The sequence below is a fragment of the Pelobates fuscus genome, chromosome 3, assembly GCF_036172605.1.
Source record: "Pelobates fuscus isolate aPelFus1 chromosome 3, aPelFus1.pri, whole genome shotgun sequence".
Lineage (NCBI taxonomy): Eukaryota > Metazoa > Chordata > Amphibia > Anura > Pelobatidae > Pelobates > Pelobates fuscus.
In genome coordinates this window covers 27,491,962-27,557,089 of record NC_086319.1, presented here as the reverse complement: position 1 = coordinate 27,557,089, position 65,128 = coordinate 27,491,962, and the positions used below count along the sequence as shown (strand labels likewise).

Below are 65,128 nucleotides of genomic sequence, written 5' to 3'. Positions count from 1 at the left end.
TATGCTAAAAGACCTCCAGGTAAGCCTCCAAATGTGCAAATTTAAGAACAACTCGGTTTTTGATAAATGCCTGATTCTTACATTTATATATGAAATTTTAACATTTTATTAGTAGGCACAGAAGGACGATCTGAACGGTTGAATATTCAGGCCTTCGTGAATAGTCTACAAGAAAGAAAAACAAATCATTTAATTATTATTTATTTAAATAGGGCCTATAATATGAATGAAGGCAGATTGTCGATAACGTAATGAACTCTATCGGGGTTATTCACTAAATGTTGAATTTTGGGAATTAGATGTGAAATCAATGTGAAATCCAAGTTAAAACTAGGTTACCAAAACTGGCAAAGTTCTCCAAGTCTGCTACGTTCCCAGTCCAACTACTTTGACCTAAAATTGGAAATTCCTTTTACAATCGAGACACAACACATATTTCTTTTTCTCATACTTCAATGAACAGTGAATTTAATAGAATGTTAATGTACGCCAGCTTTTTCAACACTTTTTTGATTTTGCTTGTCACCTATCTTTTGAGCAAAGCAAAACAGCTACGGGCCTAAAACTATCAGTAAAAGTGAAATCACATAGTTATGCTTTTTTTTTATTTTGTTGATTTTTAGATTCATTTCAAAAGATGTTCTGTTTTGGAAACAGATTGAAAGTTCCCCGCGGCTTCTGTTTTACAAAGAATTCTTCAGGTTCTGACATCTTTATTATTGCATACAGAAAGATTAAAGAAGTTATTTATCAAATATTGGCAGCTGCTTTTGAATGTTACAATAACTTATCTTAAGTACCCCTGATGGTGTATGACTAAGTCTGACCTTTAAAGGTATGCACTAAAGATGAATTTTTGTATTCACCCTGTAATAAAGTCTAGGACACCCAGTTTTGGGATCCCTTGGTGATGCCCGTACTCATTCTTGTGTCACATTAATATTGCTGCCAACTACATCAAGGAGATAATATGGTAATATTCGAGGGCTATAACATCTACTAATGACAGCAATGCTTGGATTGCAGTCCTAGGCAGCTGATAAAATATTATATACAGTGTCTTTTTATAAACACGCCCTTGGGGTCTCCATTCGAGCCGTAAATACGCCGTAAAATTAAAGGAATTTCTTTGCCATCTTTCATCACATACTATAAATATATTTCACCAAGATATTAATAAAAATATATATATTCGTAGGAATTTGCACCCTAAAGGTTATTCCAAGCATGTTTTAAATTGCTCAGCTTTTCTTAAAATGCAAAGGTTGCCTTTAGAAGAAAAAAAAAACACAGCGTGTTGGAAATTCAAATTCCAACTCCGTGATTGCGGATCGTTGTATGTCATTGGGATAATTTCCAGGATGGCATAAAAAAATCTTATATTACAGTGAAAATTAAAAGCAGCTACCCCATACAGCTGCAGATGGCAATTCTTGGCCAGCCATAAAACATTTTTTATGTTGATTTTTGTTTATTTCATCTGAATCATCAAGTTCGTTATATGTTTTATTTATTATGCATACTAACAACAGTTTTTATTGGCATTCATTACTTGTGAGTACTAATATTAATATTCTGCAATCAACTAGCTAGCACCAGCATTCAACCACGCTCCTGTCAAAGTAACCTATTATCATCCCGTGCCTATTTAACCCTTAACCCCGGACCATGAGAAGAATAACCCTGTTATTTAATCATATTCAACAGGAAGGTTAAAACCAAATGGCATACATTGCTTCCTGGTAATCCTGCTAACCAATTAGGTGCAATTCAGAATAGAACATAGCTATTCAATTTACAATGGCCACTTGAACCAAAATAGTGGTTTGGGGTTTTGAGTCGCTGACCTAATACATGGATTCCAGCAGCTGCCTCATGGTCCACAAGCTAGATGAGCCTATCACAAGACCCTCAAGCTAAGGGAATCTCTGATCAAGTAGTGGACCATGGTCTTTTAACAGCACATTGGACTAGGCTGTGTCAGCTGTCAGTAAATGTGTAAATATATATGTATATGTGTGTGTTTATGTGTTGAAATGTGTCTATATCTTAGTGTATCATTACATGCACATCTCTGTGTATTATTTGAATTATTATTATTATTGGTTACTTACAATATTATCAAAGGGGGACATTTAACAATAAATAAGACAATTACAAAAACTTACAGGAACAATAGGTTGAAGAGCGCCCTGCTTAAAACCAGCTTACAGTCTATAGGAGGTGGGGCATAAAACCCAACAGGACAGGAGGTAGCAATCAAACAAGGTAGCAATCAAACAAGGAGTGAAGCAGAGATGGAGGAGAGAATGGTGTGTTGCCCTTTAGGAGAGAGCAAGGGACAGGTATGTGAGGTAGAATTTACTCTGGGAGGCCATAAGCTTTTCTAAAGAGATGGATTTTGAGGCACTTTTTAAAAGATTGAAGACTAGGGGAGAGCTTGATGGTCATAGGCATGCTATTCTAAAGGAAAGGAGCCACCCGCGAGAAGTCCTGCAACGGTAGGACATCCAGTCAGAGATAGAAGAAAGGCAAGCAGTGACACATTGCAGGATGGCTGGGGAGAGGTCCAGAGAGGAGAGGTATATCTGAGTGTCATTGGCGTATTGGTGATATTGGAATCCAAATGAGGTAATACGTTTTCCAAGAGAGGCAGCATAAAGAAGAGAACCAAGTAAGGAGTCTTGGGGGACTCCAAAAGAGACAGGACCAAGGGAGGAGGTATCATTAGAAAAGGAGACACTGAATGAGCGTTGGGAGATATAGGAGGAAAACCAAGAGAGGATAGTATCACAGAGACTGAGTGATTGAAGAGTTTGGAGAAGGAGAACATGGTCAACAGTGTCAAAGGAAGCAGAGAGGTCAAGAAGAATTAGTATAGAGTAGTGCCCTATGGATTTAGCTGCGATTAGGTTGTTAGTGACTTTAATAAGAGCAGTCTCAGTAGATTGGAGGGGGCAGAAGCCAAACTGAAGAGGGTCAAGGAGAGAGTATGATTGAGGAAGCAAGTCAGATGGGTAAAGACAAGTCTTTGCAGAAGCTTTGAGGAAAAAGCGAGCAGGGATATGGGATGATAGTGAGAAGGGGAGAACAGGTCAAGAGTTTTTTTTTAAGATGGGTACTACAGTAGCATGTTTAAGGGAGCAGGGACAACACCAGAAGGGAGAGAGCAGTTGAAGATGTGGGTACTACAGTAGCATGTTTAAGGGCAGCAGGGACAACACCAGAAGAGAGAGAGCAGTTGAAGATATGTGTTGAGGAAGGCACAAGACAAGAGGAGAGAGATCTGATAAGGCGAGACAGGACAGGATCAAGCAGGGAAGTGGTGGGTCGAGAGGAAAGGAGAAGCGCAGCCACCGCTTGCTCAGTAGCCTGGGAGAAAGTCTGAAGGGTAGGAAAGGCATGATCCAGGTGTGGTTGAGATGGTGTGGTTGAGAGGGGCAAGGTGGTGAGAATGCTTCCCTTAGCTGTTTAATCGTGTCAGTAAAGTAGCATGCCGAGCCAGGGGGATTTTTCAGCTTGTGCTGCTATTTTTCATTTCAATGTGAGAATACACTGCAATAACGGTGCCAGTGCTGTGTGTAGAGAAAGGCAGGGATAGGAAATTACATATTTTCCCTGCTTCTCTCTCCTGACTTCATACGCAGGGGAGCAGCACGCAGCCAGCAACTCACAGTCTGCAGAGGCAGCCTACAGATCAGGTAAGTGAGGGATGGGGGGGGACAGCCTACAGATAAGGTAAGTGAGGGATGGGGGGGCAGACTACATATCATGTAAGTGAGGGATTGGGGGGCAGCCTACAGATCAGGTAAGTAAGGGATGGGGGAAGACAGCCTACAAGAAGGTAAAGTAGAAGGAGCAGAAGGGATAGCAAGGGGCAAGGGGCAGGAGGGGGCAGCAAGGAGCAGGAAGGGTCAGCAAGAAGCAGGAAGGGTCAGCGAGGAGTAGGAAGGGTCTGCAAGGGGCAGGAGGGGTCAGCAAGATGTAGGAGGGTCAGTAACAAGCAGGAAGGGATAGGAGGGGGCTGCAAGGAGCAGGAGGTGTCAGCAAGGAGTAGGAAGGGTCTGCAAGGAGCAGGAGGGGTCAGCGAGGAGCAGGAAGAGGCAACAAGGAGAATGAAGGGTCTGCAAGGAGCAGGAAGGGGCAGCAAAAAGAAAAAAGGGGCAGGGAGGGGCAGAAGGAATCAGAAGGATCACAACGGTAAAGTAGGAGAAGGAACAGAAAGGGTCTACATTGAACAGAAAGGGCCAGCAAGGAGCTATAAGGGGCTGGAAGTAGCTGGATGAGGTAGAAATAAGCAGGAAGGGTCTGCAATGAGCAGAAAGGGAAGGGACAGAAGGAGCACAAAGGTAAAGGGGCAGAAAGAATCAGAAGGAGCACAAAGGTAAAGTAGGAGAAGGAGCAAAAAAGAACAGTAAGGAGCAGAAAGGTAAAGTTAGAGAAGGAGTAGAAAGGAGAAGGAACAGAAATGAGCAGGAAGGGGCAGCAAGAAGCACAATGGTAAAGGAGCAGAAAGGATCAGAAGGAGCACAAAGGTAAAGTATGAGAAGGAACAGAAAGGGTCTAAAAAGATCAGAAAGGAGCAGGAAAAGACAGAAAGCATCAAAAATGTGAAGGAGCATAAAGAATCAGGAGCACAAAGGTAAAGTGGGAGAAGGAGCAGAAAGGAGAAGGAACAGAAATGAGCAGGAAGAGACATCAAGGAGCAGTAAGGGTCACCAATGATCTGGAAGCGGCAGAAGGAGCACAAAGATAAAGTAGGAGAAAGAGCAGAAAGGAACAGAAATGAGCAGGAAGGGTCAGCAAGGAGCAGGACGAGTCAAGTAGCAGAAAGGGGCAGGAAGGGACAGAACAAACACAAATGTAAAAGAGCAGAAAGACTCAGAAGGAGCACAAAGGTAAAATAGGAGAAGGAGCAGAGAGGGACAGCAATGAGCAGGAAGGGCAGAAGGAGCAGGAAGGTAAAGTAGGAGAAGGAGCAAAAAGATTCTGCAAGGAGTAGACAGGGGCAGCAGGACCAGGAAGGGACAGAAGGAGCACAAAGGTAAAGGAGCAGAAAGAATCAGAAGGAGCACAAAGGTAAAGTAGGAGAAGGAGAAGAAAGGGGCAGCAAGGAGTAGGAAGGGACAGGAGGAGCACAAACATAAAGGAGCAGATAGAATCAGAAGGAGCAGAAAGGAGAAGGAACAAAGGTACAAAGGTAACATAGGAGAAGGAGCAGAAAGGAGAAGGAACAGAAATGAGCAGGAAGGAACATCAAGGAGCAGAAAGGAGAAGGAACAGAAATGAGCAGAAAGGGAAATCAAGGAGCAGAAAGGGTCAGCAATGATCTGGAAGAGGCAGAAGGAGCACAAAGGTAAAGTAGGGAAAAGGAACAGAAATAAGCAGCAAGGAGCAGGAAGGGTCTGCAAGAAGCAGGAGGGCGCAGCAAGGGGCAGCAAGGAGCAGGAAGGGCCTGCAAGGAGAAGGAGGGGTCTGAAAGGAGCAGAAAGGGAACAGAGAAAGAGAAAGGAGTAGAAGGGCACAAAATAAGCAGAAAGTAGCAGTAAGATAAAGGAGCCAAGGAGGAGAGAAGACAGAATAAAGAGAAGACTGTGTCAAATGAAGGAGAAGAAAATGGGATTGGACCAGGAGGGACAAGTGTAGTGATCCCTCCACTTCATTCTGGACACCACATAATAAGGCTGGGCCTGGCAGAGAAACTTTGGACCTTCTCATCTCCCCAGGTAAAAAAAAATTATCAGTGTTAATGTGTTCACTTTTATTTACTGAGTGTCAGGAAGCACAGAGGGTCACTGGGTAGGGGTGCTACTGATTGGCTAGAACGGTCAGCTGGCACTCTAAGCCAATCAGTAGCTCCCTATTCATAAAAATGCAAAACATTTTTATGAATCAGGAACTAGCGATTGGCTTAGAGCATCAGATGACCACTCTAGCCAATCAGCAGCACCCATGCCCGACGTCAATCTGCACTTCCTGACACTCAGTTTCAGAAGCCGAATACCATTGAGCGACCTGGAGATCAGGAGCTGGAGGAACCCTTTGGGGTTGAACCATTTGAGAGCAGTTTCACCCCTCAAAAGGAAAGAGAGCACCCAGGGGCTTCCTGGCATCATAGCATTTTCATTTAGATGAAGTTGTTATGATGACCAGAATGTTCCTTTAATTTGAATAAAGGAACACTATAGTGTCAGGACAACAAATATGTATTCCTGACACCATAGTTGTCAAAACGCTATTCACCCTGGCTTTATGTGATAATGACTATGCTCCTCCCCTTCATGACATTGTCAAAAAGGGGCCAAGCATGGATGTCATTACAATTATGCAGCCCCCATGAAATATTCCTGTGGACCCCCATGGCTGGAGATCAATATAATTCAGATCTATTTTTAGTTGGAGGGGGTTAGGTTGAGGATGATGGGGTATGGGGCTATTAAGAGCAAATGATAAGAGGTGGTGATCTGAGGTGGAAATGGAGTGTTGCAGAGATTAGAGATTGTACATAGTGAGAGATTTTTCTATGTGTGTATGTCAATATCTGTGTGTGTATTAAACTATGTTTGTGTGGGTGTGGTGTGTCTGTGTGTCTTTGTATAATTCTGCATGTTTATGTATTTGGGTGGGGGTGTGTGTGCCCGTGTGTGGCAGTGTGTGTATCTCTGTGTGTAGCAGTGTGCATCTGTGTGTGTGTGTGTATGTAAATACACCCCTATATAAACACTCCACCTATAAACATACACATGCACCTGCATTCACACACTAACATTACATCTAACCACAACCCTGCAATCACAAACCAACACTACACACAAAAGCATACCGACATTCAAACACACAGACACTGCACACAAAGGAAAGGCAAATTCCCCCCTGAGAAAGAATTGTGGGAGTTGTTAAACAATTGACCATCTGCATTTTGGTTACCCTTGTCCTATAAAGGTTCCAAAAACATTTATTGCACAAGGGCTCTCTCTCAATTCGCTCCGCAGCTGAAATACTGGTATGAAGCTCATGTGCAGCTAAGTCGAACCGTGCTTTACATTTATGTCCTCTTTCAGTGGTGTCATCATCTGAGTCTCCCGTCCATGCTTAAAAGAACACTCCAAGAACCATAACCAATATTTCTCACTGTAGATTACAGAGTAATCTAATAAACCATTTAAGAATGGTTAGGCAAACTACTTGGACCCTTCACTATGCTAGGCAGGTCTGATATAAAACCACTTCACTGGTGTACAACTCACTCACACAACACAAAGGGCACATGGAAAGAAAGATGTAGGAACAAAAATGTAAAACAGACATAGTACTTTGCTAAATAAATACATTTTTAATAATTATTAATATTAGTAATTACCTGCACCTACTGGAAACGGAAGACCAACTAGAACCAGCTGTAAGGTACGGACTGAGATGGAAAAATAATTCAACCAGATTCATTTTATTTTGTTACTAGATTATTACTTTACTATAATGATACCATTGTTACATATAGTTTACTACTGTAATATTTTGTATTTGATGTTAATGATGTAAAAGACAACCTAAGGTATTAAACTTGGCATATTTTGACTCTTTTCATGCAACCACTTTACCACCAATCTATGCCAAATTGAAAAAATAAAATTGGTGATTTTTTTTTGACACACATAGCAATTTAAGAACACATGTACTGAGAACTTTAAGTGTTACTGCCAAAGAACACCCCAATATGTTTTCAGCAACATCTCCAGAGTACAGTGATATCACCCATGTACAGGTGATTCTCTGGGGGCTAAAAGACCTTATTTGGAGGGTGCACATTCCAGTTTTCCAACTTGGAATTTTCACAGCTGGTCATCATGCACCTATGTCCTGTTTGAGACATTTTTGAAGCCGACCAATGTAATTTACCCCCATCATACCTAGGGTATTTCAAAGTGTGGTATTTTAACACTTTCCATGCACTAATTCTACCACCAGTATTTTTCAAACTTTTGGGTGGTCATTTTTTGTGTGTTATTTTTCACACACATTGTACTTTAGACATGGATTCTCAGTTCCAGTTATGTGTTACTGCCAAAGAACACCCCAATATGTGTTTAGCAACATCTCCTGAGTACATCGATACCACCCATGTACAGGCGTGTCGGGTTCACTGGGAGGTAAAAGACCTTATTTGGAGGGTGCCCATTCCACTTTACCAACTTGGAATTTTCACAGCTGGTCATCATACACCCTATGTCCTATTTGAGACATTTTTTAAGCCGTCCAATGTAATTTACCCCCATCAAACCATATAATTTGAAAAGTAGACACCCTAGGGTATTTCAAATTGTGGTATTTTTTTTATTTTGTTATGCATTTTAATCAGTTCACATTTTGCACATTGCGTTACAGAGGTCGTGAAGTCTTAAGCGAAGAGTTTCACAATACATATAATAACATTAATATTGCAACATGTCACATTGGGTATTTCAAATGGTGGTATTTTAACCCTTTCCATGCACTAATTCTACCACCTGTCTTTGTCAAACATTTGGGTAATTACTTTTTTGTGTTATTTTTCACACACATTCTACTTTAGACATGGATTCTTAGCTCCTGTTAGGTGTTACTGCCAAAGAACACCCCAGTATGTATTCAGCAACATCTCCCGAGTACAGTGATACCACCTATGCATAGGTTTGTTGGGTTGTTTGGGGGGTGCAATGCTAAACTTTTGACATGTGTTTTTCAAATTTGACATATCTTCTTTGCCTATGTTCTTTCTGGGGGCCTTTTTAGATATCCTAATTTATTTTCTTTCCATGAGTGTGCATATATTTGACACCCCATGGTATTGTATATTGAGTGTTTTGATGCCCTTGATGCAATTGTTTTAGTTAAAAAATTAGAGAAAGTGTGTTATGGCAATTGTTCAATTTTCATTATTACACACATTGCTTCTTTGACTGTGATTTATGAGAGCCTGTTGTTGGTTATTGCAATAAAACACTCCAGGTTGTTTTCTGCAAGGCATCCTTAGTACACCCATGCCCTCCATGTATAGGTTTGCCAGGATTTTAGAAAGGTGCAGTTACAATTGTATGACTTGTAATTTGAGTTGAAATTGAGAGTATTTCTTCTGATAGGCCTATCTTTAGCTTGAAGCTTATCACATACCCCAGTTTTATTTATTGCCATTAAAGTGTATATTTTTGAAACGTAGACACCCCGAGGTATTGTATATGGAGTGCTTTGATGCAACTGTTTTAGCCAAAAAAAAATGGAGATAGTGTGTGGTGGTAATTGTTCAATTTTCATTTTTACACTCACATTGCTTTTTGACTGTGATTTAGGAAAGCCTGTTGTTGGTTATTGCAAGAAAACACACCAGGTTGTTTTCTGCAAGGCCTCCTTAGTACACCCATGCCCCTCATGCATAGGTTTGCGAGGATTTTGGGAAGGTTCAGTTACAATTGTATGACTTGTAATTCGAGTTGAAATTTAGATAATTTCTTCCGACAGGCCTCTCTTTAGCTTGGGGCTTATCACGCACCTTATTTTAATTTTTTGCCATGAAAGTGTATATATTTGAAACGTAGACACCCCAAGGTATGGGAATATGGGTATGGGGCGTTAATAGATTAATAGGTTTTTAATGTATTTATTATATATATTTTTCTTTCATTTTTTTTTTTTTTGTGCCGGGTGTCATGTGGAGCAACCCGGAGGTGATTGCTCCAGGGGGATCACCTAGCGCCCGGCAGTAAGGAGAGGTATTGCACAATGCCTCGACATCAACGCATCGCTGCAATACCATCAGAGCAGAACTACCTCATTTGGACTAGTGTCAAGTTACCTAGACTCTTTTAAGTTATTTTTATATTTATTTATTTTATATATTGATTTATTTAATATATCCTACTCTCACAGGCGCTACCTTATTAGAATTATTTCTTCCATAATACCATCAGAGCGGCTCTACCCACCCACCCTGGTTCCTTCTAACTCTTCCAGCTGTTTGGAACCACAGCCAATCACCTCCTTCCCTTCACATGCTATCAGCTGCTTCAGTTATACTATTAACTCTCTCTGCCATCACATACAAATCCCTCTGCTACCTCTTGTCTCTTCTCCCCAGTTTCAAATTTAGATTGTAAGCTCATGGGCAGGGCCCTCTACCTTTTGTATTTGTCTGTTCTTGTTGTGTTGTCTTTCCCAATTGTACAGCACTGCGGAATATGTTGGCGCTTTATAAATGCCAGTAATAAATAAATAAATAAACCATAAGCTATGCTTAAAATACACGGTGTGAGCACATTCTCTAACAGATACGGGGCAAATTGAATGTCTTTATGCTTTAAGCTTTGCCAATATAATTTTAATAAGTTGTATAATGTTATCTAATTGTCAGTGGAAAATTACTTTTGCATTAATTAGTATTTTAGACAATCATGTATAAGTAGCAAGCTTGCTATAATTTTCCAATACTTTACAAACGACAAAAAACATTTTGATAAATCATTATCATTATGATAAACTCCTTTGTATAGCATTTCTGTAATGTGTTGACACCGGTAAGTGAGAAATATATTGTTAGCGGTATATACAACCATTGTAGTGAATGATATATTGCCTCAGTAATAACATTATGTCAATCATTTTAATTTTTAAAATCTAGTATGGTATGATAAGAGATGTGGCAGAACCACCGCCACATGTTCGGGTGCTTTATACTTATACTGTGTGTTTTTCCCTTGCCCTTCGTCTATTCTACCTGTTCCCCATTTGGGTGCGCCCCTACGAAAGGAATTCCTTCGACTTCCGAACAGGGACCACCCTGGTATCCCATTTAGAACACTAGCAGAATGTTCTCACACCTAGCATAGTTGTGAAACTGCAAGGGAGGCAATTAATGAGTGCCCCCCTGGGTGACCACCATTTCGTACAGATGAGCGCCAGCCAGGGGGAGCATTCATGGATTGCTTTCCGACTCGTTTGTCTCCCAAATGAGGACCACACTGGTGCCCCATTAGAACGCTCCCACCAATTAATAAGAACATTCGCACTCGCTGTGAAACCGCAACATTCGCACTGGCAACAGGGGTGTGAAACCACAAGGGAAGTAATAATGAGTGCTCCCCTGGGTGGCCACCATTTCAAATAGACGAACGTCAACCAGGGGGAGCATTCATAACCCAAAAGGAGACGCTTCCCTTGCAGGTTTCAGCACAGGAATCTCACAAACGGAGATTGCCCGGAGAATGTGCCAGTGTGAGGTTGCCTGGGGTTGGTGGGGACACCTTTGGGACACTGGCTAGTTTGGCAGGCTTTCCTGTGCCTGGGAGACAAAGAGACGGTCTCTTTTCCCGCGTTTTGGCTCCTAGGCACAGAGGCCCCTGGGATTAAGACCCACCATCAGTGGCGTACACATGATTTATGGGGCCACGGTGCGAAAATTGATCAGTGTGCCCCCTCCCCTCGCAGGCCGAGGTCGCAACACATGGCAGCGGGCACCTGGTTGCAGGGGTGCGAGCCCTGCGACTGCGGTATGTACGCCACTGCATGCAGATACGTACACTACAGGCACTCAGATCACTTCAGCTCAATGAAGTCGTCTGGGTGCCAGGTCCCTCTAGTTTTAACCCTGCAGCTGAAAACATAGCAGTTTCAGAGAAATTGTTATGTTTTACTGAGGGTTAATCCAGCCTCTAGTAGCTGTCTCACTGACACCCGCTAGAGGCGCTTCCGCGATTCTCACTGTGAAAATCACAGTGAGAAGACGCTGGACGTCCACAGGAAAGCATTGAGTAATGCTTGTAGGTAGTAGGATAAGGGAGCAGCGCCTGTGAAGGAATTCCCAAGCTCAGAGCGATATGGAGGAGGGAAGGAAAAAGACACGGATATAGTGTAGTATATTGAGATCTTAAGTGATGGTAAATGAAGGGAAAGGAATTGCACTTACAATTTTCTGGAGCCTTTACTCAGCTCCAGATATGTGCGCCTGGACGGTACAATCCCAGCCTATGGATATGCAGATGGTCCTTGGATGTCCTCAAAAAGGGGGTCTCCAGTGGTGGTAGGGTATATCTCCTTTCCAATGGCACTAGGCCGGTATTCAAATAATTGGTGATATATAAAAAGGATAAAAACACAAAATAGTGCTCTCTGGATAATACAAAATAAAATGATTAAAAAAATGGAGGTATACTCACAAGTGAAGAGCAAATTGGATATTGGGAGAGAGTGGGGTGTTGGGGTGTTGGAGAGAGTAAAAGGAATTATATTATAAAATAAATAGAATAAAAAGGATAGGCTTGGAGGCTCCAATAGCATAAATGAGCTATCTTTATTGGAGATAAAAAATAAAATAGTAACATAAAATAGCTTTAAAAAACACTAACGCGGGGGGCGGAGCCTGAGCGCAGACGCGAGTGGTCGCAAATCTCAGAGCTCCGGCATACAGCTAAGACAATCCGCTTACTAGCCACCTTACCTTCAGCCATCGGGACCTGGGGAACCCCCACACTGAACTTAACTGACATGGGGAGGAAGAATAAAAAACAAAGACCCGACAAACCAAGCCCGGGGATGACGATCGGTGACATGTGGCGCCAGGCGCAGGGAATGACTGGGCCTAAAATGGCCGCCCTTTTGGACTGTGAATCCAACTACTCGGATGATTACTCTGGCGGAATGGAGGAGCAGACCCCGAAAGGGGCAACAAGACTGCAGCATGACCCAGACAGACCTGACAGCGCACCGGTGACCAAAGCAGTGCTGCAGGAACTTCTGGCCGACCTCCAGAAACATATCTCAGCTGATGTGGCAGCGGTCCGCAGCGATATACAGGGCCTCACGGGCCGCATGGGAACTCTGGAGGGCATGACCACCCAGAACACCCAGCATATAACAACACTCCAACGGGAGATGGCTGACCTACGTATGCAAAACTTAATGCACGAACGCCGCTTTGCAGCGCTGGAGGATACCAGGCGCCGCAACAATTTAAAGGTGTGGGGGGTGGCTGAGACCGTTATGGATGCGGAGCTACCGCACTTCACAAGGCGGCTGTGGGAGACCTTACTACCATCGAAACAAGCTAGGGCACTGCAGCTGGAAGGTCTGTTCCGCATCCCAAGATCCAATAAGGCTCCAACTGCGGAACCAAGGGACCTGGTGGTCCAGTTCAGAAGTGGAGCAGACAAGACCGCCGTGCTTAATGCCCTGAGGGGGAAAACCCATACCAGTTTGAAACAATGACGCTCACCTTTTACGCTGACCTCTCGGGGCATACATTAGCCTGGCGCAGATCCCTCAGACCACTTACTGCGCTCCTCCAACAACACAACGTGAGGTACCGCTGGCGCCCCTCCCACACGCTACAGGTCTACCATAATGACACCACTCACCAAGTTCAAGAGCTCCAGGAGGCCACGGCCATGCTGCACGTATTGGGACTGCCTATGGACTCCCTCGACCAACACAAACCGGAGAACCGACGCACCCACAACTGGGACCCAAACCGGATCACCCCCTTCGTTCCGCAAAAACGCACGCTGGAACAGTACGCAGCAGCAACAACTTGAACTGTGACTGAAGCTCCCAACACCATATCCAGGGAAAACCCCATGAACTGGATGTTACACTGACCCACAGGACTTGTGTCCATACTTCCTTTGTTTCTCCCCTTCCTTTTTACCTTTATACTTTTGTTAAACCTTACTTGACAAACTATTATTCACCCATGTACACTGGTGGGGCCCCCAATGCACGTAACCTTTACATTCTCAACACCTCTTAGGCGGCAAGACCGGTTGACATACACAGGTTACAGGCACACATGACCGCGGGACCACCCAACAATGTGGGACAGTACCAGATTCTGAAGCGGCATGAGCCCTTGCAGAGTAGCACACTTAACTCAGACATCACACGAATGTCTTGTATACCTTCTATATGTACAGTGCGGGCTTAGTATTGATCCAAGCTTTTATTAATGTTACTCATTTTATTTTATTTTATTTATTTATTTATTTTTTTCTCCTTTCTTATCGTGTTACTCATTAGACAGACACAGCTGGCACTAAGACACTGTACTCGCCTTTAACATAAAATGTGAAGCTCTCACGCAACTTTTTTTTTTTCTTTTAGTTCATATCTCACACAACTACTAATGTGATACCTCTCAGAGAACAAAGCTCACATCTCCCTCTGTTCTATGCTTAGACCACGATATAGTCGTTACCCACACACACAGATCTACGCTAGGATATTGCTTAAGACAAAACTGATACGAATGTTGCTAAACCTGTTATACGTTTAAAAATATATATGTGCATGTTACTCTTTTACCAATGCCTCACTGCCTACTAAATGTGTAAACTGCTTTCCTGGTTGCAAGCTGTTGGGGCTTGGCGAGTGGATGTGTATTTATCTGCACTTCAAAAATAAAGAATTAAAAAAAAAAAACACGTTTCTCCTCTTTGCAGGAGAAACATGTTGGTGTTTTTTAAAGCGGTTTTATGTCAACACTTTGATAAAGCCTCTTTGCAGGAGAAACGCGTTAGTGTTTTTTTTATCTCCAATAAAGATAGCTCATTTATGCTATTGGAGCATCCAAGCCTATCCTTTTTATTCTATTTTATTTTATAATATAATTCCTTTTACTCCACACTGGCATACATACATGGTCGCAGGGTGGCCGGGCCCCCTGGTGGGACGGGCCCGGTCGCAGCTGCGGTATGTATGCCAGTGCCCCCTATAGTCCTAGGTGGGAAACCCCTCGCCTGAGTGACGGGCTTTTCATATTTGGGAGTCAAAGGGACAGCGACCGCCCGTTCCCGCGCCTGGGCTCCCTGGTGTAGAGGATCCTGGGATCCTCTACACCAGGATCCCATGTTTGTGTGAGTGGAAGACCCCTTTCATGGGGCAATGCTTAAAAACCACGTGTGGTTCAGTAAAATTGTGTTGTACCTCCAGAACTGATGTGTGTCATCCAGTTACTGGGGGGAAATGGGTCTCTTTATATTGCTATAAGTGCCTCCTGAGCGGCTGAAGGAAGGAATTAGCAAAGGTAACCAGAAGGGTTTCTCATGGTCCGCTACAACTGGTGGCAGAAGTGGGATGAGTACTTCCCAGCCGAACGGAACCTGTGTTCATTAGCCAAACTTGTCCATGGACTACGCAAAACTAAAGAGGCTGTTGCTACAGGAGATATTGGCGGCCTGAGGACAAGCAGCAGGTACCCAACCTAAGGCTGTTTGATTGCCACCCTCATGAAGGATGATCTACAGAGCGGTGGGGCTGCGACCCCACAACCGAAGGTCGAGCTTATTAGGCAACAAGACTCAGTTCGTGATTTTCATGTGTTGGAAGTAGGAAAGATGGGCAGGCATAAATATCTGAGTGACTTTGACAAGGGCCAAATAGTGATGGATAGACTACTGGGTCAGAGCATCTCCAAAATGGCAGGTACTGTGAGGTGTTCCTGGTATGCAGGGGTTAGTACCTACCAAAACTGGTGCATGACCGGTATCAAGGTCATGGGGCCCAAGGCTAATTGATGCATGTGTAGAGCAAAGACCAGCCTGTCTGGTCCAAGCACACAGGAGAGCTACTGTAGCTCAAATTGCTTAATTTTTTTTAATATTGGCCATGATAGAAAGGTGTCACAAGAAGCGGTGCATCGCATTGTGCTACCTATGAGGCGGCGTGGCTGCAGACTGGTCATGATGACCCATGTTCATCACCAAAAGTGCCTTTCACGGGGACGTGAACATTAGAACTGAACCATGCAGCGAAGAAGGTTGCCTGGTCTGATGAATAACATTTTCTTTTAGATCAGATGGATGGATGGATTCCAAATTTAAAACCAAACTAGCTAAACTGAATACAGAATTAACTTTGAGAATTTAACTAATTCATCTATTTTGGCTTGAATTAATTCACTTTGAATTCCTGACAATTCTCTCTTTAGGAAATAACACTGTTGGTTCCAAACTGTTCAAAAGAACAACCGCTAGAAATCCCATATTTTTATTTATTTGTCCAAAAGAACTGTTCATTGAGAGCTTCATACAATTTCTGGCCAAGAAGCTGTACACAAGCCTACGATCAAATACAAAATTTTGAAAACTGCCTGGATTACAAAATGCTCTCCACATTTGGACTTTATTGCAGTGGAAATATACCCTCTGAAGTGATCAAGATTCAACATCTAGAAGTCCAACAAATGTCTCTGGGTTTGGTGAATGCCAGGGGAATGCTTCTTGACTGTATACTGTTAGGTTTGGAGGAGTATGAATATTGTCTGGATTTGTTTTTTAAAGTATGTTCCTATATGTGACGGTAGTCACCATTCCCAAGAGCTTAAGATGGACAATTCAATTAGGTATCTGAATGATTCCTATGTTTAAGTCACCCTGTGTCCATTGTGGGTGCAGGGTGTGTTTGTGTAATGCGGTTGTTTGGGGTTAAATGTTAGTGTGTTCTACTGTCTTGCTAATGCTTGCAGTCAACTAGGTGGATTTGGCTGTGGAGCCTGTCCAGTGCTACCTGTTGGTTGCAAGGATCTAGCAACAGTGCTATGTACTACCTGAATAGCAAGACTTGCTAATTTGCATATTCGGGTAGATTTGCATGTTGCCAATTCTGCAGGCAGGAGAGATATTTTCTCTTAATTATTGTCTTCCCCACCCCTTTATAAATATATGTGATTGTGTTATAATAAGTTTCTGCATGTTGTCTGCTATGATTTGACTGTTTGTATTTGTATTGAGTTGTCACAGCAATCTTTATGTAATAATCATATGGGCTAGTCAGAGTACAGGAGATCCGTCACACTCTATTTCCAGTGGAATGACATCCTAATGATAAGTGATACAATTAAATGTAAAGTCCAGAAGAATTGACGTCATTTTACCACCGAAGGAAGAGTAAAACTGAGATGAGAGGTTTTATTAGCCGGTTTCCACATACCTTTGTCCAGGCACTGTATACTCATGCATGAATTCACTAGAATATTCCTAACCTAAAACTGAGTTTACAATTAATAATAATTTAAAGTCAAATGAAAATACCCACATGGGCTACGGTCACATACCCTTTATGGTGAGATGGCGACAATGGAATTACGGTTTATGAAGCTCTTACTACCCTATCCCTTTTTTTTGTGTTCCCCTACAATGGGTGTAATGCCAAGTCCCTATTAGTGCCAACATCCCTGATCCAAGTGGCAGAGGTATACCCAGTGCCTCCATCACTAATACTGGTAACCAACTTACCAAGTCAAGTGACAGAGAGTGTAGCAGATGGTACCAAGGCTGTCCTAAAAGACTGTAATACTATTGCAATTTTGAAAGTGGCCACTGTTCGGTATACGAACATATGGCGGGGGCCATCTTACGCACGAAAATCTCAGCGGTGTTTAGTCGTCGAGTGTCTGGAACTCAAATCGGAACCCTCAATTACCCGAACACCGCTGAGACCTCCAGGGCTCCGTAACTCACGAACGGGAAGGCTAATCAGCCTCCCGTTCGGTAGGTTCAAAGTACCGAATAAGGGGATTCATACGAATCCAAGATTAACCGTGGATGGCAGTATTTGATGTGTGTTTTACCTCCCGAACGAAGACCGACCACAGGGCCAAAACACATGGAACTCTTTTCGGATACCACCTCGTGTGCGGTCGGTCAAATTACACCCTCCACCTAACTCCCGAACCCCTGGGCCGATCTGGGTGATTTTTTGGATATGTTAGTCACCCAGACCAGGGCTACCAGGGGGTACCCCCAGTATTATTGTAACTGCTTGTTTTGGGGTACATTCAGAACTCGGGGAAAACTACAGTATGTATAATGGGATTAAGTGTCATACTGAGGGGAGGAGATGTGTGGGAGGTAACGGTTACATCATTGGATACTGTACTAATTAATGTGAATCCCTCCCTTGCATGGGAGAATGCTTTATAAGGAGACTGTGTGGATTAAAAGTCAGTTCTGCTCCTGATGCTGTGTGTTGTCCAGTCATTGGGATCTGTATGGGGATATTCGTGGATTACTTTGTTTGCTGGAATTACTGCTTCATGGTGTTTTACTACTTGTTCCTGAGCCTCACTGGGATCTATAGTGGAGTTAACCTGTGGAATATCAGGCCTCCGCTACAGAGAGTTTCCCAGTTCTTCTGCCATGAGGTAGCCAATAAAAATTAATTAGGTCCCTAGCTAACAAGCATAATCAAGCAAAACGTTGCCCACATATACTTACCTTCTTACTATTAATACAGACCAATATGGGAACCCTAAAAAACCAGCACAACTGAAAAAAAACAGCACATTTTACCTGGACTGCTGTATGAAATGCAAGCTTACATATTTTATTGCTGCAAGGATATTATAGTCCCTTATTCATTATCCCTACTGGATGGGACTGGGCATTGATGTATATCTCTACTGTTAATATTTACCCACAATGCATTGCACAATGGAAATTAAGGGAGTGAGGTACATGAAAGTTCCCTTCTAGTTAACTGAGGTTCTAGGGAATAGTTAAACATGTCTATATTATGAATATCTGTTTATACCATATTTGATTAATTACACAATATCTGCTTTTTTTACGATTCCTATTTTCTGTTCATCAAACTTTAAACACATCATTCTACTTCTCAGTAAACATTGACTAGTTAAACACTGCTTGTCACAGGTGTAAGTCTGTGCACTATGTCAGTCCCGGAGATATTTGGATATTTACTGGGTAACGTTGTAGGAGATCAGGACGCATGCTGACAATAATAGTATGGGAATTGTGTATTTGGCCCAACACCTCTCATACAATAGATTTTCCATTTACAGAATTTGCAAAAACAAATGTAAATGTTAAATAAATCTGGGAAAGCTTACATTCCACAACGATAAACATTGATTTCTGACCTCCTCTAATAGGCCCAGATCCAGCTAAACAATTCCCTTTTAGGACACCTGGCATGCTGTCCTAGGTCACTATCTTGTGTCCTGCCTTCGGGATGAATTTTATAAAACTCCTAATAAACAGTTTTTGAATTGGTGTTATTTCCATAAAAAAGTCTTCAAAAATTGCAGTAGACTGCATTCATTCAGCTTAGACACTATTGGCAACAATACCAGTCAAACAGTCCTGAATTTGGTAGCACTGCCCCGGCATTCTACTGTTTGTGTACTTTTATTTAAAATGTTGAAAGATTCTTGATTTTTATATATATATATATATATATATAGAGCCAACATAGTCATCAGAGCTGTACAATAGGTAGATTTTCTCTTACACACATGTAAAAGTGACAAAACAAGATAGGTAATGAGAAATAAGGGAGTTTGGTGGCTCAAATTTGCAGCAAAGAACATATATATAATTACAGAAAGTAAAATACAAGCCATCCAACAATAAGGATGGAATATGGAGAGGGAGGAATATAGACTGCACATTATAGCAGATCTATGCCTTAGCCTTCTGACTTAGGGATCTAAATACTTGGTCTTACCTTGATCTCAGGTACAACCCAGATGACTATTTAAACCTGATCCTAGGCTCTTGTTAGAACAGTGGCTCAGTTTACCGTCGACCTCTTCTTGTGTTTTTTGTTACCGGAGTTTTATTTTTTCCTTTGCTTTTCTGGTTTCCGGAGGTATAGTTGTCTTTTCTATTTACATTTTATAAACCAGACACTGCTAAGTTGGGTCTAACTCTATATGTCATGCATGACTTGGCTTGCTTGTATAAAGTATTGGATCCATTTCTGGTATTGTGGATATTGCTTTCTTCATCATTTTGCTCTCTGTCCTTATTGTCTGTCTACTATTTACATATAAATGGCCACTCCAAGGGCCAGTAAGTGTCTTACTGGCTAATTGTCCTAGGTAAACGTGACTAGGCTTTATTTATTCTGCGTAGTCTGTCACTTCATTATTACTAAGCTGACCTCCTTCTGTACTTAGAGTAACTGCATATGGTAGGAACCCCTGCAGCTCTGAGATGCATTCTGCAGTCTGATTTAAGGACATAGCCCATCCTCACTCATCACAACTCAGAAACTGCACATTCAGAGCATCTCTCACAGACCAGGCAGGGGAGCATTAAAGGGACACCATAGGCACCCAGACCACTTCAGCTCATTGAAGTGGCCTGGGTACAGTGTCCCTATTGCCCTTAGTCCTGCATTGTAAAACCACTAAAGGCACTTCCAAACTTTTACTGGACTGTAGTTTGCCTAACTGACACTGGACGTCCTCACGCTCTGCATTAGGACATTAGGACTTTCCAATAATTCAATGTTTCTCCAAGCACTCTCGGGGCATGTGCATTAGGTCCCACCATCGGATGAAGATGGAGGAGGCGGAGCTGGAATCAGATAAGTAAATAAAGAGTTATTTAACCCATTGTGTACTGGATGGGAACTGCGGGGAAGGGGGGACCTGAGTGCTCTATGGCGTTAGTAGGAGTACAACTTTGTATTCCTACCACTATAGAATCCCTTTAATGGCATCTGCCGTAGTCCTGCATGGGAATGTTACAGTATTGATTGGAGGTACCGTTTTCAAAGTACAGAAGAAATTGGTAGGAGCAGCATAAAAAGACACGACACAGTAGGAGTGGGGTGAATAAACAGAGAAGGGGCGAGGAGAGGGTGAAGAGAGACACACTAGGGAGTGAGCTTCTATAGATATAGATACAAGAAAATAAGGAGGAAACAAAAGAAAGGGAATGAGACAGGAAAGGAGAGATGAGTTAGAAACACAAGTAAGAGTGTTATATAAATAGGGGGGATTTAAGTGAGGAGAGTTGAGTTGGAGACACAAGTAGGAGTGTGATATAACAGAGGGGGGATTTAAGTGAGGAGAGAACAGAGACCATGGATGGATGGATAGATGGAAAGAAAGAATGAAGGAAGGAAGGAAGGAAGGAAGGAAGGAAGGAAGGAAGGAAGGAAGGGAGGGAGGGAGGGAGAGAGGGAGGGAGGAAAGAAGGGATAGATGAATAGACAAATTAGTAAAATAATAGATAGAAAGATAGACAGACAGACAGACAGAGATAGATAAAAGGATGGATGGATTGATAGGATTGATAGATAGACATAGATAGATGAATAGAAGGATGAGTAAAAAGATATGGAATGGATGGATGGATAATGGAATGGATAATGTAATGGATGGATGGATAGAAGGATAGATGGATGGGTGAATGGATAGAAGGATGGATGAATTGATGGATGGATGGATGGATGGATGGGTGAATGGATAGAAGGATGGATGGATGGATGAATAGATAGAAGGATGGCTGGATGGATGGATGGATGAGTGAATGGATAGAAGGATGGATGGATGGATGGATGGATGAGTGAATGGATAGAAGGATGGATGGATGGATGGAGGGATGGATGGATGGGTGGATAGAAGGATGGATGAATAGATAGAAGGATGGCTGGATGGTTGGATGGATGTATGTATGTATGGATGGATGGATGTATGGGTGAATGGATAAAAGGATGGTTGGATGGATGTATGGATGGGTGAATGGATAGAAGGATGGATGGATGGGTGAATGGATAGAAGGATGGATGGATGGATGGATGTATGGGTGAATGGATAGAAGGATGGATGGATAGAAGGATGGATGGATGGATGGATAGAAGGATGGATGGATGGATAGAAGGATGGATTGATGCCATAGAAAGCAGTGTGTGAGATCCATTATGCTCTCCACTTTGTTGTCATTCACACTGTTTAGTGACAGAGCTCAGTTTCCAAACAGATGGGAGTGATATAAATCAGGGACATACCTCTCTCAGCAACGGTAGGTTATAATCCATGGTGTGTGGTCAGTGCAGCATTCACATTGCAGACAACTCATTGGAAGTGGCAGCAAATCTTGAAACCAGTTACTGATTAGGATATGTACATTAAGTGGTAATTAACCCAATGTTATTTGTTTTACAACCAACCTTAAATGTATCAAACAAAAAGTAAAATAAACATAAAAACTGGATCATGGTAAAAGTATACTATACACACATACAGTCTTTATATAATATATCACATTTATATTCTGGAGGCTAGGTTCCTTTAATGCAATCAAGTTCCTTACAATTATCCACACTCGGAGTATTTGACTATTTTATCTATGTATCATCCACTATGTATGGCAATATATGTTTTAATGAAAGTAGCCTGGTAACTGTGGGGTTAAAGGCTAAGTGGGGGACAGTTAACCCATTAATTGCCATGGTGGCATTAAACAGCATGCACTGCTAACTAAAAGGATGAAGTTAACTCTCTAAAGATTTTTTTATTAAGGTGATTTTTGTCATTGATTATAACTATTTAATTTCCTTCTTAAAGGGCTCCCTACTCTGGAAGCTGTGACAGCGGAAGAGCTTACACTTCAATAACAGCCAATGAAAACAGAAAATTAAAAATGATTTGCTAACCATCCCAGGGACATTATGTAGTCTTAGGAGAATGCTTCCCATCTGGTTTGACTTATACTGAGCCCTTAATACTCTAAATGCATGGCGTTCTAGTAGCTAATTGTATGAAGGGAAGAGAGAGTTTAAAGTTCTCAGTCTAACTCCCTGAATTAGAAGCTCTGCTTGCACGCTCTGACCGTGGAAAAAAACATGCAAAGATCATTGTCCCTATATAAACTGATATCCTCGCTGCTGTGGACTACAACTCCCAATCCCAGTATGGCAAGGCAGCCTTTGTTAGCAGTGCATATTCAGAGCACCTGGAGTGGGGAAAGTGGGGCTACCTTTCTATTTCTCAAAAGCTGGGCCCAAAAAGAAGGGCACAGATGGGGCTACAAAGTTACTTACCTAAAAATGACCCACAGAGCTTGCAATCTAATGTGAGAAATTCTCTACAAGTCACCCAGTGCTGGAAGCAAATCTCTTCTCTCAGACATTAGTGCCTATTAAAACTCCATCCCACCAGATGATTGATTTCTGCACCTATTATTTTAATAAGATGACATATCATATGTACTCAATAGTGACTGTTTTCTACATTCTCCAGATCCACCATATATATTGGGGCAATTTGTTGGGCAGAGAATGAAAAGAGCTGCCTTTTGAAGTATGCAGCGTTCATGTGCTGCAAAAGGGAATTAACATCATTAATCAAGTCACTTAGTTAAGAGTTTTTCCTTTATTAATTCATTTGGTCCTTGCACTATGGGACTTCTACTTATTGGTAGGCAGAACCTTTCATGTACTGACCAAGCGCATGCATGAGTGATATGTTTCCCATAAAGCAGGCTGGGTCTGGTAACATTGTCTCATTGCTGTGTTGTTTGAATGGCCTGCGATATACTGCACTGGCAGGAGCTGTCTTTAACCCTTTCAGAGCCAGAGAGCTAAGCATCTGGGGAGTGAAGGGTTAACGATGTCAGGCTAGAAGTCGTATTCCTTACGTACATGGAATTGGAGATCTAAAGCCAAAAACAAGAATTGTTTTCCTATGTGGGTTTGGTATGATGGGATTTATTATGTTAAATCCTGGAGTTTTACTGGGGTCCCTTAAAGTTTAGAAATCAGCTGGACCTGGGTGGTTTCTCTGTTTAAAGGTAGCTATTAATCCGAATTATAGTGTGACCCTTAGAATCATTGTAATGTTTTACTTGAAGCCAGTTTATTTGTGGTCATTTTAAATTGGAAACAGGTGCTCGTGATTAGCAGATTTCAGAGATTTCTTATAAATTCAGTGTATTTGCTAAGATGTTTCTCTTCTTACACAATGTAAAGGAAACCACACCTTTAGGGAACAGACATTTCTAATAAATATTTCTATTATTCTTCATGTTCATCTGTGATATTTGATATCTATCTATCTATCTGTCTGTCTATCTATCTATCTATCTATCTATCTATCTATCTATCTGTCTATCTATCTATCTGTCTATCTATCTATCTGTCTGTCTGTCTGTCTGTCTGTCTGTCTATCTATCGATCTATCATCTGTCTGTCTGTCTATCTGTCTGTCTATCTGTCTGTCTATCTACCTATTTATCTATCTATCTGTCTATCTGGCTATCTATCTATCTATCTCTATCTGTCTATCATCTATCTATCTATCTATCATCTGTCTGTCTGTGTCTCTATCTATCTATCTATCTATCTATCTATCTATCTATCTATTATCTGTCTGTCTGTCTATCTGTCTGTCTGTCTGTGTCTCTATCTGTCTGTCTGTCTGTCTATCTATCTATGTGGTCAATATCTCTAGACAAAGAGAAAATATTATTGTCTTTAAGTGCCAAAATAATGCAGTTTGCAAAGCCCTGGCACTCAAACAGTTAACCTCTATTATCAATTTGCATGCACCATTGATGGTTAATATTAGTAAATGCCTTTGGACCCAGTCAGTAAACTTTCCATTGCAGACTGTCACCTAAAAAGAGACCTCTGAGTACACCCCCCACCCCCAGCTGGCAGTCCCGGCCAATAGCAGCTTTCTTGATAGATACATTGTTATTCATTAGATCCCTGGCCAATCACAACAGGAATTCCATTGTGAAAAAAAAAAAAAAGCTCTCGTGGAGAGATTGGAGAAAGGGGAGATGAGTTATAGAGAGTTCTCACCTAAGGCAACAGGACCTGTCATCTTCTCCAGCTCTTGGCAAGCAGCAGTCCATCACAGACATCTTTGGGTCTCCAAACTCTGCTTGTCTCTCTCATGATCCAATCCAGAAATGATTGCAGAGAAGAACATCAAACTCACACTTTTCATTCTTCTCTGAACTACCTGTTTTATCTCCAGAGAGGCCAAAAAAAAGTCCACATTAAATCAACGGATCCTTCAGGAATATGGAGAAGGGGACCTCTTTTGGATTGTACCATCTATGTGTCCTCTTGACTGTATTGGTGGCTTTTTGCCCTTGTTCCCAGGGAAACTGGATGTAGGTATCAATTATTAACATTTTCTTTTATCCAACAGTTGCTAATGTTCTAAGCTCTTCATTTAGTTTGATTATAGCAATAACTGGAAGCAGCAGTGAGTCTCAGTCATTGTCAGGAGTTCTAACAGTACATTACAATATTAAATATCACTGTCAGATACAACGTCAGTCAACCTTTAGTAGCATCCACATGTTCTAACGCTCAGTGTGATGCATGGACTGAGGCTGGGATATGCTTTATCGAGACATCATACTGCAAATCTCTTTTTATTGTTTTCATAGAACTGAGCTCCTCCCAAAATTACAGAATTGTTTTAGAACTCACAAAGAAAAAAAAACAAAAAAAAAAATCCCTTATCCATTTGTTTATTCTTAAAACCTTATGCATCAGACTAAATTAATGTGTCATCTAGTGATTTTCCCAAACATCCTTCTCTCCTTTCTGTTCTACATCTGGAGACTACAAACAAAACCCCAAAAAAAAAATTAAGAAAAAAAATGACAGGTCTCAAAATGTGTTTACTTCCAGCTCTAAAATATGCTAAACATATTTAATTTAACATTCATTGTAATTCAGGTCGTCTTTGTCAAAATATCCAAGGCTGACCTCCTTTTGTTGCTTTAAGAAACTCACAAATTTGGCAAGATCCTTAAGAGACACACTTTACTGTAAAGATTAAAACATTCTGTTTAAAATCTGTTTCATTACGCTTGAGATTTGCAGGGGGAAAAAAATCATTTCTGTATCAACTTTTGCACTAGATTAAGTAAAAAAAAATACGTTTACTTATAAAGGTCTGTTGAAACAGTCGCATGTTTCTTGGAGATAGTTTAAAATAACAATAAACAAATGTTTTCATTTAGTGTTTTATGGATATAATACATTTTGTTTTCATTTTACAATATTTATTTTGAAAACATATTTGTTTTGCATATTTACTTAATCTGAGAATCCTCTTAAACAAAAGCTAAAATATTTATAATATTTTCTGGTTTCTGGTGTCAGGTTTAGATTACATATAGAGACCTATACACTTTTAAAATGTATTTCTGACTTCATCTTTAATTAGAAATACTATTATTAGTAACACGACAAAGTTTATCGTTTTTAAATGATTGATTATTTTAATGAAAATTTTCAGTTTTGTACCAAAATATTGCAATATTTCCAGGATACATTTTCTTCCACCTTTCTTTTTGTTTAATTCTTTTTTTTTTTTTTCCCGTCTAAAAAATATCTAGAGTTTAAAAAAAAAAAGATGCATATCTATCTGTTCTATAACTCTGGCTCATTTTATTTAGGATCGAGGTATTTGTATCTTTTTGTGAACAAGTCTGGGGGTCATTCTCACTGCTCTTAAATTGTCCACATGTTATCACCAAGGTATGAAGAATTCAGGGATTTGTTTGCTAATTGGTGCCACAGGTAATGAAACGTTCAACATGCAGACAATGACACGACAAAGTATTTAAAAGAATTCAGCAGTACATAGGACACTGAATGTCTGCTGTATATTTTCATCTGCCATACCAGTGATGTTTAATCTTGGCACAACAGATGTAGGACAACTATAGTTCCTATAATGCTCAACCAATCTAAAGGCGGGCACAGAATCATAAAAAAATCTACCAAATATTTAGAATTCCAACATTAGCCACCATGTCTGTGTATTGCAGTGATTAATACAATAATATTAACTTGAAAACTTGCTATGTTTTGAGAGGCCCCGTCAACAATCTGTCTTACCCTCTGTGCTAGCTAAATATAGTCCATATTAGATGTTTGGGATTGTGCATGGTTTATGATTGTCTGTTTGTATTCATAATGATGTGATGCCTCTGTTCATGCATATATAATATTGTTAATGTCTTATATTCGAGATTTCTCACCATGTGCTTTATTCTTCAAAAGGCACATTTCTGTTTTGTTTTGTTTTTGCTAAATCAGAAATTGTCAACAGTGCAAAAATGTTGCCCTAAATTTAAAATTAATTTTGAATTCACTTTGAATCCTCACTTTATTGACCCTTGTTAGCAGTGTTGTTTTACGTTCTAAGCAATTTTCAGACTATTGAATATACCTCCTTGGTTAGAGTGAAGTTACCAGGCATCGCATTACCTATATATTACACATGAAGAGTATAGCCAGAGAAATTGGGGTGGAGATATTTCCCAACCATTTTCTTATGTGCCCATCTCTCATTCAGAGCTACATATTTTGAAACATTAAGTTGGAACGAACACACTGCAGGCTTGCAAAATTTAAACTAAGACAGAAAAACATGCAGCTCCAAAATAAGTGTGTGTGTGTGCGTGTGTGCATGTGAGTGCGTGTGTGCGCGCGTGTGTGTGTGTGTGTATAAAATTCTATTTTATGAAATTATTTATTTTTTATATCCCTATATTTTTTTCCTCTATTTTGGCCTGAATGGCAATATGTGGTTGTCAACCTACCCCAACTCACTGTGTAATTAACCCCTCGTATTTGGGTCTGAGTCCTTTTGTGTTTACATGATTGTGCAATGATTTAGACATGACTTCAACAATTTGTAATATTATAGTTATAGTGTGTCCAAATTCAATGTTTTGACCGTGTCAGTCTATAAACTGAGGTATCTGTTGTTTCTCCACAGATCAGTGTGTAAAACGTACAATATATCTGATAGAATCATTAGAATGGTGATTTTTCTAAAATATCCCCACTTTATTAGATCTACCTTAGGTCAAGGGTATAGTGGGAAGTATAGGTTAAGGGTAAATTATGGGGTATTAGGGTTAAGACTAGGATGAGCAGAGATAGTGTTGGGCTAGGATATTTAGAGTTAGGGCTAGGATGTTAAAGGTCACTGTTAAGACTAGGATGAGCAGAGATAGTGTTGGGCTAGGATATTTAGAGTTAGGGCTAGGATGTTAAAGGTCACTGTTAAGACTAAAATGAGCAGAGATAGTGTTGGGCTAGGGTATTTAGAGTTAGGGCTAGGATGTTAAAGGTCACTGTTAAGGCTAGGATGAGCAGAGTTGGGCTAGGATATTTAGAGTTAGGGCTAGGATGTTAAAGGTCACTGTTAAGACTAAAATGAGCAGAGATAGTGTTGGGCTAGGATATTTAGAGTTAGGGCTAGGATATTAAAGGTCACTGTTAACACTAGGATGCCAAAGGTCATGTCTAGGGGGTTTGGGTTAAGGGTTATGGAAAGGTCTAATATTTTGCAATGTAAGTATTAAAAAAATATCAGGTGACCTACAATAACCAAGTTATTGCTATAGAATAGTGTATTAAAATACATTTGAATGTTATTTAAATAATAAGAAAGCAAACGTTATCTCTATGTGAGACAAACCACAAAAAAGGCAAAATACATCCAGATTAATCTTCCGCCCATGGAGTGCTGACGTGGCAGGTCTGTAAAATGCAAGGTAAATGTTGGGGCTGAATTTTCAGTCAAGGATTTGTGGCTAATTGAGAAGAAATTTACGTTTTCAGGCCAAATAGCCTAGATGAAAAGATTATTTTCTAGTTTTGGCTATGTTATCGTAAAATGTAGAATTCCGTTGTCAATTTCTCACAATTCTCTGTTTAATAAATAAAGCCCTGTAAGATTATGAATTGTCAGGAATTAGCAGGGAAGCTTCAGACTCCAGGCTGAAACAGATAAGATGAAATAATAGGCGAGTCGAATAATTTTTCCAAACTTGCTATTTTTTCCCTATAATTTCAAATATACAGTTCAATACCTGTCAATTCATGGTCTAGTGCGGCGGTAGGCAACTTTCAGCATTCCAGAGGACTACATTTCCCATAATTCCCTTATAGTCAAAATGCTGGCAAAGCATCAGTGGAGATGTAGCCAACATCTGGAGTGCCAAAGGTTGCCTATACCAGTTCTAGCGAATAACTTTGAAAGTGTTTGCAGTGATAATAACTGCAGCCTTGTGTACCGGGAACATTACGTATTAGATCAAATTACATCAACCTGCTAAAATGCTTCTCTGCCATTGGAGAGAACCCCCTAATATGGCTCATTGAGCCTTCTTGATTCAAGTTATATAAAACAATCCAATTAGTTAAAAGCCTATACTAAAAGACCTATTCCTAAATATCATTTTCATTCTGTAAGCTATATTGAATCTGGATGTGCTTACTAAACCGTCCCAGGAAGGGCCTTGGGTTTTTCAACAGATGTGAAGGTGGCACTTGAGTGACATGTAGTATCATTTCTTTAGCGCTGACAAAGTTCGGAAAATAATCTTTAAAAACGAGAATGGTTATATCATGTCAATCACGATATGATTGGATTCTAAGGGCTTTATATTGCCACAGGGGTGAGAAAAAACCATTGCAAGCTGTTTTAAAACATTAGTCAAGTTAACAGTCTGCAGAATTAACAGATTCACTAAAATTACTTTGTCATCACTGAACAAATTGATTCTGCCGATCGACAGAAGTGTATATTTATCTCTGTTGTGTCTGGGTTTTTGCACTGTATCATATTCACTAACACTCATTATGGCTGAGCCTGGGGGTTAGGTTGAAATGTAAAGACCTGCAGAAGTTTGGAAAATTAAATCCTTCAGATTAGTTTTCTGTGTCTCTTAAATACATCTATAATGTTACGTGTCTATTATAGCAAATTGATCCTGGAATAATGTCCTGTAGACAAAGACTAACTTTATCTTTGCTATTTCTGCTTAAGCCCAACTAGTACTTTTGGTGAAAATTATGGGAATCTCCTCCTCAACTTTTTTCTTCAACACAGTTCCCATGTTTTATTTCAGGATAAGTAATGGACACACTCAACATTCTACATTTATCCAGCTATGACTAGTATGTTCCAGAGTATCTCATTGGAATCTCAATCTTACAATGGAATACATGATGTGATTGCAAAGGGGTCTAATGACTAGCAGTATATTTGCCAAGATAGAGAGGTGTAGTTGGCCAGGATGTGCATCTGGGTTCCAGTTTCTGGACCGAATCCTGGCTTATCTACCAGGTGAGTCAACATTCAGGAACCAACTTACAGATATCCACCTGTTTTCTGACTTTTGACTTACTCTATGATGAGGATACGAGGTGTGGCACAAATGTTGCATATAATGAGGTTTAGCAAAATAACATGTCTTTAATCAGTCCAAATAAAAGAAACCATTTTAACTAAATGCCATTTATATTGGTGAAAATATCAGTTATAAATAGTAAAGATTTTCAAATGAGGCATCTTAATGTTGGTAGAAAAAAATGCATCTTCCTTTAATTCCTTCAGGATTAGCAACTGTTTGACGATGGTGACAAAAAATTAGAACATCTCTTAAACGCCTCTAAAGAGCTTTAATTACTTGCATGTCTGAGCTTGTTCAAGCATTAGTACTGGTCTTCCCATTAGTACAGCTTTAAAACTAAAAGCATAGAATTGTATCGCTAGTTTTCTGTTCTCATTCCTCAGGTATGCTGCATGCTTTTTTTTTTGTTCTCATCCATATCTCCTGCTGGTAATGTGTCATCTTAGTTAAGAGTATGATTGCAAACTGTTGTTTACCTCAACCCCTGTGTCTGTGGTCAGAGTTCAGGATTCACATTAACCTCCTAAAGACCACTGTTGGAACAACTCCCTCATTACAATGTAGTATTTAAAGATCTAATTTCAATATGGAATGTCTCACTTATTTAATGACAGCAGGGCTGGGGAGGACTGCCAATGTCAACAGCTTTTTAAGGACCAGATTTGATGAAGGCCTGACGTGTGTTTTAGTAATGGCAATTGTAAAATCAGTGGGTAGTATGAAGGGTTAATGATAACAACATTAATTACTTTGAACTAGCCAGGAAACTGTAAAGTTAAAATAGTCAAACTGGGAAAACAAATTGAGTTGGAAAAGTATTCTAATTCAAGAAATTTTCCTTAAATTTTAAACTCTTTATCGAATACCTCACAATTTGTGGATCCATGAATGGCACTGCTAGTGTCTCTATGGGAAAACAAACTCTACATGTCTTAAATTCTTCCATTTTATTCACAAATAACTGATAAGCAACTTCCAAAATCTAGACCAAAAACAAAATCATGTTTGAACAGTGTGCGGTGATTAGACCTTTAAGGACCATAAACGTCACCCAGGCAACTTAATTTTTAATGAAGTTGTCTGGATGGGATGACCCTGTTCTTTAAACCATGCAATGTAAAACACTGCAGCTTTTTAGAAACTGCTATGCTTACATTGCAGGGTTAAACCCACTTCTAGTGGCTGTCATACTGGCATACATGCTCGTCCGGCCCCAATGCTCCTCTTCGCGGAGCATTGGGTTGGACCAACTGTGGAGGAGGCCATGCCTCTTCAATGACATCACGGGAGGTGTAGAGGTAAACAGTGTCGATGAAGGCTCAATGCTGGAAAAAGCTAAACATTAAGTTTTATTATTTTGTATGGCATACACAGGGGCCCTGGGGCCTTGCAGGTTTCTCCTGCAGTAATGCGACAGTTTAAACCTTTTTTGTCTGTAGATTTGTGACAAAGACTGGGTTTAGGATATGTGTAATCTAGTACATAATGTTGTGCTTGCTATAGTAGCCTGTTTAGTTCATATACTATAAACATATATTTTATATAAGCTTTAATTATAGAAAAAAATAAGTTCTTCCAGATCGTCATAAGGGGGTGTAGATATTAGATTTGTACAGGGCCCAGTGAAGCAGGGCACCAGATGATCAGATGGCTTCCCGGCTCTGTAATGTTATGCAACCCAGCTGGGTAGATAGAAATATCTCCCTGACCAGACCACAATGAAAATCTCCAGCTTGGTGGGTTGTAACAGCAACTGGATGGATGGTATAAACTCAGGACAGGGAGTTAACGGTCCTAAAGGTGCGCACTAGTGACACCACTTGTGTCAATGGAAACAATGTTTTTTAGTCGTAGAGAAATACAGTATTTAAATTAAAGTCAGGTAGGACTCTCCCCTTTTGTCTGTTTTGAGATTAAATCGGAAGTCTCTTCACTGTGTTCTTTTTGTCATTTTTTTATTTTTTTTTTTGACCAGCGGCAGTAGTAATGAGTGGTAGGAGAACAAAGTTATCATGCGATGCCTGGATGATTAAGATGTGTTGCATTTCATGTTGCATGAGATTCCATGAGATTGTACTGAGCGTCCCGGAGGATTCATTTAGATAATGTAACCCATAAACACAGGTGGCAATGTTGAAAGACTGGAAAGGTAGAATAAATCCATGGGTAGGACAAGATTGTGCAAAGAATAAATATGCATTCTCTTTGATATTTTTATTAGTGATATTGCAGAAGGTCTTGATAGTAAGGTATGTCTTTTTGCTGATGATACTAAGCTATGTAACAGGGTTGATGTTCCAGGAGGGATAAGCCAAATGGCTAATGATTTAGGTAAACTAGAAAAATGGTCAGAGTTGTGGCAACTGACATTTAATGTGGATAAGTGCAAGATAATGCATCTTGGATGTAAAAACCCAAGGGCAGAGTACAGAATATTTGATAGAGTCCTAACTTCAACATCTGAGGAAAGGGATTTAGGGGTGATTATTTTGGATGACTTAAAGGTAGGCAGGAAATGCTAGCAGAATGCTTGGTTGTATAGGGAGAGGTATTAGCAGTAGAAAGAGGGAAGTGCTCATGCCATTGTACAGAACACTGGTGAGACCTCACTTGGAGTATTGTACGCAGTACTGGAGACCGTATCTCCAGAAGGATATTGATACTTTAGAGAGAGTTCAGAGAAGGGCTACTAAACTGGTTCACGGATTGCAGGATAAAATTTACCAGGAAAGGTTAAAGGATCTTAACATGTATAGCTTGGAGGAAAGACGAGACAGGGGGGATATGATAGAAACATTTAAATACATAAAGGGAATCAACACAGTAAAAGAGGAGACTATATTTAAAAGAAGAAAAACTACCACAACAAGAGGACATGGTCTTAAATTAGAGGGACAAAGGTTTAAAAATAATATCCGGAAGTATTACTTTACTGAGAGGGTAGTGGATGCATGGAATAGCCTTCCAGCTGAAGTGGTGAAGGTTAACACAGTAAAGGAGTTTAAGCATGCGTAGGATAGGCATAAGGCTATCCTAACTATAAGATAAGGTCAGGGACTAATTAAAGTATTTAGAAAATTGGGCAGACTAGATGGGCCGAATGGTTCTTATCTGCCGTCACATTCTATGTTTCTATGTTTCTATTTGGTACGAGTGACCATCTTGCATGGAGTTCTTAGGTCAGGATACACACACACAAGGGACTCAGCTTAGATTCCTAGCAGGAATTCGAAAGTGTAAGGCACACAGTAGTTGTTTAGATGAGGAACTCTGGAGTTGGCCTAAAAAAATAAAACCAGTAATCAAAATCTTAGATATAACATGACATTTGTGCTGATTTTTGTTTGTTTGTTTTTAAACTAAACTGGTAATAACAGAGAATTGACAAGAGAATATGAAATATTTAAATAAGATAGTTGAAGCATATTATTAATTCTGTGATTTTGGCTTAAAATTTCCAATTCCTCTGTTAAGCTCTTGCAGTTCTTAGTTTAGTGAATAAATCCCTAAGATTAGGTCATTTAACCAGCTATACTAAGAGAAGACAAACAGAGCATGTTCACACGTAACAGAATGTAAACTTGATATTTATAAAATAAGCTACACATATGCTTTGTCTAGGATGTGTAATACAATCTGATGTAAGTCTACTAAGGCTAAGATCCAAGCTTTCATTGAAGTGCAATCCATGTGGTTTTCACCATATCCTTTAGAGAGTATAATAAATCATTAGAATGTATGATGTCATGCCTGCTGTTGGCCTCCGTCCTCTCTTACCTATTTATAAAATAGTCATACATTGTATTGTGTGTACACTCTTTCACACATCGTGAAACACAGTGGATTTAACCCCTTTAGGGCTGCCATCAGAAATGTTGGGGTTCCTAAAAAAGTGCTTGGCTGGATACCCTCCAACCCACATGCACAGAGAAATACATACTCCCAGACACGCGCGCATACACATTCTGCATATTCTATAACCCTTTTCACATAATCATCCTCTGTAGCCTTCTTCCTAATCTCATTAAAGCTTTCCATCATGCCACCTAGCCTAATTAATCCTTCTCCAGACTGCCAACTAACCTATCCAGACAGTTCTATATAACCTCTCTTTTCTTTCTCGAGATGGCTACCCAACCTCCCTAATCCCTCTCAAAACCACCACCTAGCCTCTAGACTGCCACCTAACTTCCAAAATCTTTCTCCAGACTGCTACCTAACCTCCATAATCTTTCTCCAGACTGCTACCTAACCTCCATAATCTTTCTCCAGAATGCTACCTAACCTCTATAATCCTTCTCCAGAATGCTATCTAACCTCCATAATCCTTCTCCAGACTGCTACCTAACCTCCATAATCCTTCTCCAGAATGCTACCTAACCTCCATAATCTTTCTCCAGAATGCCACCTAACCTCCATAATCTTTCTCCAGAATGCTACCTAACTTCCATAATCTTTCTCCAGACTGCTACCTAACTTCCATAATCTTTCTCCAGACTGCTACCTAACTTCCATAATCTTTCTCCAGACTGCTACCTAACCTCCATAATCCTTCTCCAGAATGCTACCTAACCTCCATAATCCTTCTCCAGAATGCTACCTAACCTCCATAATCTTTCTCCAGAATGCTACCTAACTTCCATAATCTTTCTCCAGACTGCTACCTAACTTCCATAATCTTTCTCCAGACTGCTACCTAACCTCCATAATCCTTCTCCAGAATGCTACCTAACCTCCATAATCCTTCTCCAGAATGCTACCTAACCTCCATAATCCTTCTCCAGAATGCTACCTAACCTCCATAATCCTTCTCCAGAATGCCACCTAACCTCCATAATCTTTCTCCAGAATGCTACCTAACTTCCATAATCCTTCTCCAGACTGCTACCTAACTTCCATAATCTTTCTCCAGACTGCTACCTAACCTCCATAATCCTTCTCCAGAATGCTACCTAACCTCCATAATCCTTCTCCAGAATGCTAACTAACTTCCATAATCTATCTCCAGAATGCTACCTAACCTCCATAATCTTTCTCCAGAATGCTACCTAACCTCCATAATCTTTCTCCAGAATGCTACCTAACTTCCATAATCTTTCTCCAGACTGCTACCTAACTTCCATAATCTTTCTCCAGACTGCTACCTAACCTCCATAATCCTTCTCCAGAATGCTACCTAACCTCCATAATCCTTCTCCAGAATGCTACCTAACCTCCATAATCTTTCTCCAGAATGCTACCTAACTTCCATAATCTTTCTCCAGAATGCTACCTAACCTCCATAATCTTTCTCCAGAATGCTACCTAACTTCCATAATCTTTCTCCAGACTGCTACCTAACTTCCATAATCTTTCTCCAGACTGCTACCTAACTTCCATAATCTTTCTCCAGAATGCTAACTAACTTCCATAATCTATCTCCAGAATGCTACCTAACCTCCATAATCTTTCTCCAGAATGCTACCTAACTTCCATAATCTTTCTCCAGAATGCTACCTAACCTCCATAATCTTTCTCCAGAATGCTACCTAACTTCCATAATCTTTCTCCAGACTGCTACCTAACCTCCATAATCTTTCTCCAGACTGCTACCTAACCTCCATAATCCTTCTCCAGACTGTTACCTAACCTCCATAATCTTTCTCCAGAATGCTACCTAACCTCCATAATCCTTCTCCAGACTGTTACCTAACCTCCATAATCTTTCTCCAGACTGCTACCTAACTTCCATAATCTTTCTCCAGAATGCTACCTAACCTCCATAATCTTTCTCCAGAATGCTACCTAACCTCCATAATCTTTCTCCAGAATGCTACCTAACCTCCATAATCTTTCTCCAGACTGCTACCTAACCTCCATAATCTTTCTCCAGACTGCTACCTAACCTCCATAATCTTTCTCCAGACTTCTCCAGACTTCAACTAATACAATTCCAGACTGCTAACAAACCTCTTCATCATCATTAATTACAGACTTTTCAGACCCTCCTACTATTTATTGCCCACCCCATACTTTATTTATTTTTAAATCCCCTTTCCTAACATTCATATTTGAGAGAGAATATGATAAATAAAGCTGTGACCTCCCAAGATAGAGCAGATGAGATGAGACATCCACGAGGCAGTGAAAGACTGATTATTAACAGGCCTGGTCATCAGCAGGAGCATTGCTAAAAAAAAAAAAAAGGGGCTGAGAGGAACTGGGCCCCAAGTGGGATCCTGAAAAGCCTTCAGTTATATTATTGGTGATAGTTACAGTTTTATGTATCATATTTAGAGCTAATTATACAGTATAGTTTGGGGTGATAGGTTTTAATATAGTGGTGTGCAGTGTTAATGGATCATAGCGTGGGGTTAATACTGCAGGTATCAAGTTTATAATAAAGATTTGGCTTTCACAATGTGGTTTATATAGCACATTAGGGTTTAGGGTTAGAAACATGAGTGTTAAGGGGCTCACATTAGAAGTGGATTAAGTCCACTGATGCCCCTGGTTATTTTGCTACCAGCAACTCCCCCTGCTCATCGGAGATGGCATTCAATGTTACTACTTTCCTTGAAGCAACAAGGACTGTGTGTGGACAGCCAGCAGACCAGATTGGTTCCCCTTTTCACCCAGTTGTTTTTCCATACAATATAGTGGGTGAAAGTATTGTAAATCCACTGTGTTATATTGGAAATAGAAGAGTATTTTGTAGGGGGTCCCTCTGGCATTCATGTAAGTGAATGTGATGGCTATCTTAAAGGAAAGTCAATGAGTCCCATTGCTTGTCCATGCCCTTCAACAATCATGGCCCTGAACCTCTTAAATACCAATAGCAATTTATGTCACAGTAACCATCAGTATCTGAAAAAAAACTATGCTTGTGTAGAATGTAGTAACTGCCAAAAACATATTTGCAAGGTATACAACAGGATAATCCAGATTTATTTTAAGAATAAGAAACTCACATTGCCTCTGCCCACTCTTCAATCCAACTTGCCAGGTCTGGGAGTGCAACTATATATATATATATATATATATATATATATATATATATATATATATATATATATAATTAAAATAAAGAGAAGATTCTTTCACACTCCCTGGGTCCACAGCAAATAAGAGCATAAAGCAGAGTTCAGAGGTGGAAGTAGCACTCATACATACATTCTGAGATTGGTTTTGGATTCCGAATATGCACAGACCAAAACAGTTCATTCTTTAGATGTGGGGTATTATGTTAAAACGTTACTAAAAAGGTTACTAGCTCACCATAAGATACCCAAATCGATTGCTTCACATGCTTAAAAAGTATTACTTCCCCAGCTTAATTTTGTTATGAACAACAGTATAAACGGTGCCAAGATTTAGAACCTTTAAAGAACTGCTGCTTGAGTTTCCGAATGTAGACTTAAAATGTTTAAAAATATACTCAACTAGTCGATGTTTGTTTAAATTCCCCACCTATTTCCCATATAGCCTTACTGAACCATTGGGTTAAAGTGAAGCAATGTGACTTATCTTGGGCATACTGATTTTAACCACCTCCAGTAGAAGAACGAAACTCCCAACTTTTGTATACAATTACTATGTTACTATGTTAGATTTAAGTCCAGTGGCAGGGCTCTCCACTTTTTGTTTTTTGTTCCAGTGTCTCCAACTACAAATCTGTAACTCTCAGTCTATGATCCATTTCTACATTTTGTAAAGCAATCTGGATAAGAGCAGTATATAAGAACTGCTAAATTAATTAATTAATTAATAAAGAATCTTTTCATCGTGGCAAAATGAGCTAAATCTTACTTTCTCAGACCATGAGTGTTCTATTATTATTATTGACAATTGTGGATTTACGCACTCTGTACAACTTTTAAATGTAAAATTAATATGTATTTCTGCTCATTTGATTCTAGAACATTCACAATAGTTTTTTATTAGCTTTCATGCTCTCATTGTATCATCTAGAATTTAAAAAAAGTACTTTAAGATATGTTAAAAAGTTTAATTTTTTTAATAATTTTTTTTATTTTCCTTTGAAGAAAACAAGCTTTTAGTTGTCGTAAGCGTAGAAACCAATCCGAGAGGAAAAGCTATGGGTGTTTCAACTCAGTAATTTCTGACATCTGGATATGTTTCATTGCAGGTGGTTGGGTGTCACATCGTTTGGGGTTCCTGAGAAATTAGGATGCAGCAATCTTCCACTGAGCTCCCGCCAGAGGGAAATGTGTAAAAAGAAACCCTACCTACTGTCCAGTATCCGTGAAGGTGCCAGACTCGGAATCCAAGAATGCAAAAACCAATTCAAATACGAGAGGTGGAACTGCTCCATCTCACCCAACATTTATACCTCAAGCCAAACTTTCTCCCTCTCATTTGTATCGTCATCACTATCATCAGCCAATTCACTCTTTGGCTATGAGCTGAGTAGCGGTAAGTTGCCATTGATTTTAAGAGTTTGCTTTTGTGTAAACTTGTTGGCCACATTGTCTGATCTTTCACCCTCATTCTGAGCTGTTGGAATAGAGAGAACTGTAACATAAGCTTTGTTCTGGTGCATCCAGACATCACTTGGTCACCTGAAGCTCTTCCAGTCCGATCATCTGGTCCAAGCAGGGGCGTATTAGCCGCGAGGCAAACAAGGCATTTGCCTTGGGCGGCATTTTCCAGGGGGCGGCAAAAAAGCCACCCCCAAACGCCCAGGGCAAATGCCTTGTTAGCCTTGCGGCTAACTGACATGCCGTCTGGGCGGGCGGGCGGTCTGCTGGGCGGCGCTGGCGGGCGGGCGGCCGGCGAGGGAGCACTTCCTCTGAGCTGTCTGCTCAGCTCCCTCGCGCGCCGCACAGTGAGGCTGGGAGCCGGAATATGATGTCATATTCCGGCTCCGCCTCCCAGCCTCACTCTGCGGCGCGCGAGGGAGCTGAGCAGACAGCTCAGAGGAAGTGCTCCCTCGCCGGCCGGCCGCCCGCCAGTGCCGCACAGCAGCCACTGGACCACCAGGGAGAAATAGGACCCCCCCCCCCCAGCATTCCCAAAGGTAAGGAGGAGGGGGGGGTAAATTTAAAAAAAAAGTGTTAAATATGTGAGTGAGTATGTGTGCATGTCTGTGTGTGTGTTAGTGTGTGTGTGTGTGTGTCTGTCTGTTAGTGTGTGTGTGTCTGTCTGTTAGTGTGTGTGTGTCTGTCTGTTAGTGTGTGTGTGTGTATGTCTGTTAGTGTGTGTGTGTGTGTGTCTGTCTGTTAGTGTGTGTGTGTGTGTGTCTGTCTGTTAGTGTGTGTGTGTCTGTCTGTTAGTGTGTCTGTGTATGTCTGTTAGTGTGTGTGTGTATGTCTGTTAGTGTGTGTGTGAATGTCTGTTAGTGTGTCTGTGTATGTCTGTTAGTGTGTGTGTGTGTGTGAATGTCTGTTAGTGTGTCTGTGTATGTCTGTTAGTGTGTGTATGTCTGTTAGTGTGTGTGTATGTCTGTTAGTGTGTCTGTGTATGTCTGTTAGTGTGTGTGTATGTCTGTTAGTGTGTGTATGTCTGTTAGTGTGTGTGTGTATGTATGACTGTTAGTGTGTGTCTGTTAGTGTGAGTGTGTGTATCTGCTAGTGAGTGTGTGTCTGTTAGAGAGTGTGTCTGTAAGTGTGTGTGTGTTTCTGTTAGCGAGTGTGTGGTTCTGTTAGCTAGTGTATGCGTATCTGTAAGTGAATGTGTGTGTGTGTATTTAGAAGGCGGGGCGGGGGAAGGGTGGGGGTGGTGCGGGCGGGGGGAAGGGTTGGATGGGGGTGGCGCGGGCGGGAGGGGGGCGCCTGAGTTTTGTCCTGCCTAGGGCAGCACAAAACCAGGATACACCACTGGGTCCAAGGGATCATTGTACAAAATGTCTATGACAGTCTTCGTGGTTAATATATGGTTTGTCTAATGCTGAGCCAGGTACACTGTGTTATAGAACTTATGTTGCTTAGGATATATATTCAATATAGTTGAATATCTATCTATCTATCTATCTATCTATCTATCTATCTATCTATCTGTTTATCTTTCAATATTTCAAGTTATACGTTTGTGTATCAGCATCTCTATTTAGTTACATGTCTGTCCTGTGGATCTGTCTGTCAATATATCTATTTATCTGTGTGTCTATATAAATATGTCTGTTTTCCCTTTGTTTCGTTGTCTTTACTTTGTGTTTAACATCTGTTTGTTATTACTGGTATGCATGGTTATGATGTTTACTTCCTGTCAGGTGATAAACACGGTTGCTATATATGAGCAGTGTTAAATTGAGAACAAATGGATACGGTGTTGGTGTTTCCTGGAGAATATAATGCTCAAGCTAATTTCTGATTTGTGGATTCTTGAGGGACGTGCTATGCTATCCATTCTCCCTATACTGACAAAAATCAGAATCCTCCATGCTGGGCCACCATTTTTCTTTATTAATATTACCTACATGTGTTGCTGGGACAAAAAAGGCACCAGAGCATATCCTATGTCACTCTTCTAGCATGCAACATATCTCAAACTGGATCTCAAACTGTGACCTCCGCCTGTTCCTAAACTACAATTCCCATGATTCACTGACCATCTGCAATTAATGAATTCTAGGAAATGTAGGCCATAGACATTTGTAGAGCAGCACTAGGGGCTGGGTGCTCTATATTCAGGTATGCTAGTAGTGCAGAGTTTAACTGATGTATCATCGGTAGGAGGTCTTTCAAGATACAAACATGGTTATTAATCCTGGACCCTAGTGCAGAACTTGACTGTCTAATCTATAACATGAAACCAGTAATACACTTATATACCTTATAGGATGTACTTTCAACAAAACTTTAACTATAACATTATTCATGAAGTGTATCCTTTAATGGTCTCCCATATATCCAGGTGGGAGACCTCTTTTATGATCCTGTCCCAATGGGAGACCTTTTTTCGGATCCTGTTCCGTTGCCCCGAGGGAACTGTCCCTAACCAGTTAGACAAGCTCACTCTGTGCTCAGGGCATTAGGACCTACAGTATATAGAGCAGACTTCTCACAAACGTAAAGATCGTAAGGAAGAACATATCAATTTGATTATGAATAATGGCAGTGACAATCTGATACCTTCAGCGAGGCACTTTAAAATGTGCAGTTCTTCTAATTTAGAATTTCTTAGTAGACAAACTATGCTGGAGGCAGACATTAAGGTAAGAGTAGGCATTGCTAGAAAACCTTTGTGTTATTTAGAGACCAAATTGATTTTTTAGAGTACTGTATGTATTGAATTTTGTTTCTGATGTGCCATGGCTTGCATAGATTGTTTGTTACTTGGCATTGTGTACCATTAGACGATGTTAAATTATATATATAAATAAATAATACATAGAGATATATTTAATATACTCATTATTTTTAGTATAGGCATTACTAGTAGTTTATTTATGATATTATTGAGTGGTATGTATTAGTGAGATAGGACTACATTATGAGGTTATTACTTCCAATGTTGAGTTGGTGTTTTAAAATTCTAGGGGTCTACCCTTTGGTTTCTGGATTAGTCAGATTAGATTAGATCTACTCTATTTATGTTACATATAATAAATTGTTTAGCTTTTTTAGTTTTTTCTCCACTTTTTAATTTTTGCTTTTGACTGATTTATTGTATTTGTATTTATTATATATTTACTTATTTAGTTCGCATTCATTAATATTATTTTGTTGTTTATGGTTTGAATTCCTTATTTCTGCTCTTTGGGATTTATTTATTTTTGGGAGTCACAGATAAATTGTTGCCCTATTAAGGTGTGTGTTGACTTAAATGAATAGCTCCAATTTATTTGGGATGGGACATCTTCCTATTTAAGTTGCTTCCGGGAATCCCAAGGGCGTGCCTTTGAATAAGTGTGTTTGAGCATGAAACGTGAAGAGGGGAGGAGGGGTAACACTGTTAATACTTTGTATCCATCCTAACACATCTTTTCGATATGTTGTTTCATTGACATATAATGTTTTTACTAAGTACAAATGAAGGAGCAGTATTATCTTTGAAAAATGTAAATTTCTGTCCATTTGGATTTTGAAGCTACATGTTTCAAATCAAAGCTCTTTAAAGGGACACTACAGTCACCAGAACAACTACAGCTTAATGCAGTTGTTCTGGTGAGTATAGTAGCTCCATTCAGGCATTTTCAGAAAAGGCAGTGTTTACATTGCCCCTAGGAACACCTCCATGTGGCCACTCCTTAGATGGCCACTGGAGTGGCTTCCTGGCTCAAGGCTGCACAGTAGGCAGCCCTGCCGATCAGCGTCCCCATGCTCTGCATGGAGACACTGAATATTTCTCATAGAGATGCATTGATTCAAGGAGGTCCTGATTGGCCAAAACATTTGGCCCTGCCCCCGTGCCCCTGTGCCGATTTTAGCCAATCCAATGCTTTCCCTATGGGGGATAAGAAAATCTTAATTAAACAGAACTTGCAATAAAGAAAGCCTAAATAGTGCTCTCTTTACAGGAAGTGTTTATGGAAGGCTGTGCAAGCCACATGCAGAGAGGTGTGACTAGGTGGGACATAAACAAAGGGATTTATCTCCTAAATGGCAGATGATTGAGCAGTGAGGCTGCAGGGGCATGTTCTACACACCAAAACTGCTTCATTAAGCTAAAGTTGTTCAGGTGACTATAGTGTCCCTTTAATGTTAAATAAATAGTATTTTCCCTATGGGAAAGCATTGGATTGGCAAAAAATCGCCCATTTTGATGTTCTCTCACAAAGGGTGACAGAGCCAGCGCCGGCAGACCCGCGCAGCGCTAGAAATAAGGTGAGTTTTATACTTTTATAGAGGACTAAGGGGGAGGGGGGGGGCAAGCCACCTAAATGGTGGGTTTAGACCTGTAGGGTCAGGAATACATGTTTGTGTTCCTGACCCTATAGTGATCCTTTAATTGAAACGATAACTTGCCTCGTCTGAAACTGCAGGGAAAGGTTCATATCCCCCAGTTTAAATTGTTTTGGTGCTCAGAGTGACAATGTATCTCTGAGTTTCCATTAAATAAAATAAAAAAACTATGCAAAACGTTATGTGTGTTCGACTTTAGTTAAAAGGTTACTTCAGCCACCATGGCCACTGCTGTTTTCAGGAGGTGGTAGCAGTCCTGTATGTGCCGTGTTTCTGCTTGAAACACGGCACACACTGAGATATATTAACTATTGTGCTGAAGGCACACCCCAAGCTCTGGAATTCTAGACTGCCTAGTGTCAGTCATGTTCATATTTTATGTATATTGTCTGTGCGCACAGTGCTATGGCAACAGATGTAATGAGCTTCTGCCTGCATTTCAATCCTTCCCTTCATTAAGTACAGCCATTCCCACCTCCCTGAAAAATACTATTTGTTTAAATTGTTATTCCAACCCCATCTTCCTCTCTTTCCCCCTCCCCTTGCCGGCTGAGAGTGTGCGCATGCACCTGGAGCTGGCAAAACAGTCCAGTCAGTGGCTTTGCTATGAGAAGTGTTTGATTGGACCACGCAAGTCCCTTGCTGACATACGGTGGAGGTGTGGAAGACAGCGCTAAGAACCATAACTACCATAATAACTACATAATCTTTATGTGCCACCCAGCCTTCATGTTTTTAGTCAAATTATTATAGAGTAGTGTAACACAAATTGTACTCTCCTGACTTCCAAAGATAAACCCAGTTGGATAATGCTTCAATGCTTGCAGATACAGAGCAGATACAAGTGCGACAGGACATTGGGTGACTAGAGAACCTAATTTTTATTATTTTCTTCCCAATCAGCTCAAAGATGGATTGACAGAAAACAAAGGATTGGCACTCAAAGACCCCTTGCACCATCGCCAATGCCTTAACCAATACAAAAAAACTGTGAATGTCCCTTCAAGATAAATACAGCTTGATGAGTGACACCATTAAATTAATTTGTTACTATAATCTTAGTTAAAAAAACAATCTTTCACAGTTATTTATTCTTGACAAAATACCACTGAAATGCGGTTATGCAGAGAAGTGTTTTGAAGACTTTAGCTTGCAGCAAAAAACGAATGTGTAATTCCAATAAAAACATCGCTTATATTCAGGAAACCACAATGTGATCTAATTGCCGCATAAAAACAAACTTTGGGAACACTACGGGGAAATAGAAATGACTTCTTTCAGTCCAATGTTGTAAATAGAGAACACTCTGTGCCTCTTACTACACAGTAACTAACATATATTTAAACTAACAATGGGACTGAGTCCATTGAAAGTGAAAATCATTTAACAGCAGCAAGTTACAATGTCTTTGTTTTTACCCCAAATGGTTTTATCTCACTTTGTAAAATGCAAAACACAATAAAGGTACATAAAAATATAAGATGTAGCATGCAATAAAATAAAACCACTAAAAGGTTTTTTGTTTTTTTAAATTGTTTTAAGAAAACACTAGTTTGGGTTAGAGTATTATCAGTATTTTCCAGCTCCCTCTCTAAACTTAAATAAAATAAAATAAATATCAGCGTGCCAATGGTTCATCAACTTGTCCTTCTAGCGGCCAGGGGAGGGATGTAGGTGGCTGAGGGCTGAGGGGAGTACATGAGCGGCATTAAGGGGGACTGTGTAGCATGCTCAGTATGTGCAGCATTCCATAGCAAAAGTGGCGCACATACAGTCGCCAGGCACCATAACCACTTTGAGTGAATGAGTGCGTGGAGTAAACCTATAAATGACTACAAAGAAGTACAGCAAAGAACTGTGTGATAAAGGCGCTTAAATAATAATAAGTTTGAATAAAGAAACGCTACAACACTCTGGTGGGAGTCCCGCTCCCCCACCTTAAACTTGCAAAGCTAAAGAAAAAGGAAAAAAAACAAAGTGATTCACCTCAGGAGTGGAGCGTTTAGTATATGGATTGGACACCTACCCTTGCTTGGGTGATTGGTCTTATCTTAACGGTAACACACATATGTTACATCCAATTCAGATACATGTGTACATGAAAGACATAAAAAAAAAAAAGAAGAAACAGAGGCGTGGCCTGGCAGCGCGCAGAGATGGACGCGTGAACTGTCAGCTCCCGTGAGGGTGACCACTAAACAGCGATTATAATAGCGATAACTATGACAAAATTCACTAATTTGCCCTGGTGGAGATCCTACCTCCTCATGGCACAAAGAGCCCCGAAAAAAGCGAAAGTACAACCCGCAACGACCCAGATTTCCTCACTCGCACTGCCGAGCACCAATTTACAAGATGGCGCTGAAGGCCCAAACTCACCAACTGCAAGCTCGGATAGAAGTAACAGCACTTCAATATCAGCGGGAAACACAGCACCTGCATCGGAGCATGCCCTACAGTGTATGCTTCGAAACCTTCAACTTACCTTGCAGGCAGAATTTGCCAAATTAGCCCACGATGTTCGGGCTGACATCAAAGAAATAAGTGAACGCACTTCCTCCTTGGAGGATAAAACAGAGGAAATCATAGGAGCTCACAATGATCTGGCATCGGCTTGTGAGAACATAGAAACCCAGGTGTCACAGTTCTCACCGCGACATCCAGACAGCCAGACGAGGTCGCTCCAGAAGTGCCCGATGAGGGAATTGAACCTGGGTACTCTGCAATCCTGGACCTGCTCTCTTGCCTCTGAGCCACTATACAGCTCTAGAAATTGCCTGAAGTTAATCTTGACTTGTATCCAGCACTGGGGGCTGGATGCTATTCTGTGGCTGCTCCAACATTCTCAGCACACCTGTGGCTAATCACCAATCAGCCAGGTATAAGACACTGCCTCTCCCTGAGGGCAGTGTCAGTTCATTGACTCTGGTTCAAGTATTGCTGTTTCATGTTCCAGTGTGCTCCTGACCTTGGATTGTTATTTTGTTGTACCCTGACTTCTGGCATCCTCTGACCTCGGCTCTCTACTCGCTTATCCTGATTTCTGGCACCCACTGACCTCTGGCTTACCCACGACTACTCTCCTGGTTTATCCGTTTCTGTACTGCGTCTTGGAGCATTAACCTGCACAGCCCCCGTGCACAGACTCACAGGCCAGGTGAGTTCTTACCTGACCACCTTGGTCTGTGTTTAATTGCAAGGGTGAGCATATATCTGCGCTACAGACTCCCAACAAAGGTAAGCCGTTACACCGGGTGACATACCTGGAATCCAAAATCGCGGATCAAGAAGACCGCGACATACGTAATAATATCAGGATACGAGTATTGCCTGAAGAAATCAAACCCTCAGAACTTCATGTCTACGCGGTAGGCCTATTCAAAGCCCTATGCCCAGGACTCTCACTAGAAGAGCTCTGACTGGATCGCATACATCGCCTACCAAGGCCCAAATTTTTAGCGAATACTGCAGCTCGAGACGTGATCACTAGAATACACTATTTTACATCTAAAGAAATGGTAATGAGAGCAGCGAGGAATCCAGACAACGTCCCTACAGAATTCCAACACATCAAACTCTTCACAGACCTATCTGCAGCGACATTGGCTAAACGCAAAGAACTGGCACCAATTACCAAAGCACTTCGAGACAGCGAAATCCTTTACAAGTGGGGATACCCTACACGTCTGATCATAAGAAAAAACGGCACTGAACACCAAATACACACGGTAACGGATGGCACCAAACTACTTGGAGATTGGAATGTGCAAGTTAACCTGCCAGGGGAAGAGCTACAGTCGCGGAATTCCAACAAATCACCCACGAAAATTGATAAATTGTGGTCTATGAAACTCTCACGTAAATAATTCGGGACTGGTAACGAATCTCCAACTGTTTTACACTGCTTGCCAGGATTTTGTAATGTGTGGATACGTGAGCATGACATATTTACATATTCTTTTGTTCCTTTTATTATGTTATATAAGTGTCACGACACTCCTTAGTCAATATGCCCTCGTGCAGTACTCGCACTCACCACTCTTTCTGTTTGGCACTGTTTCTCATTTCCTTTCGTTAGGCACTACACCTGGCCCTTGTTTAGCACCTATATATTCTGGTTTCTCCCCTCACTCCCTGTCAGATCATTATCCTCTATCCTTGACCCTGTACCTGCTGTTTCCTGGTTCCCGTGATTTTGTTTCCTGAGTATCCTGAGTATCCTGAGTATCCTGAGTATCCTGAGTATCCTGAGTATCCTGAGTATCCTGAGTATCCTGAGTATCCTGAGTATCCTGAGTATCCTGAGTATCCTGTGTTTCCTGATCCGGTGTTCCGATGTCCTTATGGTCCTGTGTTCTTGTCTCTGCCTGGTCCTGTGTTCTTGTCTCTGCCTGGTCCTGTGTCCTGTGCCTCCTGTTCCAGTGTTCGCCTGCAGTGTTCCTGCCTAGACTCCTTCTCCAGTGATTCTGACCTTGCTGCATTATTTCTGTGTGACCTGCTTAGGGCTTTGCCCCTTGATGTTCATTTAGTACTTGGTGGCTGCACTACCCTGACTAAGCCTTTACCTTTGCCTAGGACTATCGTGGACTCTGCCTGCTCTATTGTATATATTGGGTTATTGTATATATTTATATATTTGTGGCATTGTCATATTTTGTTTTGTATATATTATGTATATATATCCTTTTGGTTTTCCTTAATACATTTTCTTTATTACTCCATTTATCGTGTCCTAGCATTATTTCTCTGCTAAGTTGGTTCCCACACTTAAAGGGACAGTGCTGTTGCAGGGCAGCACCCCTTCATGTCATGACAGAATGATCTGACCACTTGGAACCGGCAGAGTATAATGTCTAGGATCACAATGAAGAACCTTGTTGGTATTCACGCTGATTCACAGCAAGAGTGTGCTCTCATTGAGACTTGTTGTAATCAGTTAAGAAAAATTCAGCGGCAGATTGGAAAGGCCTCTAATTTATGCTTATCTATTATAGATGTCTCCTGTCAAATCCAGAAATCTGTATTATGTGGATTTATCTATGAACTTCAAACTTTTCACAAAAACATATGTGATTCATTGCTTTCTCAGTTACCTAATTGCGATATATGGTTGAGAGAGCCTCCTGTGATAAGTAGGGTGTATACACTTATCCGTATGTCTCTTAAAGAGATATCACATAAAAAATCTTTATCATATTTGCAGAGACAAGTGAGAGTAATGAACAATAATTTTGTTGCCTTGTTACCTGAAGTGCAATTTATTATTGATCTTGTACAAGAAAGAATGACTGTCTTTATGCCTGAAAATAATGATGGTATTCCCTTTTCTAATGAACATAGCATAACAAATCCTCCTGACTCTGACTTGGGAAAATGGCTTGTTGGTCCTCCCGACTGCAAAACCGAAGTCCCTCTGGAAATTAAAGCTGAATGCCTTCCTGCCCAAACAAAAGACGAAGATGTTGAGGGGTTATACAGCACTGGCGACCCCCTCATGGACCAAGTCTTTGATGAACTGGGTGCTCGTTGCATAGCAGCTTTAGAGGACGAGCAGTCTGAATGGGAAGGTAGTACCAGTACGCAGTTTCCTAATGTTGTCTCAGTACCAGAGACCCATAGTACCCTTATATTACCGTCTCTTTTCTGCAAGATCCACTCACCTATTCCCAAGGTGAAGCTACCGGCTACCAAGATGAACGATCTCAACACCGTTCAAGAGGGTACAAGTCTGGTCAGAGAAAGTCTCAAGCAAACTCTGTCCAACCACGAAGCAGAAACAGACTCCCCTGAGTCTGCAACTAGAGATACGAATTCCTACCTCACCGTGCCAATTGAGGAGACCACCAGTGACCTTAACCAGGTAACGGGATCTGATCTGAAGGCCTGTCCCACAAAGGACAATGCATCCGAACTAGAAGAGTCACCTATAAAATGTGCTCCGGGTGATGCAAGTGACGACAAGGCTGGACCATTGAAATTGGGGACCAATCTCGTTGAAGGTGATCCTCCTGTCAAAAAGTCACTACGTAGGAGACGTGGTAAACGACCTACTTCTTTCAAGACACTGGCTGAGAAGGCTGAAGAACCAAAGGTGAAAACTTCAGAACAACCAGTGGAAGAAGAGGCTATTGTGCCAAAGGCAGCTCATGACTTTGATGTGGGGAGGCTTGATGATTCCAATTTTAACCCTTCTACCTCTGGGGGTTTGAAGATTGGCACCCCTCTCACAACCGCAACTGTGGAAAATGAGTTGTCGCCAAGTAAAAAAGACTTATCTTCAAATAGAAGACAAAGACTCAGACTGGGTGCAACGTGACAAACCCGTGATGGATCAAGCCCAAGAGAAGAATCTAAATGAGACCAGGCTTGTTCTAAATCCACAGTCTGAAGAAGACTCTACAGTTCTTCAAGTTACATGCTCTGGTAGAACAATTTCTCTGCTGCAAGAGGAAACCCCAACTACCAAGCTTGTACCTGAATCAAGCGCCGAAGATTTATTCTAATCAGCCGCTTAACCAAACGCCAAAGGAAGGGAGTGAAACCGAACAAGGAGGTACCTGTTCCCATGATGAAGGAAGCTCCTTCTATGACATTTCAGTTACCATGATGTCTGTCACTCCACCTAAACTCCAGCAAGTATTAAATGAAGACTTGCCTTCAGTTGAAAGTCTATCTACGACAAATAAAGAACTACCTCAAGCTGAGTTCACAAGGGAAGAAGAGAATGATTTCAGTAACCAGGTATCTCTAGCCGCTACAGAAAAATGTCAATTTGAGAGAGAGTCGTCTCTGCTTCGGTTGGCCCCATGCTCGGAGATATTTGGGGAACCGTTCCTTGATGCATATCTGCAGTCTGTGGAGGAAGGCTCGCAGAATGTTCTTGATCCTGTACCTATTAATTTAGGGGATTCTCCTCGTTTGGTTTCAGTGGTACCTACCCAAGATTTCGCAGAGACTGTTCCTCCTTCGACTGAAGTTGCATCGCAGTCTTTGTTCCGAGGATCCCACAAGCCAGAAACCAAGTCAGACCCAGGACTTCTGAGTGACGAACCTGTTACTAGCAATAGTCCCAGATCTAGTGGATTAGCACATTTGTCGGTCACTGGTAAGGAGTGTTTCTTGTCTTATGTGCCTTTACCTTCTGTTTCTGTGTCTGCCCTTCCATTGCTAACTGTTACTCTACAGTCCTTGCTTTTGTATGTTTCTATTCTGCCTCGTTGGTTTCTCCCATGGGATTGTCCACCTCTCATTCCTCCTAAGCCTCCTCCTTGTTTTCCTCTACTGGTTGGGTGGCCCTGATTTTCTTCTGTCACCCGTGGGGAATCTTTGGGTTTTGGAGCGCCGGGAGTCGCTCCTTAAGGGGGGGGGGTACTGTCACGACACTCCTTAGTCAATATGCCCTCGTGCAGTACTCGCACTCACCACTCTTTCTGTTTGGCACTGTTTCTCATTTCCTTTCGTTAGGCACTACACCTGGCCCTTGTTTAGCACCTATATATTCTGGTTTCTCCCCTCACTCCCTGTCAGATCATTATCCTCTATCCTTGACCCTGTACCTGCTGTTTCCTGGTTCCCGTGATTCTGGCTCCTGGCTCCTTGCTCCTGTGTCTTGTTTCCTGTGTATCCTGAGTATCCTGTGTTTCCTGATCCGGTGTTCCGATGTCCTTATGGTCCTGTGTTCTTGTCTCTGCCTGGTCCTGTGTCCTGTGCCTCCTGTTCCAGTGTTCGCCTGCAGTGTTCCTGCCTAGACTCCTTCTCCAGTGATTCTGACCTTGCTGCATTATTTCTGTGTGACCTGCTTAGGGCTTTGCCCCTTGATGTTCATTTAGTACTTGGTGGCTGCACTACCCTGACTAAGCCTTTACCTTTGCCTAGGACTATCGTGGACTCTGCCTGCTCTATTGTATATATTGGGTTATTGTATATATTTATATATTTGTGGCATTGTCATATTTTGTTTTGTATATATTATATATATCTATATCCTTTTGGTTTTCCTTAATACATTTTCTTTATTACTCCATTTATCGTGTCCTAGAATTATTTCTCTGCTAAGTTGGTTCCCACACTTAAAGGGACAGTGCTGTTGCAGGGCAGCACCCCTTCATGTCATGACAATAAGAAGTTGTTTCCACACTATATAGTTCAGGGCATTGTGCTACATGGTCATGTGAATACCTAGCGTATAGAATTGGTATGTTATGAAATTCTGTCACCCTACAGACGTATAATAGTGATCGTATCAAACATTATGCATCTGCCTTAGTCATACCGGGTAACCCTCATATGGATCTCCCCACTACGGTTGTAGTTATTTATACCACGCATCTCACCCTCCCCCCATATCGGCTCACTGGAGCCACTAAAATGTTCATTCTGGGTAGACGGCCTCTGTCTAACCCTGCTCATGTATATAGTTAAGGTACAGACCCTTACCCCTGCCTCTTTCCTACTCCCAGTTCACCCCCCCCCTACAAATACTATATGTGCTACAACAGAACACAGGGACGAAGTCGTTAGAAAGAACGACTCACTATGCAGACACATTCTCACAACCAGATATCGTTTACACACGAGAGGGCATGTTCCACAGAAGTGGTGGATATCACGCTACCGGCCTATAAGTCGAAACAAACACTGCCTGGATATAACACCACACCATACGCGCTATAACGCAGCCACATTACTACACATTAAGGAACGTGATGTTCAAGCACCCAAATGGCATTAACAATACTATCACTGAACACTAAAGGGTTACATTCTCCCCACAATATGAGATTAGCCTTGGAAGAAGCAAAAAAGGTAAAAGCTTCCATAGCCTTCTTTCAGGAAACTCATTTCCTAAACTCTAACATTCCAAATTCTCATCAAAACAATACCCCATAGGCTACCACGCTGGTTACACCCAAAAAAAAAAGAGGGGTCTCAATCTTTTTTAACAAAGATGTGGCTTTTTCCTTACACAGAAAAACAGGAGACAAAGAAGGCAGATACCTTCTTATCCAATGCTTACTTGATAACGAACCCTATACACTCATAAACGTCTATGGTCCACACAACAACCAAGCAGCTTACCTCACCAAAATTCTATCGATGGCAGACACTACCAGCTTTGGGACTCTGATCATAGGGGGGGGACACAAATGTTATCCTTGACAGTCACTTAGACTCATCTTCAGCCCTACGAGTATCTAGCAAAACCATGAAAAAACGAGCACTATACTCCTGTACTATTAGGAAACTACTACATGACTCAGGATATGTGGACATATGGAGGGTACTCCACCCCTCAGAAAGAGATTTTTCTTTCCACTCACAAGCACACAACTCGTACTCCAGAATAGATAGATTCCTCATACATACATCACTAATACCCAAAGTTCTATCCACACAGATAGGTCTTATAACGTGGTCAGACCACGCGTCAATTTTGCTAACAATTTCGACTCAATACCCGAACCAAGGTAAAGGCTCTTGGCGACTGAACGAGTCACTCCTGAAGGACCCCATTATCATAAAGCAAATTAAAAAGGAACTGGAAACTTACTTCCAGACTAACACCACAGACGACATCTCTATCCCCACACTGTGGCAAGCTCATAAATCTGTGATTAGAGGCCTCTTTATCAAACACGCTAGCTATGCTAAAAAAATAAACGACAAACTGAACATAATGACCTGCTCCGACAGATAAAATCCCTTACACATACTAATAAGATGAACCCATCACCAGACCATTATGCTAAACTAAAGGACCTGCAGGACCAATTACGGACACTCGAATTAGACAAAACGAATTATATACTACAGAGATATAAATATTAATTTTTCGTTTAAGTGAGCAAGGCTGGTTCACTTTTAGCATCCAAACTAAAGGCACGGATAGTCAACTCCAGAGTAGCGTACTTATTAAATCCCGATAAATCTAAGATTATGAATCCACAAGATATAGTAGAATCATTTGCAAAGTTCTATGGCTCTCTCTATAATCTCAATACAGACGTAAACACACCCACACCTTCCACGGCACAAATTAAAGACTTCCTTGACACAGTCAGTCTTCCAACTCTAACTCAAGAAGAAATAGAAACAATCATTAAACCATTTACAATGGAATAATTGAAAGATACAATTATACGGTTGCCCTCCCATAAATCACCAGGACCAGACGGGTTTACTAACCTTTATTACCAAACCTTTTCTGACGTTCTAGTGCCACACTTGACGAAACTCCTTAACCATTGCTTCAACACAGGCAATATGCCTCCAGAGATGCTCCAAGCGCACATCTCCACACTTCCGAAACCAGGCAAACCAGCGACAATTTGTCAGAACTTCAGACCCATATCATTACTCAATTGTGACACGAAAATATATGCTAAGATATTAGCTGACCGACTCAAACACATTTTAACACGAATTGTACACAATGACCAATCGGGTTTTGTTAAAAACAGACAAGGTTCCGACAACATAAGGAAAATCCTCGACATCCTAGCACATATGGAAACAAACAATATGGAAGGCCTTCTCCTAGCGCTGGATGCTGAGAAGGCCTTCGATAGACTTAATTGGGACTACATGAACTAAGTCCTCACCAAATTCGGATTCCCTACAGAATTTGTCACAGGCATCAATGCACTATACTGTGCGCCATCAGCCAAAGTCACACATGCAGGCTTCATCTCCAACTCTTTTTCAATCACCAATGGTACGCACCAAGGTTGCCCGCTTTCCCCCTTATTATTTGTGTTGTCCCTAGAACCCTTGGCATATAAAATTCGAGCCCACGAAACCATTAAAGGCATTACCATCAATAACACTGAATACAAACTATCGATGTTCGCAGACGACGTCCTCATCTCTATGACACACCCAGACCTCACACTACTGCACATTATGCACACCTTAGAAGAATACAGCAGGGTCTCATACTACAAACTCAATCAAACTAAAACCCAAGCACTACCCATACGCCTTCCATCAAAAGAGGTTACCATACTGAAAAACAAATACTCATTTGATTGGCGACAAACGCACCTCACGTACCTGGGAGTTAAGATAACAGGCACACACAGGGGGATTAGCACATGCAACTTCTCCACCCTCCCACAAATGTGTAAACAAATACTGCACAAATGGAGAGATGTCATGATTTCCTGGCTAGGAAGAATCAATGCCGTCAAAATGATGGTACTACCGAAACTACTGTATATATTCAGAATGTTACCAGTACCCCTTTCGCCTACGATACACAAACAAATCCAAACCCTACTCACCATTTACATTTGGGACAAAAAGAAACCCAAGCTACCTTTAAATCTTTTACAATCCCCCAATATAGAAGGAGGATTGGGGTTCCCTAACATTGCGACTTACCAAAAAGCAGCCCTCTTAGAAAATGCTGTAAAACTACATGCCCCCAAACACACACTACAATGGGTAGACCTAGAAAACGAGTATGGTCCCAAAACCTCAGCATTAGACTACATGTGGACACCTAAGCACTTTCGATACAAACGTCAACAATTGCTACCACCCACTAGACACTCAATACAAACATGGGACAACCTCCATCGCTTTCAGGTTAATATTACCAAATTTTCTCCCTGGGCACCTATTACGGCACTTGCCTCACTATCTCCATGGCTGTCCTTAAACAAGTGGAAAGAACTGGGGATTACCCGTATTACTGATATTTGCAATCAGGGAACTATACGACCATTCCCAGACCTACAAACGACATACCACCTCCCTTCCTCGTTCTTCTTCCCTTACATCCAACTGAAAAGTTTGATCTCTAACAAGGTAGCCCTCACTCAAATGACTTCCTGCACTTCTGATCAACATCTTTTACTCTTATATAATAGATGCTATAATACCCGAGTTAAGAACAAAACTCTTTCGATATGCTATGCTACATTGAGATATGAAACACCACCACCTGAACACAAATATCGCACACAATGGGCAAAAGAATGTGTACAATCTCTGACTGACAAACAATGGTTAACGTCACTTCAAGCTCTGAAAGGTTTCACGACCTGTTATTCCCATGTCGAAGCTCATAGAAAACTCATCTACAGGTGGTATTACACACCTGGTAGACTCCACAAAATATATCCCCAGACCCCCCCCTGTTTGCTGGAGATGTAGCAACCATAGGGGAACGATGACCCACATATGGTGGGAATGCCCAGATATAAAACCACTATGGGTAGAAACGCAAAAAGTATGGGAGCAATTGGGAATCAAACTCCCCCCTCTCAGCCCCCAATTGGGCCTATTTTATTACTCCCCAACACATTACCCCATGCTGATAAACATTTAGTGATGATATCACTGTTAGCTACAAGAAATGTGATAGCATGTCATTGGAAACAAACTGGATGCCCAACCACCTCACTACTCTGGCATAAGATAACACAATTTCATAAATACGAAACAGTGTTGGCTACAACTCCTAAACAGATCTCCACATCGCACCTAAATTGGCAAAGATGGAAAGACCTGAATTTGGGGTCTGTGACCGACAACACCCTATATTGCAGTTCGATAAAGAGCAATTAGACACAAGGTAGCAGACACCCGCTGTTAACACGTACAATCATAGGTTAAACAAAAGCGTTTACGTGGAAATGTTCCTAGGATGTGAATGGTCTCTTATAACTTAAGCGAAAGACGCACATTAGAAGTTGGGGTCCTCATAACGTTTCGTCTAATTTGGTTGGACACTGCTAGGCATATTACTGTATCATTAGGCACATAAGTGTCGATAATTAACCATTAAAGTGAGTAAAAATGCCACACGCAGATCACCGACAATACACTAGGTGAGCATTGCTACTAAGGAGTACAACACAACACGGGACAATATCTACGCAACACACAGGTACGGCGACTCACTAGAAGGTAGCTCATCCACCCATCAGGGTGATGTTCGCTCCCCATCAATGGTAAATGTATACTAATGGTAATTGTATACTAATACTCACTGTCTAGTGTTACCTAATTGCTACCTGATAAAATATTGGTACTCGGAAAAGTATGATAAGTAACGAACAATGACGAGCAAAATTTAATGACAGCTAGTGACAACCTGTTAATAACCTGTAACTAATATTCTCACTGTAACTGATATTTTCACCGAATGAACAATGCTACAGCCTACAACGTGTGATATACCCTGTAAATATGAATGTGTATATATGTGAATCTGTGAATATGTAAATACTGATGTTTGTGGGCTTCCCCTTTTTCCCCCACCCCTTTTTCCTTTTGTACCCCATATATATAAAACCTCAATAAAATTCAAGTTGAAAAAAAAAAAAAGAAGAAGAAACAACCAATAGTCTAAATCCGTATAGCTGTTTTGTCAGGAAGTAGTTTAGAGAATTGTCCACTCACATGTATAAGAGCCCTATATAGGATAGGCTCAAATCACACTCGCTTATGTACCGTCTGGTGGCACTTTCCCCTTTGGATAGGTATAAAATTCGTCCTCAATGTAAGGAAACAAGAAGGTGACACAGTAGAAAGCAATCTGGTGTAGTATATTTTGCAATATATTGAAGAGTGTATATCTTTAAATGGTTACTCACCTTATCCAGAGCCAAAGTACCTGGTTCTAGGTTAAAACAGCTTAGGTGTCTGTAAAGAGGACACCACCCTTCTTGGAGCAGATTCCTAGGTTCAGGAACGGACTTGGTAAAATGAAAATTTATTAGGTAAATAAAAACAAATGCCAAATAATAAAATAAACATATAAAAATGTCCAGTAGAGACCCTCTTCTGAGACGCGTTTTGCCCTACTTGAGTGAGTGGACAATTCTCTAAACTATGTTCTGACAGCTATAAGGATTTACACTATTGGTTGTTTCTTCTTTTTTTATCTTTCATGTACACATGTATCTGAATTGGAAGTAACATATGTGTTACCGTTAAGATGAGACCAATCACCCAAGCATAGGGTAGGTGTCCAATCCATATCCTTAACGTTCCACTCCTGAGGTGAATCGCTTTTGCCTATAAATGACTACAACTTTTTGTCTACCGGTAGTAGTTTTTTTTTTTATTAGAGATATGTGTACAAGGATACTCACTAAAGTGTGAATTGGGAACTCAAAGGTAAATTCAAAGTGAATTTAATATGTTATGCAAAAGTGAGGACATAGCGCACATGAAGAATTTTTATATGTAAGTTCACTTAGAATTAAGAGATTTTAAAGAGTTGCACTTATCTGAATAGCCTTGATAATTTAAATTAATGTTAACTAAATAGTATTTTGAACAAAAAGCAAAATACAGATTTTGACCATCTATATATATACAAAACAACCATATTACATTTCTTTATATAAATCACTTAGAACAAAAACACTGAGAGCGTACCATTCCTAGCTCTCTTATTCATAGATATACAGATATAAAATTCTAATATAAATTATATCTCAATACAGCCCTGGTGAAATTCGGTTGAAGAAAAAAAAACACAAATCCACCAAAAACGTTTGATTAGCTATGTATAATAGCATCAGGTAGTAAATATAAAACATATTCCAAGTGGAACACAATAACCATGATTATAAATCATACCAAGATTAAAACAGTGTGCTATTCAACTACAACATTGGAAATAAATTGAATTAAAAGGAACCACTCATTACTCAGTTTTTGTGTGAAATCTGAGTGTTACTGCTCTACTTTGCCACGTATAGTATAAACACCTCTAGGAATAAACATTTCGAGAAGCAAATGAGAGAACATATGACATGTAACATCTTACCTTTTTTTTTCCAGGCACCAAAGAAACCGCTTTTATATCTGCTGTGACTGCCGCAGGTCTTGTGCATTCTGTGACGAGGTCATGCAGTGCGGGAAACATGACGGAATGTTCCTGTGACACAAGCCTTCAGAATGGGGGCTCTGCCAGCGAAGGGTGGCATTGGGGTGGCTGCTCGGATGACCTCCAGTATGGAATGTGGTTTAGTCGAAAGTTCCTTGACACCCCATATAAAAATTCCACTTCGTATGAGTCTGATGTGCTCAGAGTAATGCAATTACATAACAATGAAGCTGGAAGACAGGTACGAATTGACGTCATTTGTTTATAAAATATCTGTAGTTAGCATTCTCATAGAGTATTCATTACCAAATAGTAAACAGTGCTTGGCCTGGAAACCAGCTCTACATCATTTAGGGCACAGTAAAGAAACTGGGGTTATGGGTAAATTAAGACATTTTTCCCTAATCAACTAGTTGGGCCAGAATTGTAGAAAATAGTTTTTCAGTTTACCATAACTTGGCCTGAAGAATAATTTACATTCTGGACATAAATTAACTAGTTACTGTTTGAAAAATACTCCTAAAAAGTATTGGTGCATGAGAATAATAAAAACAGAAATAATAATATTCCTAATAACTTTTTATTTGAATATTTGATTTTATTGTATGTATTTTTGAGGAACAATAAAAATGTTTACATATTAACATGCATAGCATTACATTATTTAATGTTTTCTTCTTTGAATATTAACCTTTAAAAAACAAGACAGAGAATGTAATGACACTATTGTGATAGATAGTAAATAGTGACCTCAATGTAATATTTTTGGATAAGCTTTTAAAATGATTTCATATTTTGAAAAATATTTTAATATTTTTTATTTGTTTTTATATATTATCTTTTTTATATGTTATATATTTTTTGATATTTTAATATCTTGAAAAAAAACCTAAACATTTTAAAAGTTTATCCAAAAATATTAAATCATTTCAAACGTTTATCCAAAAATATAAAATCGTGACAAAATCTACAATGTAATTATATCCCCTGTAAAAAAAAAAAAAAAAAAAGTGTTAAAAAGAAAATGCTACTATGTATTTTTATTGGGTGATCAGTCAACAAACTAAACTAGTTCTAGTTTTTTACATTTATTTGCATATAAAATTGTTATAAAAATGTATACATTTTACTAGTAGTATAGTAAAATTTTATAATAAGGTGGAAAAACAGGCTATACATAATTAATAATGCAATAATTGCAATTACAAGAAAACTATTCTTTATATAGTGACAGCATATTCCGCAGTGCTGTACAATAGGTATACTAAATGGATACTAAATTCTATCAAAACATGAATGACATGCTGAAACAGCAGACGAAGAAGGCCCTGCCCAAATTGGCTTACAATCTCAATTGCAGTTAACACAAGTAGTAATTTAGTATTCAAACAGCAAGATAGTGTGAAATGTACTATCTTACTGTTTGAATAGTAAATTACTACCTATTTTCCAAACAATTCACACCATATCCCATTGGCTAAATATTACAATCCAGCCATTTCTTCTTCATGTTTAATTTAATAGGATTGATTTTCAAATGATCTCTCATGACCCCACGTATATGTATCATAACACAACTTCCTGGGTTACCTTTCCATTTGAGGTTCCTTTTCGGAACCTCAGATGGAAAAAAGCTGGGTTGACTCCGTAAAGAATGAATCTAAATGATTTATTATTATTGCGTTCAGAAACTGCCTGGTATTCGAAATGATTTTTGTTGCTGCTTCAAATCTTACTGATCAGCCCCATGTTTCTCTTGTATATAGGCTGTAGTCAAGCTTATGACTGTGGATTGTCGCTGCCATGGGGTCTCTGGGTCATGTGCCGTAAAAACCTGCTGGAAATCAATGTCCTCATTTGAAAGGATTGGTAATTATCTAAAGGACAAATATGAAAACAGCGTACAAATAGCAGACAAGATAAAACGAAAGGTACGGAGGAAAGAAAAGAATTATCGCAAAGTTCCCATTCGAAAAGAGGACCTTATCTATACCAACAAATCCCCAAATTATTGTGTAGAGGATCTGAAACGTGGAATATCTGGGACACATGGACGTGTATGCAATCGAACATCAGAGGGACCAGATAGCTGTAATCTACTCTGCTGTGGTCGTGGTTATAACACGCACGTGGTACGACATGTGGAAAGATGCGAGTGTAAATTTGTCTGGTGCTGCTATGTGCGATGCAGACGATGTGAAAGTATGACTGATGTCCACACTTGTAAATAGTGTTTTCTCTGCAACAGAAAAAGTATACGGACAAAAACATTGCCTATATAACAGCAGAATCATACCTCCTGGAATAAAAGGCAGGCACAATGCCCCCATGACACCTTGGTTTATATTTGTCAAGCAAATCCATCTTATTATGTGATCATTCTCACATTTTGAGAATATTTCCACAACTTTCAGGGATATTATGCAGAACACTCTCGATAAACAGAAAGACTTTTACCAAATTCACGTAGCCAAATGAATGTTTTAGTTACGGTAATTCTTTATTTTCGTACTTTGATGCAGAATGATGGTTTAACCAGATATATAACGTCATAATAATATAACGAATATTTATGTTTCTTTGGATGTGTGCAAGCATGAATCTTTAAATGCAGGGATATGGATTGCTATTTTTGACATAGATGAGAAATTAACCAAGCAATGGCAGTTGATGACATATTCATGCTATGGCCCATTTAGACTTCATCTTGATAAGTTTTATAGTTTTATATAGGGTATCAATTATTAGCTTCTAAGGCCTTTCAAAGACAGCTCTTGTTCTTCAAATATTCACTTATTGATTGAAAAATTAGAACATTTACTGTGAAATTCCAAAATCTCAGTGACTTAGCAGAATTTGATCAATTTGGTGTTGGGGCAAAGGTAAAGGAATCCTTAAGTTTCAGGTGACTTCTAAGAATGAACAATTTAGTATCTCATATCATTGGATTGCAAAGACCCAGCATTCTACCAAAAAAATGATTATGCCTCGGTGCTTACAAATACGTTTGCAAAAAAGAGAGAACTCACAGGACTTAATATCCAAAATGCAAAGTTCCACTTAATTGCAGAACAGTGACTTTAAGCAAAGAATTGACGGTTCAGTCCTCTTATCTTGAGAAAAGGCTGCGAGAGGACTGAGATGTCAGTGTTTTGTTTCAAGTCACTGTGTTGCAATAAAGAGCAACATTGCTTTTTTGGAATATAAAGCCCTGTGTGTGCTAAACAGGTACATAACTTTTGGTTTAAGTAACATGCAAATGGAGTTCACATTGAACTCTTTGTTGGAGACAAATTAGCGTGGGATAACCATTGAGTTTGTGTATTAGAAAAAAAAAAGAAACTTACTCTGGGTTATTCAGGTGAGAAATTATAGTGAATTTCAAATCTAAATTGAAAACAGCGAACCTGGAAAAGTAAGCTGTGCCTTCAGTCCCGTTACTTATCCTAAAATTTTTAATTCATTTTTGAAAACATATACAGCACTTCTCTTTTTGTACTTTTTTTTTTTCTTTAACAAGTACATGCTTTATAATTTCTATGAATGTTTAGAGGTTAAATGTTATTTTTCTTATATTTAATAAGATTTTTTTGTAAAAAATAAAAAAATAAATAAAAAAAAACAGCTTTGCATACTAAAATATGTTTAGTGTAATTGCTATGAAATTATTAACTAGATCAGATGTAGAGTTTAGAGAAAAGGAATCACACATATATCTCTGCGAAATGTGGCTCATCTCTTCATCACACAAAGAGTTAATAGATCTAATATTGAATATAATATTTCTTCAGAGCAGCCGTAGAGATGTGTAATATTTTCACCAAATCTGGCTACCATGTTTTTTTTTGTAGTGCTAGACAGTCAAATTGTACGTTATAGTCTACTGAATAATGAACAAATAAGGGTATATTTACTAAGCAGGATAGACATGGAATGGAAAAAAAATTCTGGAAAAATGTTCTAAGTGAGACTTATTGTGGCTATTTTAATTTACAATTTTCAACATTATTTTCAGACCACCGGAATTCTCTATTTAGTAAATAAACCACAGAGTGACCCATAGCCATACATTTATATATAAGTTTTCATTCAAAGTGATACACAAGGATAAGTACCACAAGTACACCCACCCGCAGACCTTAAATGACTACCTACTCTGTATTCAGTACATTTGAACTTTTTATTCACAGTTAATATCTTTTGGTTTTTCAGTAACAAATGTTTTCTATTTATAATTTAAATACTATATTTTCATATCTAAAAAAAAAATGTACTGTTGGGCTTTAAAAGTCTACAAGATAAAACATTTCAAAATGTAAAAAACAAAACAAAACTTTTTTTTAGTACTTAGGTAAATGTGTACATTTTGTAAATATTTAAGTTATGCAGTTACATGCACTGGGTCTGAATCCAAATGCTTGTATGATATGATTGAGATGATTTATATTCCGCATTTGTATAGAATTTTAATCTGAATAGATAACTGCTATTAAAATTAGTTGTGCTAGTGTCAAAAACCTGTAAATTCTTTGTTATATTTTCTCGATATTTTCATAATTGATTTTATATGTTCATCAGAAATATTAAACATTTGAAACTGGTATTTTTTGTCTATTGCTCTTTGTTATTTCAAGTACATTATATTTTACACGTTATTCACAGTCTTCCTCCTGGGAGTAAGAGTATGTGTTGTAGGGGTATTTACTAAAATACAAATGCCCCTGGTCGATTTGGGGTCATTCAGACCAAAGTATTTATTAAAGGGACACTAAACTGCCCACGTTTGTATTTTTATTTTTAAATGAAAGCATTTACGCATTTAATTATCCATTTTTTAATTGGGGGTATATCTAAAAGCAGCTTGCAAGAGCTGAAGATCTCTTGACTGCAGCCTTTGCAAGCCCTCCCTTTCTAGCCCCGCCCAGACTTTCTGTGGCTGTCCAATCACAGACTTCCCAATGCAACTCAATGAGAAGTCTTTGCAAGGCAGGTGCTCTGAGCAATTGATGCCACTTGAGTTTAGCTTCACTGAGCTAAACAACCAAGAGGTAACAGGACCGGTTGTCTGAGTGAAATAATCGGGGTGTAATAAGATTTATTTATAAAACTGTCAATTTCTGTTGAAATCTACTCTTTTTGTAAAATGGAAAAAAGGGCACACTTCACACAAATTTTTTTTCCATAAGCTGAAGTGCTCTAGGGGTCTGGAGTGTCCCTTTACGGTCTTGATTTTGCAAAACTGACACATTATAACCATGCATGTAGTCAGTGGTGTATCCTGGTTTTGTGCTGCCCTAGGCAGGACAAAACTCAGGCGCCCCCCTCCCGCCCGCGCCACCCCCATCCAACCCTTCCCCCCGCCCGCACCACCCCCACCCTTCCCCCGCCCCACCTTCTAAATACACACACACACATTCACTTACAGATACGCATACACTAGCTAACAGAAACACACACTCGCTAACAGAAACACACACACACTTACAGACACACTCTCTAACAGACACACACTCACTAGCAGATACACACACTCACACTAACAGACACACACTAACAGACATACATACACACACACACACTAACAGACATACACACCCTAACAGACATACACACACACACTAACAGACATACACAGACACACTAACAGACATACACACACACTAACAGACACACACACACACTAACAGACATACACAGACACACTAACAGACATTCACACACACACACACACACTAACAGACATACACAGACACACTAACAGACATTCACACACACACTAACAGACATACACACACACACTAACAGACATACACAGACACACTAACAGACAGACACACACACACTAACAGACAGACACACACACACACACACACTAACAGACAGACACACACACACACACTAACAGACACACACACACACACACACTAACAGACAGACACACACACACTAACAGACAGACACACACACACTAACAGACAGACACACACACACACACTAACAGACAGACACACACACACACACTAACACACACACACAGACATACACACATACTCACTCACATATTTAACACTTTTTTTTAAATTTACCCCCCCCCTCCTCCTTACCTTTGGGAATGCTGGGGGGGTCCTATTTCTCCCTGGTGGTCCAGTGGCTGCTGGGCGGCGCTGGCGGCCGGCCGGCCGGCCGGCGGGCGAGGGAGCACTTCCTCTGAGCTGTCTGCTCAGCTCCCTCGCGCGCAGCAGAGTGAGGCTGGGAGGCGGAGCCGGAATATGACGTCATATTCCGGCTCCCAGCCTCACTGTGCGGCGCGCGAGGGAGCTGAGCAGACAGCTCAGAGGAAGTGCTCCCTCGCCGGCCGCCCGCCCGCCAGCGCCGCCCAGCAGACCGACCGCCCGCCCAGACGGCATGTCAGTTAGCCGCAAGGCTAACAAGGCATTTGCCCTGGGCGTTTGGGGGCGGCTTTTTTGCCGCCCCCTGGAAAATGCCGCCCAAGGCAAATGCCTTGTTTGCCTCGCGGCTAATACGCTCCTGCATGTAGTCCACAAACAAGCCTGTCTAGTTTATAGGAATCAATGTATATGGGAATCAGGCTGAAAGGGGTGAATGTTACATGGAGCCATTTCTTCCAATTATTTTGTAGATTTGACCTGATCCTTTAAGATCTTGCAAAAGTGGGATGGAAGCTGATTGTCTACAATTTTCTTTTAGTATTTTGGATTAAAACGATAATGGGACAATAGTATTTTCCTATATTTTGTGACAAGTGGAGGACACATACCCAGCAATGCCGGGTCGATGCAAGAATTCTGACTACATAGATGAAGACATATTTTGCCCCCTAAAATGCATCTTCATTTGTGTAGGCCTGTGTGTCTTTCACCCACCCTTTACTCTTCCCTTTTACCCTTTTGTGTACTTTTCCACCCCTTTTGTGTCTCTTTTCCCACTTTTGTCATTTATATTCCGCGTTTACATCTAAATTCCCTCAATTCAAATGAAAACGCAACTTATAATGACGTCTCCAGTCTCAAAATTATTCAACCCCTTCATGGCAAGCATATTTAGTTCTTTGTAGAGCACCCTTTTGCTTTTTTGACACGCTGCAAATGAGATGCATAGCTAGTCACCAGCTTCTGTCAGCAATCATGAGGCCATTGCTCATGATCAATGGCCTCCAGTTCTGTAATATTCTTGGTTTTGGGTTCTACAACTACCTTCTTTAAATCCCACCAGAGATTTTTTATGGGTTTTGAATAAAGTGACTATGATGGCCACTATAGAATTTCCCAGGACTTTTGCAGCCAAGCCTTGGTGGAGTTCGAGATATGCTTGGGATCATTGTCTTGTTGGAAGGCCCAATAACGACAAAGCTTTAGCTTCCTCACAGACGACATGACGTTTTCTTCTAAGATTTCCTGATACTTCTGTTTCCAGTGCCAGAGGATGCCAAGTGGCACCAGAGCACCACCAAGCCACCA

The 65,128-nt window shown here is 40.4% G+C and overlaps 1 protein-coding gene across 1 annotated transcript; it reads left to right on the top strand.

Moving 5' to 3' along the window:
• Positions 1-24,585: 24,585 nt before the first annotated feature.
• On the top strand, positions 24,586-61,161 carry WNT16 (Wnt family member 16). Its single transcript, XM_063445088.1, has 4 exons — positions 24,586-24,896; positions 38,086-38,372; positions 57,605-57,891; positions 59,417-61,161. The coding sequence occupies exons 1-4, from the start codon at positions 24,805-24,807 to the stop codon at positions 59,879-59,881; spliced, it is 1,131 nt and encodes a 376-aa protein (XP_063301158.1). The 5' UTR covers positions 24,586-24,804; the 3' UTR covers positions 59,882-61,161.
• The last annotated feature ends 3,967 nt before the right edge of the window (positions 61,162-65,128 follow it).

Coding starts and splice junctions, on each gene's coding strand:
- WNT16 (XM_063445088.1), top strand. CDS start 24,805: ATGGAGAAGGGGACCTCTTTTGGATTGTACCATCTATGTGTCCTCTTG. Junction 38,373..57,604: donor TGGCTATGAGCTGAGTAGCG/GTAAGTTGCCAT, acceptor TTTTTTTTCCAG/GCACCAAAGAAACCGCTTTT. Junction 57,892..59,416: donor ACAATGAAGCTGGAAGACAG/GTACGAATTGAC, acceptor TCTTGTATATAG/GCTGTAGTCAAGCTTATGAC.